Source organism: Lactuca saligna, chromosome 6 (genome assembly GCF_052625555.1).
Source record: "Lactuca saligna cultivar CGN05327 chromosome 6, ASM5262555v1, whole genome shotgun sequence".
Classification (NCBI taxonomy): Eukaryota; Viridiplantae; Streptophyta; class Magnoliopsida; order Asterales; family Asteraceae; genus Lactuca; species Lactuca saligna.
The window spans coordinates 56,183,307-56,255,395 of NC_136422.1; the positions used below are offsets into that span (position 1 = coordinate 56,183,307).

At 36.8% G+C, this 72,089-nt stretch overlaps 3 protein-coding genes and 1 pseudogene across 3 annotated transcripts; all 4 read right to left on the reverse strand.

The window, feature by feature from the left end:
* Window positions 1–20,050: 20,050 nt before the first annotated feature.
* LOC145002590 (uncharacterized) lies at window positions 20,051–21,259 on the reverse strand. The gene is made up of 2 exons (XM_078961834.1): window positions 20,790–21,259; window positions 20,051–20,687 (listed from the first exon to the last, which is right to left on the reverse strand). The coding sequence occupies exons 1-2, from the start codon at window positions 21,257–21,259 to the stop codon at window positions 20,051–20,053; spliced, it is 1,107 nt and encodes a 368-aa protein (XP_078817960.1).
* Window positions 21,260–25,142: 3,883 nt separating this feature from the next.
* LOC145000492 (receptor-like protein EIX2) lies at window positions 25,143–28,175 on the reverse strand (annotated as a pseudogene).
* A 1,254-nt stretch (window positions 28,176–29,429) lies between these two features.
* Window positions 29,430–35,407, reverse strand: LOC145000490 (uncharacterized). The gene is made up of 3 exons (XM_078959723.1): window positions 35,148–35,407; window positions 32,153–35,068; window positions 29,430–32,063 (listed from the first exon to the last, which is right to left on the reverse strand). Exons 1-3 carry the CDS (start codon window positions 35,322–35,324, stop codon window positions 29,505–29,507), a joined length of 5,652 nt encoding a protein of 1,883 aa, XP_078815849.1. The 5' UTR covers window positions 35,325–35,407; the 3' UTR covers window positions 29,430–29,504.
* LOC145002591 (uncharacterized) lies at window positions 35,338–39,144 on the reverse strand. The gene is made up of 4 exons (XM_078961835.1): window positions 38,943–39,144; window positions 35,838–36,482; window positions 35,391–35,757; window positions 35,338–35,344 (listed from the first exon to the last, which is right to left on the reverse strand). Exons 1-4 carry the CDS (start codon window positions 39,142–39,144, stop codon window positions 35,338–35,340), a joined length of 1,221 nt encoding a protein of 406 aa, XP_078817961.1.
* Between the last annotated feature and the right edge of the window lie 32,945 nt (window positions 39,145–72,089).

A 72,089-nucleotide genomic window follows, 5' to 3' on the forward strand; every position in this document is an offset into this window, starting at 1 on the left:
AAACTCTACCTATCCCAGCATCGAACTTTGCCTAGCAGTGGCCTGAATACATGAGGTATTTCACCCCCAGACGCACCCTATACAGCAATATAACACCAGACATACCTAGCAATGGTCTATTACCGACACACTTTATTAGGCAGTCTACGAAGTTCCCTTAATTACTTCGTGAAAGAAAACGCTGACATATGAAGCTCGGTCGATCACTTCATAAAAGAAACACTAACTCCAAAGCTCTCTCAAAATAAAAGTATGGGGAAATACTACTAGAGTACTCCCGTACGCTCCCGTAACCGACACACAAAATTGCCAAAAATACTTTGTACATGATAGTACTTCTGGCACATTATAGTACTTTGGTATACGAAAGAATCGTACCCGAGAACATAATAGTACCCTGGCACAAGTAGCATCCAAGACACAGAGCTTTAAAAAATACTTCGTACATAAAATGTACTTCCGTATATAGGACGTACTCCACCGATCATCAATCTCGCAACGCACGTACTCTTAATAAGAGACTACCCAATGTCCAAACTTAATTGAACTAAACATCCCATTTAAGTCTTAACCCATCACTAGGAAAACCTACAATACTTATAATCAATTTCCGATACTATCTCCGTTTAGGAAAAAAAACTAACTAGTATATACTTAACACAAACTTTTAAGTAATAATATCATATATATATATATATATATATATATATATATATATATATATACACATATTGAACCATATCTGATTCGTACGTTGTATATCATCAAATATATCTAACATGTATTTCGGACAATAACAAATACTTCACATACATATGTATATTTCATACTTTAATCAATTCTTGTATTAAAATCATGTTCCTAAAAGGGACTATACACATGATACCTTATCGAATGAGCACGTAATTCAAAAATACATAATCCGTACTCCCGGATCTAAAATTAACCTCTTGATCTGATCCCTACTCTCGGATCTAAAATTAATCTCTTGATCTGATCCATACTCTTGGATCTAAAACTAACCTTTTGATTTGATCCATACTCTCGGATCTAAAACTAACCTCCTGATTTGATCCATCCTCTCGGATCTAAAACTAACCTCCTGATATGGTCCATACATCCAGATCTAAAACAAGTTTATCTATTTATCCTTTTATCTCATGGTCCAACTCATATTTTATCACCTACCAACAACCTCATCTACCCATGTTCTACCCAACATATTTTTTTGATATAAAATACATATATAGCTCAACTCATTAAAACTTATATAATTCATCCATTCCACAATCATCTCAAATAAACCACAATATATTACACACATAGCACGTATTTCATAGCAAATACTTAATATTTATTTGTTTGAAGAAAGTGACCACACACTCACCTGATCAGAAGATGATCGGGAAGCACTACGGCTTGTAGAAGCAGTATCCTTCGGTGAAACTATGATCTCTTCACACACCGGACTTCTCGCGGGCAAAGCTTCGGCTCGGAAACACTTTTCTTCTCGGGATCTTCGGGCTTTGGGACTTGCTTTGGGTCTCGGGGTTGATACCGGGGCTTTGGGGGTACTTCTTTTCACGTAAATCGAGGTAATATGGGTGAAAGATGAGGGAATGAGCAACTAAACTCGGTTGGCCCTTCAAATCTATTTATAGGGCAAAACTGGCCCTTGCCACGTCGTGGGCTTGGTCATCACTGCATGCGTCATCTCAAGTTGCATCTGGGGGATACCCAAAGGTGTCAGAAGACCTGCCACGTCGTGGCACTGCTTGCTACGTCGTGGTATCTGACAGTTTTGGGGTTTCGCGCCCCGAACTTTAGAAATTCATAGCTTTCGCATACGAACTCCGTTTTTGATGTTCTTTATATCGATGCATAGGTGAGATTATGCTCTACAACTCTCGTTTATACTCCATTGGCTAATTTTGACTTTATTTTTAATATATTATAAGTATATTACTTATATATTATCTTTAGTAGGTCGGGACAGGAAAACTCCATTCGAAATTCATAACTCCTTCATCTGAACTCTGTTTTCGTCCGTCTTTTTATCGTTGGACTACTATCGAAGAAATATTCTCCTCTCATTTAGATCACTAAGGATAGCTATCTATTTATCTTAAATTCACTATTTACGTCGCGCTGGGTCATGCCGGTTCTGTCGCGAAACTCCGACACGTCATAATTTCTTCGTTATAACTCGGATTTTGGCGTTCTTTATATGCATAGAAACCTTGTGACATATACTACAACTTGTTTAAGATTAATCCTTATAAATAATCTTTAATCAAAAATTCAATTTTGACGCCTATCGTCTCTAAATTGACTAGCTCGGATCTACGGGCGTTACAATTATCTCCCCCTTAGGATGATTACGTCCCGAAATCATCAACGAAATAGGGCTTGCATAATGATTCCACACGTTATCTCTGCATCCTAGGTAATAACCGTAACTTCTATGTTTCCTCGAAAGAGTATTTAACTCTATGGCTTTCTTGACCGCAAATGATGCCCAATCTTGCATCTGCTTATCGTACTATGTTTTACTTTCAATCATAACTTCCAAGTTACAAAATAAGTCCTTATTGTGGACTCATTCTTCTTCTCAAGATAAATACTTTCCTTTATCTATTGTAACAGACCGATGGGTCGTGTTATAATGACCTCTGATCGTATGATGCAACGCTTAGACTCAAGTCTCTTAGAGTCAAATTACAGAATGGAATATACCTTCCTTCATATTCTAACGTGATATAATCACATTTTTACATGTAGCATTTCTAGCTACAAGCTTCCTTAACAACGAGCGTGATGCTATCAATCACATTGATTTCAATATTTTGACTTAGGTCTGATGTTACATCAAACTTGGTTCCATGAACCACGTAACAAAATCCTCGTAGTCGAACTCAATTTGATATGACCACTAGGTTCGGAATAACAACCATCTTACTAGTCACTACCGAAACAAGGGTAATGACACATTTGAACAAAACGGAATCAATTACTAGCTTCTTGGTAACCTTGTGACTTTCCCTGATCCAAGTGCGAGTCCTGTGCTTCCGGTAGTATATGCATCTACTAACTTTCACACCTACTCATACTCGTCCCAAGTATTATCCCGCTGTCGACCAAGTCACCATACAAGAAAATCACAAAACAATTTAACACATATGAATGTGTCCAAATAATCATAAACAATTTCCTTAGACTCTACTAGGACTTCTTCATTGCTCAATCTTCAATCATCAACTTTACTTCAACTCTATTGGTGATGGAAATTCCAGATGATGGGACAACTTCAAGAATTACACCAACCATTCCATCATCTTGCCAATCGAAGGTGTACTTCAGACGTACCATACTCCTCTAAACGTTCCGTTATTTTATTAGACATAAAGTAAAGGCATGACACCATTCTTACGATATCTTCCAATAGGTGTCATTCACTATCATAAGCCCTTTTCATATCCTTCATTTACTCAATTCTCTACAAGTATTCACCATGACCTTTTGTACACCTAAGCAGACGTTCGGTGTACCGACGAGAATTTAAGATAAGAAAGCTTCATTTATGATAAACGCATAAATCTCCTTATCCCTCCGAAATGTTTACATGCTAGTTCTAATATCGTAGTTATACGCTTAAAATCCTATACACATAAGGTTTCCAGATCCGGTCGGCAACAAACCATAGATCCGAACAAATAATAGCATCAATTTAGCTATCACATAAAACAATTAGCACATAAACTAGTGCTTGTGTCAATTTAGGTGTACTACCTATCATATTTTAGACACACTCCTCACAATCATTACTTAGCATTCTAAGTTTAAGTCTAGAAATTTCCTACAAATTCCTAGTTCACTTAAACTAATATTTTGATACCAATTGTGACATCCCCCAATTTCACGGCCAGAAAAGACCAATTTGTTTATGCTTTGTTTTTAAAATCAGAGTAATCTTTTAAAGAAGACAGTTGCGGAATTTGTTCCCAAAACAAAATGTGATAAGAGTTTATCAAAGCATTTCTTTAAAGAAATGTATTTTCATTATATAACAAAATCTCGGGATGTCATGTTCAATACAGCCAAAAAGCATAAACAGAACAAAATAGACCTTACAACAGTTATTCATAACTACTGGCCTATAATCCAAAATCTCTCGTTATGTCAACCAACTTATGCTCTTGTGCCATAACCTGTAATACAAAGAAAACTGAGAGGGTCATGCTTGGGATCCTGGTTAGCATATAGGGTTTTCAACCCACAATAATATAATTATTATATTTAATTATCAAATAATAAATCCAATTACCCACCCCCTTTATCTCCATTTATTTAGTAAGGATTTACCCTAAGAACGGAATACCCTTCTCCCATTCATTCCTAAGAATTGCCCTAAGGAATTGGCACAAAGTCTAGTGCTGCCATGGTTCTTAGATTATCTTTGGTGAACATGCAGTTCAAAATAATTGATAAACACCTAGTTCAAGAACACCCATTGAACACACTCCGTTCAATAATACCTAATGAACACCTAGTTCAAAACACCTAATGAACACTTAGTTCCAATATTACCCAATGAACACCTAGTTCACAAACACTTAATGAACACTTAGTTCAAATATTACCCAATGAACACCTAGTTCACAAACACCTAATGAACACTTAGTTCAAATATCCCTGGTGAACTCAATCACCTAAGGAACACAGAGTACGAAAGCTCTTAGTTTAAACCACGTGATAATAATGTATATCTCGATCCTAATAAACCACTAATATTATTAACACATATAAATCATATTTCTAAAACAATCTATCCCATTTCGTCGATCCCCACATACTGACCCTATACAATGATCTTACGAGATCTAGCCTAAGGAAATTGATATGAACAACAACTGACGAAGCTGCTTCGGAAATTCCCTAGCAGCAAACGAGGATCAATAAAGACATCAAATGAGGGGAATGGAATAAGTTTCACCACGAACCTTTGTTCGTAAAAGAAAGAACCACAAGACATTTTAAGTCAGGGGTAGTTATCTAGATAACAATTCCTAGGCGTGGTCTGACTATCATGAGCTATTATACCCCCAGACTCTACCTATCCTAGCATCGAACTTTGCCTAGCAGTGGCCTGAATACATGAGGTATTTCACCCCCAGACGCACCCTATACAACAATATAACACCAGACATACCTAGCAATGGTCTATTACCGACACACTTTATTAGGCAGTCTACGAAGTTCCCTTAATTACTTCGTGAAAGAAAACGCTAACATATGAAGCTCGGTCGATCACTTCATAAAAGAAACACTAACTCCAAAGCTCTCTCAAAATAAAAGTATGGGGAAATACTACTAGAGTACTCCCGTACGCTCCCGTAACCGACACATAAAATTGCCAAAAAGACTTTGTACATGATAGTACTTCTGGCACATTATAGTACTCTGGTATGCGAAAGAATCGTACCCGAGAACATAATAGTACCCTGTCACAAGTAGCATCCAAGACACAGAGCTTTGAAAAACACTTCGTACATAAAATGTACTTCCGTACGTAGGACGTACTCCACCGATCATCAATCTCGCAACTCACGTACTCTTAATAAGAGACTACCCAATGTCAAAACTTAATTGAACTAAACATCCCATTTAAGTCTTAACCCATCACTAGGAAAATCTACAATACTTATAATCAATTTCCGATACTATCTCCGTTTAGGAAAAAAACTAACTAGTATATACTTAACACGAAGTTTTAAGTAATAATATCATATATACATATACATATATATATATACATATATATATATATATATATATATATATATATATATATACATCTTAACACATATTGAACCATATCTGATTTGTACGTTGTATATCATCAAATATATCTAACATGTATTTTGGACAATAACAAATACTTCACATACATATGTATATTTCATACTTTAATCAATTCTTGTATTAAAATCACATTCCTAAAAGGGACTATACACATGATACCTTATCGAATGAACACGTAATTCAAAAATACATAATTCGTACACCCGGATCTAAAATTAACCTCTTGATCTGATCCCTACTCTCGGATCTAAAACTAATCTCTTGATCTGATCCATACTCTTGGATCTAAAACTAACCTTTTGATCTGATCCATACTCTCGGATCTAAAACTAACCTCCTGATTTGATCCATCCTCTCGGATCTAAAACTAACCTCCTGATCTGGTCCATACATCCAGATCTAAAACAAGTTTATCTATTTATCCATTTGTCTCATGGTCCAACCCATATTTTATCACCTACCAACAACCTCATATACCCATGTTCTACCCAACATATTTTTTTGATACAAAATACATATATAGCTCAACTCATTAAAACTTATATAATTCATCCATTCCACAATCGTCTCAAATAAACGACAATATATTATACACATAGCACGTATTTCATAGCAAATACTTAATATTTATGTGTTAGAAGAAAGTGACCACACACTCACCTGATCAGAAGATGATCGGGAAGCACTACGGCTCGTAGAAGCAGTATCCTTCGGTGAAATTGTGATCTCTTCACACACTGGACTTCTCGCAGGCAAAGCTTCGGCTCGGAAACTCTTTTCTTCTCGGGATATTTGGGGTTCGGGACTTGCTTCGGGTCTCGGGGTTGATACCGGGGCTTTAGGGGTACTTGTTTTCACGTAAATCGAGGTAATATGGGTGAGAGATGAGAGAATGAGCAACCAAACTCGGTTGGCCCTTCAAATCTATTTATAGGGCAAAACTGGCCCTTGCCACGTCGTGACACCTTTTGCCATGTCGTGGGCTTGGTCGTCACTGCATGCGTCATCTCAAGTTGCATCTGGGGGACTCCCAGAGGTGTCAGAAGACCTGCCACATCGTGGCACTGCTTGCCATGTCGTGGTATCTGACAGTTTTGGGGTTTCGCGCCCCGAACTTTAGAAATTCATAACGTTCGCATACGAACTCCGTTTTTGATGTTCTTTATATCGACGCGTAGGTGAGATTATGCTCTACAACTCTCGTTTAGATTCTATTGGCTAATTTTGAACTTATTTTTAATATATTATAAGTAGATTACTTATATATTATCTTTAGTAGGTCGGGACTGGAAAACTCCGTTCGAACTTCATAACTCCTTCATCTGAACTCCGTTTTCATCTGTCTTTTTATCATTGGACTACTATCGAAGAAATCTTCAACTCTTGTTTAGATCACTAAGGATAGATATCTATCTACCTTAAATTCACTATTTACGTCGCGTTGGGTCATGCCGGTTCTGTCGCAAAACTTCGACACGTCATAACTTCTTCGTTATAACTCGGATTTTGGCATTCTTTATATGCATGGAAACCTTGTGACATATACTACAACTTGATTAAGATTAATCCTTCTAAATAATATTTAATCAAAAATTGATTTTTGACGCCTATCGTCTCTAAATTAACTAGCCCGGATCTACATGCGTTACAAAAAAGGCGTATCTTATGTACACAGATAAACACAATGGGCACTTCAAATGATGTTGGATCATCTATGGTAGTTCAAGGTGAGTTGAAGTTACAGATATAAGCATTGTAGTTTAATCTCCTATCCTAATAAATAAGTAGAATAAATCCACGTGTCAGTCTCCTAGACCCTCAAAATACAGTTTTCCCGCTTCTTTTCTTCAGGTCCATTTATGTAAATGCCCTTCACATCTAATAGAGGCAATTAATCCGGAAAAAACTGCAGTAAAAAAATGCAATAAAAAATTTAAAATGAATAAAAGATTTGCAAATAACATGAAAAAATCGGTTATTCAAATTTGAAATTCGAAATACCCGATTTAATATGGAAGTTTGTTTATTGTGATTGGAAATTAAATAATTTTCAGTGATTAAATCCCAAAAAATCTGCATTCTTAAAATTATCTTTTAAAAATACTACTATTATCCATCTAATATATTCATTCTTTTCGGCATTCTTAAAATTATCGAGCTGTCAATTAAGTAAATCCCAAAAAATCAGCTGTAAATAAATGCATACCCATGTATATATATATATATATATATATATATATATATATATATATATATATGTATATATATAGATACACACACACACATATATATATATATATATGTATATATATACACACACACACACACACACACATATATATATATATATACACATATATGACTATAAGATCTACATGCTTTGGTATCCACGGTTCTGCTTATGATACTACTTTGCAAAAGTTAATCTTCTCATAATCTTGCCATATAATTGACTATTACATTCATTCACTGTTTTCCTACACCTCTCTGCATCCAATTTTAGATTAATCATTTCAGATCCATTTAACTCGATCATTTTCATTCAATCATTGTTAATAATGTTAAGGTTAGTTTTCTTTAATATGTAATCTATATGTATATACGACTTCTCTATATCTCTTTTTTATACCATCTTTTGGGTTTTCTTTACTCTCCATTCTCCTGTTTTTTTTCTCTTTATTAAATTGGATGCATATTGGATTTACTTTTACGTATGTCTATTTAACATATGCATGAAAGTACTGTAAGATGTATTCATCTTCCTCTTTCATCCATTGTTGTTTTAATCGATGTGTCTTTATATGTATCTTTTACTAATAATTTAAAGTATAATTTTGTAATAAAATAATCAATTAAACTATATATTCCCTTTAACTATTATTAAACATGTTGATTAAAAAGAAACTAAAAGTTAAAAGCTAAAAAAACACAATATAACACAAATACCTCTATGTATGTGCCAATGATACTCTTTTTAGAGCCACCACGCTCCTTCAAGTTGTTTATTGCCTCCATTATAAGATTGTCCAGCCTGTTAATGACATGAAAGGTAAAATGGTCATACACTATAACTATTGATAGCATCATCTTCCTAAAGACTAAATAACCATGATTCATAAGAGAGATCCCCAATGTATACTAAATAGCACATTATATAAACAATCTTTCATTCTGGTAACACATATACCTCAATGTATGTGGGATATTTGTAGCTATTTGTCTGTAACACCGAAATTTTCAAAACAAAATTTTCATTTAAAATAGTTTATCTCTTTAACACTTTTCATTAAAATATACTTTTTGCTTTAATTACAATACATGACTCTTTTGTTCAACCAATTAATAAACCAGATCCTCAAAACAAACATTTCCTATGGTGTGTACAATCCAGCCGGTGCCGTCCCGTGATCCTGAGAAAACCTGAAACACATAACACAAAACACTGTAAGCACAAAGCTTAGTGAGTTTCCCAAAATACCAAATACAACCCATACGCCACTCAAGGCTACAATATGACCCTCCGGTTGATGTGTCTCAGTAGAACTCTCCAGTTCCGTATTGTCGGACCCTCCGGTCCGGTCTATATTGTTGGACTCTCCGGTCCGGTCTATAAACTCCGCACAACATAAATCACAAAGACATGATGCATAGCATATCACATATATCATAATACTCAATGTAAGCACATAAGACCCTCCGATCACGCGTAACTACCACTCAAGGTAACGTATAGTGAGAAGACTCACCTCGGGTAATTCTCGAAAAGTCTAGAACTCGAAATACCGATCTAGCCGCCGCCTAATCACATAAATAAATAACTCTAAATCAATAGTGGCTCTCAAAGGCTAGACAAGTCTCGTACAATGCTTCCCAGAAGGGTAAAAGACCATTCTACCCCTCCCCTAGCCCAATAGTCCACTGGTTGACTAAACACAAAAGTCAACGGAAGTCAACGGTCCAACTTTGACCAGACTCGTCGAGTCAGGCAACGACTCGGCGAGTCCACACGCGAAATAAAATTCCTCACAAGGTCTCACTCGACTCACTGAGTCACCCACCCAACTCGTCGGGTCTCTACTGATCACGAAACTCGGGTAAACTCGATCCGACTCGTCGAGTCCTCCTGTGGACTCGGTGATTCTCCTCCATGAAAAAACTCATCTGACCTTCTAAGGTCAGATCTGCTTCACCAACTTGCAAATCTATCCTTCTAGCACCCATAAATCACATAAAGGTCCAAACTTTACGTCCATGCATCATGATTAGAGCCATAAATGAAGAAATAGCCATCTAAATGGAAACCTAGGCTCAAACTCTCTATGTGACTGCATAAAGTTGAACATAAGGGACTCTCTGGACCTCCCATGTTCCAGATCTAAGGCTTATTCCACATTGGGACCTCAAACATTCCATAAACCTCTAAAGAGAATGGTTAAGAAACCCTAGATTCATGAAATCAACATCAAACAGGAGAAATGATCCGATTTGTTACCTCAAAGTGAAGCTACAGGCTTCATAACCTCAGTACATCAACCCCCTCTGGTCCCTCTTGCTAGAATCTCATCTTTTCTTTAGAAATGACACACCAAAATGCTCAAGATGGCTCTTCTTTACTCTCTAAGCTCTCAAGGATGATTTAGGGTCTCTCCAGGGTAAGGATAGCCGCAATTGAAGACCCTAAGGCTCTTTAAATAGGTCCCAAACCCGAACAATTAGGGTTTCATAAAACAGCGCGGACTCGTCGAGTCCACTCATGAACTCGCCGAGTCCAGTCATTAATCCGGATGAGAATTCACGACCCTACTCGGCGAGTCTAAGCACCAACTCGCCGAGTCCCTCCACAACTCCAAAATAAATGAATCAAATAATATAACTGAGAATCCGGATGTTACAATTCTCCCCCACTAGAATCATACTTCGTCCTCGAAGTCTCACTCTGCAAACAACTCTGGATGCTACTCACGCATCTCTTGCTCTGGCTCCCAAGTCAACTCTGACCCTTTCCAATGCTGCCACTGGACCTGCACCAAAGGCACTTCCTTGTTCCTCAGAACCTTGATCTTCCGATCCCTAATCGCCCCCGGTCTCTCAACATAGCTCAGGATCACATCCACCAGAATATCCTCTAACGGTACCATTGTCGACTCGTCGGCTATACACTTTCTCAGTTGCGACACGTGGAAGGTGTCATGTATCTGACCCAACTCTGCAGGTAGCTCCAAACGGTAGGCTACCCTGCCTACTCTTGCGATCACTCCGAAAGGTCCAATATATCCGGGCCCCAGCTTGCCCCTCTTCCTGAATCGGATCACTCCTTTCCAAGGAGAGACCTTCAGGAGCACAAAATCGCCGACCTGAAATTCGAGCTCGGATCGGCGCCTGTCCGCATAACTCTTCTGGCGACTCTAAGCGGTTAACAACCTCTGTCTAACCTGCTGAATCCACTCGGTCATCTGATGTGCAATCTTTGTACTACCCATCACACGTTGCCCTATTTCTCCCCAGATATTGGGGTCTGACACCTCCTCCCATACAACAGCTGAAAGGGTGGCATACCGATGTCGAATGATGGCTGTTGCTATAGGAAAACTCATAGAACCTCAACCCCATAGTTGAACCTCCATGGTTACTCATGACATGATTCAGAATGTCTCACTAACTTCCTTATCGTGCCAACTATCTCGGCCCAATGACACACAAGTCACAAAATTCTATTTACCTCATACGAAAACTACAATCCAACCGAAGATCGACTCACTCCTAACACTTGACATCTAAGGCTCAAGAATGTCGTGCAACTCATTGCACTATCCCATCCAAACACTGAACCTCTGGTCTCAATTCCAGATGACAACTAACTTTTCAGAAGAGTACTCATTCTCTGAATCTGAAACCTCATATCGCCGACCTAGTGCACTACTAAAATCAAACTCATCTCAAGAGTTTGATCAATCCCCGGGTTGGACCACTCGCCCCAAGAACCACTCATTTCAAGACTGATGACTCGCAACCCACACTTAACTCACCCATTTACAATAACCACGATTCCATCCTATATAAACACTCTAAACAATTGAGATAACCACAATCTCGTCCCTAATTTAACCATCAGATTTCCATATCTCATATATTTGGGCTACCCAAGCCAAACAACCTTTCCGCGTTATGTTATGATCATAGAATAGTTTATCCCAACATTCTCTTACTGACTAAAGAGTACTACCACCCTCGCAGTATCTCAACCCTTCCCTAATTAGTGTTTGTTACGTCTCCCGTGAGTACTACGACTCCCCATAGTATCACCGTATCCTCTCTGATCCGTGAATACTATGGCTCCCCGTAGCATCGCTATAACCTATCTCCAATCCGTGAGTACTACGGCTCCCCGTAGCATCACTACAATCTCTCTCTGATCCGTGAGTACTACGGCTTCCCGTAGTATCACCACAACCTCTCTCTGATCTGTGAGTACTACGGATCCCCGTAGCATCACCACAACCTCTGCTCTAAGCCACTGAACTGCGGCTCCCCGCAGTCTTACCGCACCAGCCCTTACCTCTTCAATAATCTCACTTTCATGTAGACGCCACACCTCGATCATGAACTCATGCCCTGTGGACCGGCCATGCGTAGGTGTACACACTTACTCAAACTATGCCCTGGTTTTTTTTTCTGACAAAATCTGAACACACCTTTCCCTGCTGCAAACCATCTTCCCGAATAATCTCACCTGATGTCATTTAGCCATAGGGTTCTCACCGGAACCGTATTCACTTGATACTTCAGGACACCATCACAACATCCCACGATGCCTTATCTCAATCACTGATCTCGCACTCACAACATCATACACGAATACTACCTCCCTTCATTAGAATCTCGAAATCAATCCTCATCTTGCAACACTTGCAACCTCGGAGTATTCCCTTTCCAAATTGAACACAGGACATCGCCATTAACTTGTAATTCGACTACAAGGACCCGTAAATTCACCCATTGCCGATCGCTACTCATACCATCTTACTCATACCGTCTCTGAAATTAACTAACAGACCAATTGTTGCTTTTCCTGGTGAGGAGATCACATTCTGGATATATACCTGTCAACCTTTGTTGCTGCTCTCTAAACTCAAGGACTTAACTGTCTCGTCTTGTTTTACACACTGAAATTCTGACCCGAACAACCTCTCTGACCAATGGCCACCTGCCATAGAATCACTCATTCCTTCTTGATCATGCACGACAAGCATCATCCCACTTGCACCTCGCCCTATCCACCAATTTAGCCCCGAACCAATGAATCTGCCACATAATCACTGTAACCAGTCCTCTAACTGCCTCTGCAAAATTCTAAAATCCCTTTAGCAATTACCTGGTTCACCCCCACTTAGGGTTCGAACCATCGCCAATTGGCGCACTTCCAATCCATCCACAGACTACTTCCATTGATAACATCGCATCTATTCTCTGATTGAGCTACGCAACGCTTGATGACCTAGAAATACCAAATACTCCGAATCATAGACGAAGCCCTCATAACTTCTCCTCATGAGTTCCTTTAACCATTCAGGACCTCATACTGCCCCATAACTGGACATCCCAACTGCCCCGATTCACCTAAGACTCTCCGTTTCCACTATTGGCTCTATGGTACAAGAAATACTTCACCACGGAAAAACCGCTCAAACACCCTTAAAAGATCACCACCAGTACTACTCCACGGCCTCCAATTTCTGGAACCAGAAACTCGATAGCTCATTCTCCTTCTCAAGAATGGAAATCATGTAACTCTCGCCATAGAAGGTGATGGCTCATCCATCAGCCGATGGCTTGACTCGAACCCCGCTTCTTCAAAAACATCATCCCACTTATCCTTAAGCCGAGCAATTTCCACTGGCACCTCACAAATAAAACCTCTTAAAACGAATCCCATTTCTCTTTCAAGCATACTCCCTCGAACTCATTCAAATTAGCCCTCAAGCCACATACTCTCTCATACTTGATCTCGGTATAATCAACATAATGGCATAACTGGTAGGACCAGTAACACTAATCATCGTAGCCATGGTACCCGAACCATGTTGCTATCCCTCTGCCTACTATAACTCATGGTTATCGAACCATGTTATCTTCTCTCAATCCGCTACACACCATGGTATTCGAACCATGACATCACTTCCCAACCTGCTTCCAAGCATGGTACTCAAACCATACAATCTCCTCTCATCTGCCACTGATCATGGTACTCAAAGCATACGATCCCTCTCATATGCCACTAATCATGGTACTTAAACCATACGATCCCTCTCATCTGCTACTTAGAATCCCAGGAACTTTCCATGTATCGAGTATGGGTCCTCTGCTTTCAGTAGTACGAGTCCATACTACCTGCCACATCTACCCATACTTTCCACATAAATCATTCCAGATCTCCTAAGTAGCTGCTCAACCTCCTCACTTACAATTTCTGCCCTCCTGGCCGCTCTTCCTGCGAATACTCTCCATTATCCGCCTACTCATCTAACAAAGATCACTTCCCAGGCTCTTCCTAGGTTCCCATACCTTCCTGCCATCAGCTGCTGAAGAACTCCTAGTGATGCCAGCCGTCTACCTCCTGAATATCGACATAGTCACTTAGTAGTTGACTCCCATCACCGAGAATTCCACAAATCACAAAGTAAGTAGCATTCGGGCATCGAGTAGTCCCTTATCAACACATATCACCACTCTAGGTTACAACTCCGCTTGCTACACTCGTAATCAAAGACGTCACCGAGCTCAAACAACTCTACCCCTCGCGGGTATCCGACTACCTTCTCATAAGGCTCCTCAAATGTTCATCTAGGTATCTCTCCTAGATTACTCCTCTGCTCAAATCCTTCTCTAAATAGGATTCCTGCTGGATACCCATAATCCGCACATACACAAAAGCAATTCACAAATAATAATAACTCTTAGGCTAAGGCATCACAAATCAGGCCATTCTAGAGCTAAAATATGAAATACCTAGCCTACTCTCTAGCATATATAACATTTCACATATTACTCATAACACACAATGTAAGGGTATTTTTGGGAAATCACCGTTCGGGCGCTGACTGATTGTACACACTGCTCATTTTTCTCTTTCTCTTATAAATTCTCTTACTCATTTTTAGAAAACCCATTTCTTTTGAAAACCTTTTTCTCAATCCTCAGTTTGAGTCCGGACATACCCGAAGGTGTACTCGAATCCCTTAAACCAAGGCTCTGATACCAACTTGTAACACTGAAATTTTAAAAACAAATTTTTCATTCAAAATATTTATCTCTTTAACACTTTTCATAAAAATCTCCTTTTTGCTTTAATTACAATACATGACTCTTTTTTCAACCCCTTAATAAACCAGGATCCTCAAAACAAACTTTTCCTCTGGTGTGTACAATCGAGCCGGTGCCATCCCGTGATCCTGAGAAAACCTGAAATACATAACACAAAACACTGTAAGCACGAAGCTTAGTGAGTTTTCTAAAATACCAAATACAACACATACGCCACTCAAGGCTACAATATGACCATCTGGACGATGTGTCTTAGCGGAACCCTCCAGTTCCGTATCGTTGGACCCTCCGGTTCGGTCTATATCGTTGGACCCTCCGGTCCGGTCTATATTGTTGGACTCTCCGGTCCGGTCTATAAACTCCACATAGCATAAATCACAAAGACATGATGCATAGCATATCACATATATCATAATACTCAATGTAAGCACATAAGACCCTCCGGTCACACGTAACTACCACTCAAGGTAACATATAGTGAGAAGACTCACCTCGGGTAATTCTCGAAAAGTCTAGAACTCGAAATACCGATCTAGCTGCCGCCTAATCACATAAATAAATAACTCTAAATAAGTAGTGGCTCTCAAAGGCTAGACAAGTCTCGTACAATGCTTCCTAGAAGGGTAAAAGACCATTCTACCCCTCCCCTGGCCCAATAATCCACTGGTTGACTAAACCCTAAAATTCAACGGTCCAACTTTGACTAGACTCATCAAGTCAGGCAACAACTCGGCGAGTCCACACGCGAAATCAAATTCCTCACAAGGTCTCACTCGACTCACTGAGTCACCCACCCAACTCGTCGGGTCTCTACTGATCACGAAACTCGGGTAAACTCGATCCGACTCGTCGAGTCCTCCTCCATGAACAAACTTATCTGACCTTCTAAGGTCAGATCTGCTTCACCAACTTGCAAATCTATGCTTCTAGCACCCACAAATCACATAAAGGTCCAAACTTTACGTCCATGCATCATGATTAGAGCCATAAATGAAGAAATAGCCATCTAAATGGAAACCTAGGCTCAAACTCTCTATGTGACTGCATAAAGCTGAACATAAGGGACTCTCTGGACCTCCCATGGTCCAGATCTAAGGCTTATTCCACACTGGGACCTCAAACATTCCATAAACCTCTAACGAGAATGGTAAAGAAACCCTAGATTCATGAAATCAACATCAAACAGGAGAAATGGTCTGATTTGTTACCTCAAAGTGAAGCTCCAGGCTTCATAACCTTAGTACATCAACCCCCTCTGGTCCCTCTTGCTAGAATCTCATCTTCTCTTTAGAAATGACACACTAAAATGCTCAAGATGGCTCTTCTTTACTCTCTAAGCTCTCAAGGATGATTTAGGGTTTCTCCAGGGTAAGGATAGCCGCAATTGAAGACCCTAAGGCTCTTTAAATAGGTCCCAAACCTGGACAATTAGGGTTTCATAAAACAGCGCGGACTCGCCGAGTCCACTCATGAACTCGCCGAGTCCGGTCATTAATTCGGATGAGAATTCACGACCCTACTCGGCGAGTCTAAGCACCAACTCGCCGAGTCCCTCCACAACTCCAAAATAAATGAATCAAATAATATAACTGAGAATCCGGATGTTACAATTCTCCCCCACTAGAATCAGACTTCGTCCTCGAAGTCTTACTCTACTTAGGAGCACCCATCAAGCCAATCAATACTAGCAATTTCTACATGTACAACATATTCATCAATTCCATAATGCAATCTAAGCGTTATTTTTATAGAACGCGTTAGGAGAATGATCAACTAATTGTATGTTCACCGAGCATATCGAACACATGGATTAGGCATTTGAAACTTAGGTCACCAAAGTGTAATTATGTATCAGATATGACTAAGATAACCAACAACTAAGTACATCAAAAGACCTCCTGCACGATTACTACAAGTACAACGAAACTCTTCTAGCTATGAAAATATAAAGGAACCCTAATTTCGTCAATTCTCATCGATACTAGTACAATTACATAGATTACAAGCTCAAATACCAATCAATTCGTGTATATGAACAGAAGACCGACCCACTTCCTACCTTCAATCATAATTCTTCTTTTTGGACCAACTGAGGACCGAAGACCTTCCCCCCCTCTCTCTCTCTCTCTCTCTCTCTTTCTCTCTCTCTCTCTCTCTCTCTCTCTCTCTCTCTCTCTCCGCCCACCTTCCCCCATCCTCATTCGCATCTTACTGCAAGAGCAGAAAAAAAGTAGGCTCGCTGCTTCTTCCCTTTTCTGCGGACCATTCGAACATCAGAGGTCCTCAATTTCTCAAACCTTCACCCACCAAGAATCGACAACAGCTTCTTCTTTTCTTCTTCTTCCTTAGGTCAAGCAAAACCCCCGAGATCCTCCCCCACTTCTTTTCCCGATCGAACGCCATCGGAGCCCTTTCTTCGATCGGTTGTTTCTTTTTCTCAAATTGAAGAAAACAGAGACCTGACCCCTTTTCCCTAATTTCAATTTTTGGTCTAATCAACCAATTCAACCACTCCACTTTATGAATTTGACCAAAACAGTCCCCTATGGAAATTACTGACAAATTAACCTCAAATCTCATTGATTCTTTTAAACCATTTCATCCCCTCCTTTGTAATTAGATTACAAATTCATTTTTTACTTTGTTTTATATGATTTCTAACAATATTAATTTTTACAACTTTAATTTTATGTTGTTTTACATGTGCTTTCACATGTAAATGCTTACTATTAGAATAATATTTCTTTTTTAAAATCTAATATTATGGTTAATGGAATATAAATAAGATTCTTACATAATTGTTAATTACAATCTTTATATGATGTAATAACAATATTTCAATAATATGTTTACTTTTTATATATCACTATTTTCAACATATTTCATTATAAACTTTTAAACGTAACTTACATATACCTAAACAATATATTTTTTATTATTTAATATCTATAATTTTTTTGAAATATTATATTAATCGTGTAAAAAATAAGAACATGGATATATGTGAAACTATTGTGCGATATTATAAAGTTTAATAAAAATATTACAATTATATATTATATACTACCAATTTGTAGGTTTATATGTTATTTCTTTGTAATTTAATCATAATCTGTCAATATGTTAAAAAAAATATATTATACCCCTTTGTTCAACATATACATATTATATATGAATAATTTATTCTGTACTTTTAGGCATGTTGTTTTATTAACTAAATCGAGTTATCTGTTAACGTTGCAGACATATAATGTATTCAATTTCTTCCAAAAAAACTAAAAAATTAAATAGTTTCCTCTTAGATAATACAAATAATATTAAATTGGATACTACATCAACATGTCTATCTGCAACAACTAAAACTGTTGATACTTCAGCAAACTTTCCATCTGCTGCAAATAAATATTGCTCGACACTGGTTACTAATGCTTACAAAGGTATGTTTATTTCTTCAATTTTGTTATAAAAAACATATTTTTTTACCTCCTTATACATTTTATAGCCTATACTATTATTGTTTATGCTAAAAAACAACAATAACATGTACCAAAGATTGATTTGTTTCTCAAAGATCCAGTTTTTTCACATGGGTAATTGTATGTTGCCTTATCTAGAGTTCAAAGCACAGAGGGATTAGAATTATTAATTTAGATAAAGATGGCAGACTCACATATAAAACTTCCAATGTTGTTTATAAGGAAGTTTTTTGAAATTTATAACCAACTTTTTTGTAGCATCTTTTAGTCATCCATCATATTACTTTATTTATTTATAATTACGTATTGTATTTTTTATGTTAATTTCATTACCACACATGGGTAATGCATCATCTCCGTATGTTCAACAAGAATCATACACCAAAATTCAAGTTAAAAATCTTTACTTGTAATTGAATACTTACCATTTACTCTTTAAAATATGCATTATCATAATTCAGAAGTTTTCTAATCTAATTTGTAGCCAACTTTTTTGTAGCATATTTTATTCATTTTTAGCAAATCATACTTAATCCATCATATTACTTTATTTATTTATAATTCCGTATTGTTTTTTTTATGTTAATTTGATTACACATATTGGTAATGCATTATCTGCATATGTCCAACAAGAATCATGCACAAAAAATAATGAGTTTCAAAAATCTTCATTTCTAATTAAATACTTACCATTTAGTTTGTAATTAAATACTTACAAATCAAAAAGTTATTGAAAAATGCAATATTACAATTCATATGTTATTAAATTAATTAAATATTAATTTATTAAATAATTAATTTTTAAATTCAATTAAAAATCAACACCCGTGTGTTCCACGGGTTTTAACCTAGTGTGTGTGTGTGTATATATATATATATATATATATATATATATATATATATATATATATATATATATATATATATATATATATATATATATATCATCTCTTAAGGAGGAGGGAGTCCTTCCCTTCCAACCACTGAACCCAATGTCACATCAACTTTTTTACTTTCTCTTTCTTCTATCTTTCCCAACCCAACCATATGAAAATCCTATCTTTCTCAATCCACTCAACCTACTTTCCATATCATTCTTTTTTATTTTTTCATTTTTTTTGCTAATTTAAAAAAATTCTAAAATAATATTAAAAATAACATTTAATATTCTTTTTATTTAAGTAAATTAGAAAATATAAACTAAAATAAAACATAACATTTTTTTGATTTTTTTTGCTAATTTAAAAAAAATCTAAAATAATATTTAAAATAACATTTAATTAAAAACCACACTTAAAACAAATACACGATAATTATAAAACACAGTAATTAAAAAAATACACTAAAAAAAAGACAACATAATTTAAATCCTAAAACGGCAATTGAAATAACTAGTTATTATCTAGAGTTGGAATGTAGACATGTTCAATGTGATCAGTAAGATCAGATCGAAGCTGGTGGTGGGTTTCAGCATTGCGCAATTCATGTATTATTTCTTGGTCATCAACTTCGTCAGTGAGGGGATCGGGCTGATACACAGGACATATCGCAGCACCCTCATCTTTCAATATCATATTGTGTAGTATAATGCAAGCATACATTATATTTTTTGTTTTCTTCACCGTCATAGCTCGTGCAGGCATCTTTAATATGTCCCAACGTCCTTTAAGGACCCCAAAAGCACGTTCTACATCATTTCTTGCTGATTCTTGTGCCACCTTGAACCGTATCTTTTTGCCGGTAACTAGATATGGATATGCCTTCACAAATACAGCCCATGATGGATATATTCCATCCGCAAGATAGTAACCATGTTTATAGTGTTCACCATTCAGATAAAATGAACAATCGGGTCCTGTTCCATGATATTTCTCATCAAACAATGGTGATTGGTAGAGGATGTTTAAATCATTGTTAGACCCGACTACACCATAGAATGCATGCCAAAACCATAAATCTTGTGACGTCACCGCTTCTAGTATCATTGATGGATACTGATGGCCACCCTCATATATTGGCCTCTCAATTCTGTTGGACAATTCCTCCAATTCCAATGTGTGCAATCAATGCTACCAAGCATTCCAGGGAATGTCAGTGGATGTTGGACGGTGTAAATATTCATCCTTATACACTTGGACAACACCGTAGAAAAAGTTTTCAAGAGATTCACGAGAAGTTCTTTCTGACAGATTTAGATACTCATCTAACGAGTCTCGGTTATAACCCTTCGCTAATTGACGTATTGCTAATGTGCATTTTTGTAGCGCACTGAAACTTCTTTGATTTGTTGCATCCCATGTTGTTTGAAAATAAGGATAATTCGCCTCCAGGTCACCAACAAGTCGCATAAACAAACCCTTACTCATACGAAACCTTCTGCGGAACTGCGCATGACCATAGGTTGAATCATCTGCAAAATAATGTCGGATCAACAGTCGTTCAACCTCTAAACGATCTCTGTGGATTGTGTTTCTCCTTTGAATGTTGCTTGAACTAGCATTATTCTGAAGAAGCAGTTGTGCAGTACGAGACAATACAGGTAACAAATTATTGTTGATAAGTTCATCCTTAGATGATGAACTGTCATCGTTAACTTCCATTACTATTTTCCGAATGTTTGGATTCATTTTGAAAGAAGAGAAAAGTTAGAGAGAAAATGAAACAAACATGCATATATATATAAAATGAAACAAGCATAGCTATATATAGATAATGAAACAATGATACATATAGAGAATCTTAATAAAAATAAAAATAAAATAAAAATGAACATGAAAATAAAATAAAAATAAAAATAAAAAAACATAATAATAAAGAGAAAGATTCTCCAGTCAAATGATGTCGACATTTTGAACTTCACAGGTTCTGTAACTCCCAACCATACTTAGTTGCAATTTGTCGTTTCCTTTCAAGCATCGTGCGCAAAATACCTCAAGTCAAATGATCATGCGGCCGGAGAAAATACTCCATATCTTGGTTCTCTATCTCGCGATCCAACAATTGAGTTTTTCTTTTTTCACTAGCTTCGAGAATGCGTAATTTTTGTTCCTGATACCGTTGTCTTTGTTCTGCCTGTGTTTCAGTTGCAGTCTTGATGCCGGCAATTTGTTTGAGGAGATCAAACATTTCATTTTCTATTGATGATGTTGATTCCGCTTTCTTTCCTTTTCTTTTTCTCTGAGGCGGTGAGTCTTCAATACTAAACGACTGTTGTTGTTGGGGGGAGAATCCAAGAGGATATTGTGGATCAGATGATGATCTGTAGGCGTTGGATGAAGATGTTTTGGTTCGTTTTGAAGAAGGAGGTGGGGAGTCTTCACCCACTTTTTTAACAAATGCCCATTTTGCGTTGTCTTTCAACCGCTACTAAGCTTGTTGATGAGGAAAACCTTTCTGGTTAATAGTCCTCTGATACTCGCTTAGTGAAGATTGTAAAACATCAGCCTCAGATCTCCTGCTAGCCACATTGTTCATCTTACGGTTATAGATGCCGTTAAAAACATTACATTTCTTTTGGAGGTCTTTCCATTTTGAGTTTACTTGGTGTCGTGACCGATCCGAACCTCCCATTTGAACACTGAAATGCTCTAGAATCCTCTCCCAAAATGCATCGAACCTTTGTTGATTTCCGCGTTGTTTATCTTTAGAAACATCGACATATGCCCTATCCAAAGCCAACTCTTCGTGTTCCACCCCAGTTCTTTCGCTTCTGGCAGAGTGTATAGTTGCATTTTTTCTCAGCAACGGGTTGCAACTCCTCGCTGGTTTTTTCTTCGATTCTTTCGGGAGCTGGGTCGTCACTAGAACTATCAGATTCTTCATTCTGAGCATCACAGAACTGGAAATTTTCGGGTTGAGAAGATTGGAATTGGGTTTCTGGAACCCTTTGAGAAAACTGATTCCATGGATTATAACTCTGATTTTCCTCTGGAAGTCTAAATGTGTTGTAAGATTGTTGCGCCGGGAAATATTGTTGTGGATAGTTTTGGTTTTGTTGGTAGCTTTGGTAGTTTTGATATTGTTGATAGTTTGGATTTTGAAAATCTTGAAAAGAAAATGGAATATCTTGATTTGAACCGCCTTGTGTGGATTTGTGTTTTTGACTAGAACTGGTTTGTTTAGCTTTGCCTCCGGAATCCATTGAATGTAACTAAATGAATCAAATGAAACATAAAATTTTCCAAAGTAAAAACACTACAAATGAATGAATGAATTATTCATCTATATATAATATGGCAACATACTACAAAACCATAGAGTAAATAAACTTATAAAATAAAAAAGTTAAAAACAAAAACCCGTATCAATGTAGTCAAAGAATGTAGTCAAAGTTAAAGCTCAAATGTGACAGCTATATGCATTAACTTTAGTCACATACATTACTTCTCTTGCAGGGAATCTTTTGGAAAGCTGCTACAAAAAAACAAAACATTGATTCATACTTTCTAACTTTACCAACGGGTTCACCAACCCATTTTTCAAATGTGAAGCCACTGAACCTGGCGAAACCAATGTTGAGTTATCGTTTCTGGACGGTACCGCCAGTACCGTCTTTATCTTTTTCCACGATTCCGTCCTGCCTTAAGTACTAATTCTACAAATAAATTAAATAGAGAATTGTCCCATAAAAATGACCACCCTTGGTGTTTGTGGCAATTTTATTGATATTGTGGATTTTATAACCCATGCCAAATTACATTACCATACATCTAGCCCTAAATAAGAACAAAAAAATTAGATGAGAAACTACTATGCTCAACCCTTTATAAATTTGCAATAAACACTACCACCTTCATATAAACTCAAAATTTGAAGTTTCATAAAACTGAAAAAATGCATGTCTCCAAATGACGATTGAGAAGTAAAGAGCCACATACCATTCAAAATTTGGAAAAGTTTAGAGTTCATAAGATCTGGAAACATGTTTCAGTTCATCATTTTTTTCTATTATATTGTTATTGTTCTTGTTCTTGTGTTCATCGGAGCTCAACGAAAATGTCTAGTTCTTGAGTTCATCCTTATTGTGTTTATGTTAGTCAGAAAATTCATGTTTGGCTAAAAACCTACACTAACTATGGTGTTTTGTGGACATGGTAAATAAGTTTAATGATTATATGTTGAGTCATTAATCCGTACTTTTTTACAATATTACTGGGTAAATCTCTTATCACCGGTAATAATGTTATTTTTGTATAATCTGTTAAGTTTAAATGTAATATTGAAATTTAATGATATTTTATATACAACAAATATATATTTTTTTGCAGATGAGTTCATTTTTATGGAAATAAACGACCGAATAAAAGGAACCAAATCGATCTCACTAGAAAATTAATATTTTTTAGACTAGATTGTAAGAATAATCTATATGTTTTGTATGAAAATTGCACTCTTAGAATAAATTATAGAAACCGAATTTTAGGGTTTGTTTTTTTCAACACCAAAACTAAGGTCAAATGGTTTTTCAACAAAAAAAAAAAAATGAAACCAAATCATAGACATCGAATGATTTTTCAACCGAAAAAAAAAACTGAAACTAAATCATGAATTCACAAACCAAATTGTTTTTTAACCAAAAAAAATATAATTTTTACGGTCATAGATTCACAAACCAAATAGTTTAACCAAAAAAAATATAATTTTTATGATTTATATAATATTTGTAGAGAACAAATAGATTACAAATTGTATTTATTAGTTTTTTTGATAAAAAAATATAACAATAAATAAATAACAGTCAAGATGAATTTAGAAATAAACAGAAAGGAAAAAACCTCCATAAAACTTTTTTGAGAACGAATGTTCCTCGTACACGCATTAAAATGGGATGATCAGCTATAAAGTTCCATACAGTTTAACTCATTTTCTTACCTTTTATTTCTGCTGAGGATTCAACTCTGTGGCTGACCTTCTTCACAACATTGCAGAGGGTGCATGACTATGGATACAACGGAAGTGGAATAAAGACAATCGACAACGACTGCACAATCAATCGTTCATATGACATCATCACGCCTCAAACACGATCGTTTAAGGTAAATTCATGACAGGATTATATGTGTTGGTTAATTCTTGTTATATGTATATCCAGTCAGGAAGCAAAATCTCGTATTTTGACCTAAATTGGTCAAACATGGGGAAATCTCCAAATTGATGAGATATAGATGATTAAATTAATTATGCTGTTGTGTTGACATGCATGCTCACTTTATGCTACAATTCGGAAGCTGAAATTAATCAATTACTGCGGTCGATTGAAAAAAGGCCAATCTTCTGTAGATAAACACAACATGTTCAAAGGACGTTGGATCATCTACAACGTTAAATATAAGCATTGTAGTATAGAGTATATATATGGATGTATCATCTCTTAAGTAGTAATTTTTACAAACAATCTACACTGAGAATTCTCCGAGAAAATTAGTCATAAAAACAAACAAAACAACTACATTTTCAAAAGTATGAACTTTTCATAATGTGTTATTTCACACAAGGCGAGAAATGGCCACCCATGGTGCTGGTGGCAATTTTATTGATATTGGGGACTTAAAAACCCATCTGCCAAATTACATTACCATATACATGTATGATCTAGCCCTAGATATGAACTGTAATAGATCTGTTGAAGATAAGATACATATTAGAAAATAAGTTAAAAAGAAAAATTAGATGAGAAACTATGTATGTCTAACTAACCCTTTGCAAATTTACCATAATCTTCACATAAACCCAATCGCTGAATCCATCATAAAAGTGAAAAAATGCATGTCTTCCTCGATGATTGAGAAGTAAAGCCCCACATGCTATCCAAAATCCAGTAACAAAACCAGTTCCCCCACCAATATAAAACCATCCCCAAACTTCATCTATGTCTTCCCCATCACCCTCGCCTTTACCACTGACTGATGTTGCTTCTGATTCTTCATCTCCAGGACATTTTCTGGAAAGGGGGGGGGTCCACATAGTCCTGCGTTTCCATCGTATCTTGAAGGTGGAAAGGACTGGAGCTGGATGCTTGTTGGGATTCTCCCTGACAAACTATTATATGAAACGTCTAGATGATTTAAAAAAGTCATACCAGACATGCTTAATGGCATCTCTCCTGACAAGTTGTTTCCAGATAAATCCAAAGTTTCAAGTTGTTTCATCTTGCCAATTGTCAGTGGAATCTCTCCAAGCAGAGAGTTCTTCGATAAGTTTAGTGAAATCAATTCATAAAGATTGGTAATCGCATATGGGATTTGACCTGTTAAATTGTTGCTCGACAGGTCAATGCTCCTCAACAATCCCAGATTTCTGAAGAATTCACGTTCATCTCCTTGTCACTCGATCATTGCATGGTCAACATATGCATTTAGAACATGATGATCGCTTGTCTCCATGAAATGCAAATTTTGAGGGTATCCTCTTTGAACCATGCTTGTAAGATTACTCAAACATGAGGGGATGGTTCCATTGAGATGGTTCTTTGACATGTCTAGAATTTGAAGATATGGTAATTGACATAACTGCAATGGAATTGTTCCAAAGAAGCTGTTTGATCTTAGGATAAGAACATACAACCCCCATAAGTTTTCCCCAATCCAAACAGGCACATTACCAGAAAACTTGTTGGCCCCCAAATTCATCAAGTTTAAACTCGTGCAATTCTTCAAGGATAATGGCAATTCTCCAGAAAAGTTGTTCTTGTATAAATCCAGCACCTCAAGTTCTCTCAAATATCCAATTGAGGGAGGAAGCCTTCCAGATAGATTGTTGTCTTCTAGTTTAAGAACTACTAGTCGTTTAAAATGCCACAAACAGTTTGGAAGTGGTCCACTTAGGAAGTTACCAGAGAGGTCAAGAAATTGTAACAACCCATCGACAATTTGGCATATAAATGAGATTCCTCCAGAGAATTTATTTCTGGAAAGATCTAACGATGCTACAGTGGAAGAAACATTTGACATTGGACCATAAAAGTTATTGGAACTCAGATCTATTACTGAATTGCTGTCAAAATGTGATGATAAATCTGGTGCATTCCCGCTGATGTTGTTGGAAGAGAGATTCAGATATGTTAATTGAGAAGGCCACATGGACCACAAATCCATGGGAATGGTGTCTGAAATTCTATTATTGGAAATATCAAGATTGGTAAGATTTGTGAGTGTTTGGATATCATCGGATAGTGGCCCTGTAAATTGGTTTTGAGAAGCATGCAAGTATTGTAATGAAAGCGATGTGCATCCAGACAAGTTGCTCAGAAAAACAGAAAATTCCATCATTGCAGAGTTGTTAAAGAAGTACAAACGTTCCAAACTACAGAGGTTACCAATATATTTGGGTATCCCATCTAACATGTTGTTAGAGAGATAAAGGTATCGGAGCTTATTGCTGGTTAATGGGAACAACCAATGATACATGGATGAGGTGAGACTGTTGTTTCCAAGATAAAGGCCTTCAATAGATGAAGAAGAAGAAGAGTTGAGAAATGAAGAAGAATATGGATACATGACCTGTGACAGCTCACATCCACCTAAAGATAAATCTGAGAGTTTCTGGAGACTCAGAATGACATCTACCCAGTGATTTTGTTTGGCTAGGGAAATCCCATCCAAAGCAAGTGCCTCCAACTGAGAGAGACGAGACAACCACTCGAGGTTTTCAACTCTGCAACTTCCAACATATGAAAGGTAAAGCACTTGCAAGTTGGTGAGGTTGCCAAACTCTGGAGGAATGGTTCCATAAAAAGAGTTAGCAGAAAGGTCAAGGTACCTTAATTGGGTCATGGAACCAATGGACCTGTGAATGGTTCCATTAAAAAAATTGGCGGGAAGATCAAGATGATTCAAGTAGCTTAAGTTAACCAATGAATGGCTAATCTCACCTTCAAGGAGACATAAGCTAATATTAAGCCCTGTGACATAACCTGTTTTGTTGTTGCACGTGACTCCTTTCCACTTACAGCAGTCATCTTCTTCAGCTCTCCACGTATAGAGACAACCAAAGGGATCTTGGAGGGGAGCTTTGAAAACAAGAAGAGCATCTCTCTCGTTATCCAAACACTTTTTCATAACACCATTACCATCTCCTCCTCCTCCTCCCACTGCAACCAATTGGTTGGTGGCAGTTGTAGTCACAAGGATTAGCACGACAAGTAAGAAAAGTATATGAACACACTGATTCATATTGTGAATACAAATCTTGCTGATTTTTGGATTGTATTAATGCTTATATATATATGAACTACCCAATGATGGTTTATATAGCTTCGACTATGAAGATGAAGGATTTAATTGAATGGCCACGAATTGATGGTCCATCTGTGTAGAGCATAGAATACTTCACTTCCATGGAAATTGAACCAAGCTATAAGACATAATGATGAAAATTTGAAATAAAGTGTCCCAAATTATACGTTCAAAGACTTAGATGAGTCTTGGCAATTTGTATTTATTATATATGTTTGTCCATTTGTGAGGTTTTTTTGGTCCTCAAGTCGTGTGATATAAATCCAAAAAAAAAAACAAAGTAATGGAATCAGATACAGTAACCATGTGATAAGATATTAATTGAGTCTAAGGATTTAATCACAATGAAATGGACTTTTCTTTCTTAGATTAATTAAACTGTCAACTTGTTTGCTTCTTTTACTTTGTTGTTAAAAATAAATATTTTGATTAAAAGCGTCACAATTCAGAATTCTTTTTACCCGTAACAGTAAAGGTTTATTATTTTTTATTTATTTATTTTTCCATTAAGTGCTGAATGAACACCAAAACTATTTAAAGAACCCACATGGGGCAATTTGCTTCCAACAAGGGCAAAGTAGTCATTAAAAAAGGTAACATTCTGATAGTTAGATTTAACCGTTCAAGAACCAAATGTGTAATAAAATGAAACCACAATGATTGCAATCTAACGAAATGCAAACTAGGACTAAAGTTAAGAATTTTTGTAAAATATACAGACCAGTTCTATAATTTACTTATCAAGTAATGTATGTATAAAATGATGTTGTCTCCAAAGTGCTAAATGAACCATAAATGTTTTTTCTTTAACATAATGAAAGTCGAATAAGTGTCCATATTATGCTGTTATCTAAAATTGATATTAAATAAAAAAAATTATTGTTTTTTTAATAACTGTTGTAAAATGGAACTACGATTCACTATTATACGACTAAATATATGTTGGTGAAAAACAGCCATAAATATATGGTCTTTGAAGGAGTTGTGATGTGAAATAATAAGCATACTTTGTCAAGGATGTTGTAGAAGAACCTTCGTATCTCTGTTTTAGAAAGTATCAATGAACATAAACCCACCATTCAACGACATAAACATATCTAGTGTATGATATCAATTAAAGAACTATTAACGGAAACTTAAACCCACCAACAGAAAAAAAAAATCAGAATCAAACTAAAAAAATCAAAAGAAACAACATTCAACAGAAAATAATAGATATCAAGGTAACGGAGGTTCAAGAGAACACGAAACATTTCATTTTCTAAAATAAGTTTCTATTTTACGTATATAAAGATCCAGGAAAATCAAGTTATTTAACATCAACCCCAAAATAGGAACAAAGCGACAACTACAAATAAAGTTGTAATAAAAGAATATGCTATTTATATTTATATTATATTATTTAATAGTTAACACGGTCTAATAGTTAAATTATCCACTTATATCAAGTAATGTAGTAAGATCGACACAAAAAAAGGTATACTCCAGACAATTGAGAAAAGTAAATTATAAAATAGCACAACAGAAACTGACCTTATAACACAATATACAATACACATCACAAATAAGAAACATCATAAAAAACAACAATCATATTCATATCATACCATTTTTACTTAACAATCTCTCCTTTCATAGCAACCGAAAGAGCAACAAGATTTCCGTCTTTTTCCACAATCACTCCTGGCATAACCACACTTCGACTCCCTACAAAACCACCTTCTTTAACCTTAATCTTCCCAAATTTCACTTTACCCCCTTCACCTTCATATATATGTCCAAACAACAAACTTTCTCTCCCCACAGATCCATACCTTTGGATACTCACCATCTCAGGGTTTAACACAGCACCCATCCCATCCACATAAACCCCTTCATCCCAAGCCACGTCAGACCCCATCAACTTCATCCATATCCCAAACATAAACGAACCACTTGTCATTTCCAAGAAATACTCCCCAACCAATGTCCTTATCGCCTGCCATACTGTGTCCATATACACTCCTTTACTCCATATCATTACACTTTCCCCTTCTTTCTTCTTCCCGACAACAACCCATTTCATTACAACACAAATTAATCCAGATAAAACCCCGGAAATCACCCACAAAAATGGTAGCATCCAATGTAATTGTTGGCCATTTTTCCCTTTCAAGAAAAAAGTTATATTAAGCGGAGTGAAGATGATCAACCCCATTAGAAAGTAGGGGATGAAAACTTGAAGTATGGGTTGACCAGTCAACATCCATAAGTTCTTGTACCATGGTCTTGTGAGTGTCACTTTTTCAACTTCTTTTTTTACCATCATGTTTCCCATTGGACAACCAGTGAGATCGACTTTTACATCAGATTGATCCAAGAAGTTTCTCCAAGCTTCCGGAAGCGGCTTGTTGTTGCGTAAATGTTGGCAGATTGAGTAAACAACCGATCTTCCATGATCCATGGAAGCACTCTGGGAGCATGACGTGGCACGGATAACATCAACTTCATGGCATCTTAGAAACGGATTAAACTCCAACTTTTCAGATTCTTCTTTCGAGAGTGTTTCATCGATAGTTATCTCTCCGATTTCCACGTAAGGATATTCCCTTTCGTCCCATGGCTTTGTACAATCAAGCGCAACCTCATGTCCATTTTCGTCATTTGGCACTTCACGGACTTGAAACTGAAGAACATACCGGACTTTTTTAGAATTCACTCGACCAATAAAATCATCTTCTAGAAAAAGAAGCGGACGTTTGTCATTTTCGTCCCTCGGGATTGCACCGGTTTCAGGAGGAAGTATACCCGTGGGGTCCACTTTCCCGGAATCTTCATTTATTGTTTCATCGAAAGGTCTTAACTTAAACTTCACATACATTTCCTTTCCATCTTTGAACCTAAACAACCTGCAAATGTTTGAATAGTAATGGAGGTCCGCATAGGAATCAGCTTTCCGAAGGGAATCCCACATTGCATCACGTATGTGAGGAGCATGTTTCACATGCTCTTCACGTGCCCGGGCCCCACACACCAACCATGAAGCAAAGTCACCAATGGTACGCGCGTGAAACGCTTTACCAGTCTTCAATGTCAAATCAAGAAGTGGAGAGTTTTCAGTATTTGAAAGTATTCTTATGGCTGCACCACGTGGATCAAGTCTGGCATCGTCATCTGAACTTAAGCAATTGCTATGCCGAAGAACAATGGAATAGCACATTCCAGGGGAGAAAATTTTGTGGTCTGGGAATCCAGGGATATTTTCATAAATCTTTAAAGTTCCTTTTCCACACGCACCAATTCGATGGAAGTATCTTGCTTTTACTTTAAGGGTGACAGCAGCAAAGTTTGCAGCAAGGTTTCCAAGGACTTTTTTGTACTTTTGGTCCATTTCTTCGATTCTGTCATCTAAAACATGAGTCATGTTTTTAACCATGATCGGAGTTTGAGATCCAACAAAAACACCACCTGTTTTGAGGACAGAATTCATGGGAGCAATCGAAAGGGCGCCAAGAATGACATTGGGCTCGATAACAGCGCCAGGTAGGACAACACCTTGGGACCCGATTACCGAATTCTCTTGTATCTTCACATGTCCATATACATACCCTTTTGAATTGTAAACCCCTGGGACAATCCGACTAAAATCGCCTAAATGGACGCCATCACTGATTGACACGAACTCCGGAACTGGAATCGAGTTGATTGCTCTTATAGAGCAATGATGACCGATCTTTGCTCCTAAAAGTCGAAGGTAAACACAGAATGCTTCTGTTCCAGAAAGGAATTTTGCAAACTTTAAATGGCAGGAAGTGGATAAACGATTGCAAAACCACATGATAAAATGGTTTTTATGTTTTTCTTTTGAAAGGATATAAAGAAAAATGGAAGTAAGGAAAGTGAGGATGATGCCATGAGAGAGGTATGCTATTGCAATGGTGAAGGAAAAAGATAAAGGGTTTGTGGGAATGTCTTTGAAGATGATGGCATATGCAAGAACATTGAAAGGGAGCCAGTGAACAGATGCACATAAGCAAAGAAAGCTGAAGTGTTGCAAAGATTGAGGCTTTTGAAGTACCCAAAGGTAGATTATGTAACAAATAGCTGCAGATAGAGAGCTTACAAAACCAACCATGTAAATCCCAATAATGTGGTAAAAATGCTCATGTTTAACCTCTTGTAAATTAATACCCTGCAATCGAGGTTCAAAAATAAAAGTTGTTACCCTTTTTATAAAAAAAACAAATCAAGAAAAGAGATTAGTACATTAGTAAAACATACCTTTTCAAGTTTAGGAATCTTGGAAACCTTAAATTCACGTTGACCACCTATGACCGTTTGCAAGGCAGGAATCTCAATCCCATCTTCTACAATGCTACCTTTTTGAATTACAGCATAAGGACCAACACATGAGTTTTCCCCAATTCTGATTGGTCGAAAACTCACAACACCATTTTTGACTTCATGGCCTTGAATCAAAGCTCCTTCTGCAATCATTGCTCCATCTCCAATCGTGACTAAATACGGGTCCGTGATATCAATGGTGTCAAGCATCACGGAGGATCCAATCTTTGCTCCAAGCATCTCAAACCATAGCCTCACATACATTGTACCCTTTAAATACACTGCCAGATTTTTAGATGCAATGTCTTGGACTTTGTATAATGTCCACCATTTCACAAAGTCGATTGACCATATGGATGTATTAGGGGTAAGACCGTAATTAGGTTGAAGAAATGAGTTCCCAAATAGGGAAATGGTAACACATGAGGTAGACATGTAAAACATCCAAACAATAGGGGCACATGCTATGGAGAATAAGTAACCGAATTGGGTTTCATGGATTAGAGGGATGAAAGCAGAAACCGAAAGATAGATTGGGATTGTTAACAAGAACAAGATGTATACAAGACCAAAAAGATGGGAAACCCAAATACCAAACTTATGAATTGAAGAAGGTTCGATTGATGGTTTAACAGATCGTGTCTTGTACTCAAGGAGATTTGATTCAGGATGTGCTGACTCAGCACAAGATTTTCTTACAAGATCTTCCGCGAAATCTGCCAGGTCATCAATGCAGGTGGCTGTGAATATATCAATCGCCCCCACTGGAATCCCGAGAAAAGAAGAAAGCTTTTGAGCTGCTCTAACAACTCCAATCGAATCAATCCCATAACTTACAAGACTTTCTGTTATCGAGATGCTTCTGGTTTGAATTCCTGTTTGATCTGAAAGAATTTTCTTCAAAAAGGTAACAATTTCTTTCTTAGATATGACAGAGACATCTTCCTTAATCACTTTCGGGGTATTGGATTGAATCATAGATTGTTTCTGTGTGTATACTTTGATTACTTGCAACTTCCCCTCAGTAAATTGTTTTAGACATTCAAACCTCTTGATCTTCCCTGATGTTGTCTTACAAATGGTTCTTTCTTTAATAAACACAATTGAAGCAATTGTAATCCCATGCTCTTCTACCACATGGGTTTGAATACGTTCCATTATTTCTTCATTGGGAACCGAATTCCCTCGAACCTCTGAAATTACAACTAAACCCATGTCTGAATTTTCAGGTGTCATTACCCCTTTAGTTAATAATATCTCTTCAGGAACACCTACAACTGCACAACAACCAGGTCGTATAAACTCAGATGAGGACTCAACTGTCTTTTCAACATCTGAAGAGTATATATTCCTTCCAGAAACAATAATCATATCCTTTATCCTCCCTGTGATAAATAACTTTCCATCAATAATCCTTCCCAAATCGCCACTCCGAATGTACAATTTCCCAAAATGCCCCTCAAGTTGGTTGCCAAAAGTCTTCTGACTCAACTCCTCCATCGCCCAATACCCAACACCCGCACTTAAACTACTCACCCAAATCTCCCCTTCTTTCCCATTTTCTTTATGTTCTTCACCTGTCTCAGGGTCAATTATTCTAATGTCCACATCAGCATCATTTGAATTCACAAACCCACAACAAATCCTTCTTTGCCAATCTTGAAAAATTGGTTCCCCATTTCCATACGCGCAACTAATGTAAACCGAGTTCTCAGCCATTCCATAACCAGGAGCCATCACCTCTTGAGAGAGCCCAAACCCCTGAGTCAACTCGATAAACCGTTTTAGGGTTTTGGATCTCACAGGTTCAGCAGCCACCATGAGAAAAACCATGGAAGAAAGATCAAGTTTCATGATCTTTTCCTTCTTGGACACCAATCTTCTTATCAAAAGCTCAAAAGCAAAATTCGGTCCAGCACTATGAGTAGCACGAAACTTACTCATGGTTTGGAGCCACAACATCGGGTTTTTGATGAAAGTTAATGGAGAAAAGAGTACACCTGTTCCACCACTAACCATTGAAGTAAGAAACCCACCAATGAGCCCCATGTCATGATACTGAGGTAACCAACTTACAAGAATTGTATTTGATGTACTCTTGTATACCTTACGCATCAACTTCACATTATGAACAAGTCCCCCATGTGTAATCATGACCCCTTTCGCATCTCCAGTTGACCCAGATGTGAATTGAAGAAAGCACAAATCTTTTGGAAGAATCTTACTTTCTTTCACTAATATATCATCATAGCTAAGGTCATCACCACCTTTGAAGTTCTTGATCCAAGAATCTGTATGCAACCATGGGAGATTAGGCCAGGAGGGTAAGTTCTTTGTTTTCCTTGTTAACATAATCTTGTTTTTTGCAGAATTTGCTTTGACAAACACATGGTAGCTAAAAGTTGATAAGATTGCAACTGCTTTTGTTTTTTTGGCAATGTTTTCAATATGAAGAAGTGATTGGCCTCCTGTTTGTGATGGATCAGGTGGAATGGCGGGAACTGGTATGACTCTTGCTCTCAAGCAACCAAAAAAGGCATCAATGAATTCTAAGCCAGGTATGTATACTAGAAGAACTCTATCTCCAGGTTTGATATTTGGTTTATTGTTTGTTAAAAGCTTGTGAGCAATATGGGAAGCATTAGCATTTAGCTCTTTGTATGTTCTTCGAGCTATTGTTTCTCCTTTATCATTTATCCAAATGTAAAGTGTCTTATTTGTAATGCGTTCGTGGTTCCCCCAGTGTCTTAGATAACCATCGATAGATGTGATATCTGGAAAGTTTACACCTGGTTCTTCATCTAGTTGTTTGGCAATCCAAGAATGATTATCTGATTTCATAGTGAACAATCTCTGCAAGATATTGGATTTTATTAGTTAAAATGTTTTTGATTTTGGAGATGTTTAGTGGTTAATATCTTGAATTTTGTACCTTGATGTATGGGAATTTGGGCTCTGGATTGTTAGTGGCGAAATGCTTCATAACTAGAGAAAGAGCATATGATGAATTTCTTTCTGTTAGCTCAAATGCCATTAGCCCTCCAACATAGAAAGTGTTGTTTTGACCTTGGAGTTGGTGTTCCAGTTTCTCATAAAACCCATCCTTCATTTCTGCATTTGATTCAACAACTTTAGGAAGTTTTTCCAGGAAGTATAAAATGGAAACCAAGATAACCTACCTTGACTGTTGATATGAGGGAAGTACTTGAATCTTCTTTGTAAAATTACTTTCTCCACCTTGCCCCCGATACTTGTGGCTGCATCAATTGCAAACTGAATGACATTTTGGCCCACAATATTAGTTGAATTACCATAGGACCAAAACAGGAATATATTGGTGTCTGGGTAGAATCTTTGCATCGCAACAGGATTGCCTATTGTTTTTGGATCATCCATGAACTCCTGGAAGTAATAAAACCCAGCTGGAATATGCTCCAATCCATCTATCTTCAATACAGTGGTATAGTAATCGATAGTCTCCACTTTACCAAATAATTCTTTCTCAAAGTCACTTAAATCCATAACCTCATTTACAATTTCTTCTGAAACAAACAACAAAATGATTAATCAAAGAAACCCTGGTTAATTAGAACTAGTACAAACTGACAATTGACAAACCTACCTGTTGTTTTTGAAGGCGATCTATAGGTTTTTCCATTTTGTAAAGGGAACGAACCAGAGACGATGAGTTTATCGAATTCCGTATGTTGTGTTTCACCATTGACGATTTTGGCTTCGATTTCAATGGTGTTACCTTTGCGATTGACTGATAATACTTGCGTATTACAATGAATTTGTACAGGAAGCTTTTTACTTATCTTATCCCAAACGCTCGTATACCCACCTTTAAATCGCCTGATCTTTCCCGCCATTGAAGTCCTTGTGAACTCGTGAACATAAGCATAGGGCATATCCTGCACAAATCCGTAACCAGAAGCCGTGAATCCATAGGCAACAGATTTAGGAACTGATACAAGTCCGTTAGATTTGAGAAACGAAGGAGTTGGTTCAGAAGCAATATCGCTGACTGCGTGCACTCCGATTCGGCCTGTGGCGTTGGCTTCATCCTGGAGTTTTAAGGTTAGGGATATGATGGAGATGTAATCGTCTACGACTTTTGTGTCGTCGTATTTTCCGGTGGTGTCGATGACGGCAAATTTATGAGTGTCTAATTCCTCTGTTTCAGCTCCGATTTCTTTGGCGATGTGGAAGATGGTTGGAGCACTATTTGCAGCTAGAACTTGACCTCCCAAATCGTATATCCTTCCTGTTAAAATGGTTTAATAAATTGTTTAGTTTGAAATGATGTATATACATACAATTACAAGTTACAACCAATTTGCTTGAAAATATTTTACAAAGTAAAACTAGACATCATAATACAATCTTGTGAGAATTTTAAAAAGCTAATACACATATCACCCCTATAATTTACTCTGAAAATAATAAAATGGTTCGACTGATATACGGGGTATATGACAGCATAATCCCCTATCGTTAATCCATTGCCTAATATGAATTTGTTGGAAATAAACAATTTTTTTTATCCTAGTCTATTAATATAATTAGTTACAGTCTACTAAATGTCAAATTTTATTATAGTATTTAATGAAATTTGCATATACTTATGGTTTATTTTTACTTTTTTTTTTTGCAGAAGACTTTCAATTTCAAAATCAACAGAAGACCTTAACAAGTTATAAGATATAAAGGGTGAAAATAGATTTAAGAGGTGTACCCACATAATTAATATAAAACCTATTGTTCTATAGGAAAAAAAACATTGGCTTGCTGATAGCTTTAACTAATTAGAAATAAAAGTTGATGCGTGTATATATGAAAAGTAGGGGTGTTCGCGGTGCGGTTTGGTGCGGTTTCGAGTCGAAACCGCAAACCACACCGCATGTGCGGTTTGAAATTTTAGAAAACCGCAAACCGCACCGCGTTATGTGGTGCGGTTTGGTGCGGGCGGTTTGTGCGGTTTTTTGCGGTTTATGCGGTTTGAAAAAGGATATGTATTTTTAATATTATGTACATAAAATTTATACATAAATATATTACTTATAGAATCAAGATAAGTTGGTTTTGCCAATGTTTTAACAATACTAGTCATTGTTACATTAGACAATCAAATAAATAATCTATCTCAAATTTGTTTACAAAAATTGAAATTGGTGATATCAAAATTCATTAGTAATAAAACCAAATTCGTATCTTCTGTGTAATTTTTATGTGTTTGTAATATATATATATATATATATATATATATATATATATATATATATATATATATATATATATATGCGGTGCGGTTTGAACCGCATTGTTATAATTGAAAACCACAAACCGCACTGCATAATGCGGTTTAACAAAATTTCAAACCGCAAACCGCACCATACTAGTTCTAAACCGCATTAGGCGGTGCGGTTTGGTGCGGTGTGGGTGGTTTATGCGGTTTGTGCGGTTTGGTGCACACCCCTAATGAAAAGTCGTTTTGTTTAGAATTTGGAAGCATGCACTTTCCTAAGAACATGCTAATTCCCTAAGCCTGATTAGTAGTTCATTCTCAAAAGTTGTTTATTTTAGGCCTGACAATTGGGTTGGGTTCAGATTGACGGGTTGACGGGTCAAAAAATATAAATTCAATTCAACCCATATAATATATGGGTTGACAGGTTGGCGGGTCACGGGTTGGTAGGTTGGAAAACTCAATCCAACCCAACCCAACCCATATAATCCGTTTAAGTATATGGGTTTACGGGTCCACAAGTTAATGAGTTAAACCCAACCCATATAACTCGTTTAATAAATAAACAACACATCTTAAAAAATGTGGTTTTTTCAACTTAAATTCGTAAAATGATTAAAGTAATTAACATAAAAAATGTTTTTCAACATAAATTCTTAAAGTCAATAACATCCAAATGAAAATGAAAAATAAAAACATTCATAGAAAGTGGATGTGCCATTCGTTTGTGACTCGTGAAAATAACAACATGTATTTTTTCTTTTTAGGATTAACGAACCGCAAATGCAAATTAGGCACATACGAACAGGAAAGGAATCCAATGAGACAAAATATTACAAATACCAATAGAAATCAAATTTCATTAATAATTAAATATATCATTTTTTTTTAAATGTAATATATATATATATATATATATATATATATATATATATATATATATATATATATATATATATATATATATATATATATATATATATATGGCGAGGTTCAATATAGAACCATAATTAACTAATGTACCAATCTTTTTTTCAACTTTTAGAACTTATTTATTATCAAAAAAAAAAAAAAAAAACTAAAAATACAGAAATTTATAACTTTTTATCCTTTATCCAATGATATAAAATTCGATTTATTTTTTACGTCAAATTCATAATGTGAATCTTTGAAAATTCATAACGTGAATCCAAAAAATATTTTTCACATTCACAATGTTAATTTATGAATTTAGATATTTTTAGAATTTTTTTTCGATAAAGAATAAGCTCTAAAAATTGAAAAAAAAGATTTGGTTCCTCGAAGAACCAATATATATATATATATATATATATATATATATATATATATATATATATAATTTTTTTTTTCTTTTAGTTCGTCACGAACATTTAAAGATATTTAAATCATTATGATAGGTTATCATCATATCTATTTGTGTAATTAAATAGATGTAAATCTAATGATTAGAAAGTGTACCTTCAATATCTACCGATTCACACATGCCACCTACACACGCATGTTTCTCAATAACAGTCACATTAGAATAACCAAGTTTGCATAATGCATAAGCGGCCGATAACCCACTGGGGCCCGCCCCAATAATCCCAATCCTTGTATCTATTTGAAAGAAAGGATGCAACTTCGAGAACTGATCATCTATCGCTGCATCCATCTCCATATTTTCCTAGTAATATTTGAATATTCCTGATCATGCAAACACATTAATTACAAAAATGATAAAGGTTCATGCCCATCTAACCACTAGACATGCTATTATATACTTGATTTACATTTCACATGTTTTATTGTTTTATAGTATGAGCCAACTCAGAGTTAATTCTTTTGAAAAAACATTTGCTTTGAGTCTTGACATATATGATAATAAAAATATTTGAGGAGCCTATTTCATATCATTTTGTGTGTCTTTGAGACACATATAAATGGATAGAAATGAGTGAACACATCCGTATGTGTCCCATTTTGTACATCATGTATTAGGATCACGAAATGGAAATGAAATAAGAAGCAAGCTAAGATTATGATACCTTCAAGAAGCAAGCAAATATGCAGAAAATAACCCCAAATATATCTGCAAAAAGTAGTTTGTGTAAGCTTCTTTCAGTCCATGAGATGGTTTTTATTTCTTATCATATACATCTCGTGAAAAAACTTATATATATTTCAATAGGCAGTTAGTTAAACACTGGGTTTAGACATAATACGCAATAATTAACGTATTTAATTCAATACTTAATTATGGCTTGGAGCTTAGAAGAAAGTTTCCATATATGATCAAATTAATGGTCACATATGTTGAACAATTCAATAAATTAGACTTTAACTACGCCATTTATTTCAACATTCTAGCAGTTTGATTAGTCTAACATGTGACTTTATTAACTGCAAGAGAGAACAAATACATGCAGAATTGGTCTTGGGGAGAATTTTTAACCAAAATAGGGTTATTAAAAAAACTATTTAACAATGTACTATAGTTCCAAAAATATTTATCAAAATAGTGTTTTTCTTTATTTTACTTCTATTATTCAGTTTTTCTTATTATCTTTTTACTTTAAATACATTTTTTATAACTTTTTTACTATCTTTTTAATTTTATTTTTAATATAAGTTTTTTTTTTTCTTGTTTTTTAAAATCAATTTTTTTAAGTGTAGATGAATATAACGAATATAAACGTAATATATAACAACTAATATTTTTGTGCTATTATTTCTATAACACAATTATATATTCTAGATTTCTAGTAACAAATGTTTTTTTACTATTATATATTAATCTTATATTTAGATTATCTTTTTTTGCTTTGATCAAAGTTTTTTTAAAAAAAAAGGAAACAACATAGTATATATAAAACTTTAAAATGGAAATACTAAGTCGTAGATTTGAAAAACCATTAGGTTTAAATCAGAAAATAATTGTAAAAATTCGGTATAACTAATCTAGCGCGCACTTATTATTTTTGTTAATTAGACGCCTATTTGTTTGATTTTTTTTAGCGTTTCTATAGGTTTTTTCTAAGGTAAAATAAAATAAAAAAACATCGTCATAACTATAGAAACGCTAAAAAAATCGATCAAATAGGCATCTAATGAACCAAAATAATAAGTATGTGCTAGATTAGTTATACCGAATTTTTACGATTATTTTCTAAAATAAACTTAATGGTTTTTCAAATCTTGTACCACTTAGTATTTCCATTTTAAAGTTTTATATATACTCATGTTGTTTCCTTTTTGTATAAAAAAACTTTGATCAAAGCAACTGAAAAAATGTAATCTAAATATAAGATCATATAACAATAAAAAAAACATTTGCTATTAGAATATATAATTGTGTTATAGAAATAATAGCACAAAAATATTAGTTGTTATATATTACGTGTATTTCACATATAATATATCATAATGATATTAATTAAAAAATATTTTTTATAAGATATATATATATATATATATATATATTTATTTATTTATTTTATATTCATCTACACTTTAAAAAAACTGATTTTAAAAAACAAGAAAAAAACTTATGTTAAAAATAAAATTAAAAAAAAACAGTAAAAAAAAAAAGATATTTAAAGTAAAAAAGTTATAAGAAAAACTGAATAATAGAAGTAAAATAAAGAAACACACTATTTTGGTGATTATTTTTAAAACTATACTAGATTGGTAATAGTTTTTTCAACAATCCCATTTTAGTTAAAAGCTTATAGCTAGGTAATATATATGGCAGTATATTAGACAAACACCCAAATTCAAATCATCATCCTAAATTTATTTTCCCTCCTTGGATGCTTTTTGTGCTTACTAGCTACTATGTTAGTGCAGTCGAACCTTGTTGCAACTTAACATACTACAAAAAAAACCTTTCAATTATCAATTTTTGGTATTTCATAAAAGAGTAATATTTTAAAAAAATAGAAGAGTAATATTTTTTAAGAAATCATGTGGTTTGATTTTGTTATCACGAATAAGAATAGTAGAGAGTTTACAAAATACGATCCCTACAGGTACGTACCCTAATTTACAAAGAAGTAAAGTAATTTTATAAACTTAATGGCACTTCAAAAAAATCCATTTTCAAAATTAATGCATAATGTGGGTATTTGGACTTTGGTGATAGTTTTTAAAAAAACTAATCCTATTTTCGCGAAGAGGAGGGTTGAACGGATTGTGAAGAACGCATTAACGAATAAAAGTAACATACATGGTTTCATGCATTAAAATATTTATTTTGATTATAAAGCAGAAGAAAAAAAAAAGAATCCTGAACTTACATCGATCATTCAGAGCCAAGAAGCATCATCTGAGCAGAAGGATTTGGTGAGATGGAATGAGCAATGAGACGCACAGAACCAACATATATATAGAGGAGGAAGATGATAGAAACACGTCGAAAAAAACAACTCATGCAGACGTATACCCATAGGAATATCCATGCATGCATCATGGAATCCTTCCACCTTACGTATATCCGCTTCCATGGAAGTAAGGTTTCAAGGTTTTTGATGAATTTAATACTTGAATTTGATTCTTGATTGGATTCACTGAAATTTTAATTAGTTTGAAAAAGAAATGCAGAATATTTGGGGAGCATATGCTGCAGGCCCAACAAAAATTAATGGTTGCCTCAAATAGAAAGGCACACACATTGAGACACCAAGAAAGAGACACACATAAGTACATCCATTAGGGATTGATTTCTTGATGTTGATCTTTTCAGAGTCCCTACGGATTCAAATTCAACTGTGGGGTTTAGCGTTAAATAATCTTTGATTTGTTGTTTCTCAAATGGATTTGTTACAAGTTGGAGGGTTTATTTTTAAAATTTTACTAATATGGAAGTTCTAGGTCTCTTGATAAATCAAATAGGGTATTAGAGTTTATTTACGTTTTTCGGTTTGTAATTATAGTTTTGGGAGAAGCAAATTGGATCAAGAAAAATTGGGCCAAAACTTGTGAACTTTTATAAATGGACACTTTTTACATGTTTTTTTTAGTTTGTATTGTTATATGTGCGTATTAATAAACTTAATTATTTGTTGGAAAAATGTCACTGTAGCTCCACTAAACCATTGCACAAGGACAGATTTCATCAGTTATGTCACAAGCTTCGAGTACAACCAGCACATCAGCTTGCAGGGGGTAATAACGGTATAAAAATCAAGTCAGCACACGTGTGAAATAGAAGTAGTCACAGTCTATGTGTTGTGCAAGTATCACGCCATGTAATTAGGAATTCAGGTGTAAAATGCTCAGTATAAATACTCTCTATGTAATCTTCAATAATACAACAAAAAATTGAGAAATTCATATCAAATTCTTACTTATTTTACATGGTATCAGAGCTTCAGTGATTTTTTTTTTCCCGTATGGCTTCCAATCCCTCTCTCCTTGGCCTTGCTGCCGATTCTTCTGCTCTAAACTTTCAGATTCCTCCAATTAGCATTAAATTAGATCGCAACAATTACTGTCTGTGGCGAACCACCATCAAATCGGCTCTAGAAACCTTTGAGCTTGATTCCTTTGTTCTTTCGCCTGACCCCCCCACTGAAACTATTTCCACAACTGATGAAGCGGGTGTCACCACTACTAAAACAAACCCTGATTTTACTCTGTGGAAGAAACGCGACAGATTTGTGCTCCTTTGGATCAGGTCTACACTCTCGGAGAGCTCTCTAGCCGTTGTAGCTAGATCAACTTCATCGCACCAGGCATGGGTTGCAATTGAGAAAACCTACCAGGCTCAGACTTCGGCAAGAAGGATGGCTATGAAAGGGGAACTTCAATCTTTGACCAAGGGGTCTTTGTCGATGTTGGAGTACATTGAACGGAAACGTGCGATTGCCAATTCACTAGTTGAGAATCTCAAACGTATTTCCACTGAAGACCTAATGCACTATATCCTTATGGGCCTTGACTCTTCCTATGGGCCATTTATCACGGCCTATATGGTCAAAGATGATCCAAGTTCAGTTGACGATCTTATTGGCATGTTGCTTCAGGAAGAAGCCCGATTAGAGCAAGACCACCTTTGGCAATCCATTCCTGCTCCATCCCCTACATCTGCTTCTACTACTATGGCCCTCCATGTCCATCGCCCCTCCACTCGCAATTCCACTTCGTCTGGATCCGGTTTCTCCATGAATCAAACCCCAGGCTCTCGATCCAATGACAACAGGAGACGCCGACCTCACTGCCAGCTCTGCAATAAACCAGGTTATGAGGCGCTTGATTGCTGGCAACGCGACAACCACACCGACTATCCCTCACGTCGACCAAATCTACGTCATTCTCAACGACAAGTCAATCTGGTAAATCATCACAGCCCATCTACTACCTATGATCTGTCGTGGTACTTTGATACAGGGGATAGTGACCATGTTACCTCTGATTCTACGAACCTTCACAATGTTGAGGAGTACAAGGGCGCTGATAAACTTCAAGTCGGAAATGGTGAGAACCTCTCTATTTCTCATATTGGCTCATCCACTTTGCAAAATCTCAAGTTACCCTTAGTTCTTGTTGTCCCTGACATAACCAAAAATCTTTTAAGTGTTTCTAAACTCACTACTGACAATAATGTATTCGTGGAATTTTGGCCTTCTCGTTGTCATTTAAAATCTTTTCAGGGAAAATCGCTTCTCAGCGGGGACATTAAGCAAGGTCTGTATCGACTTCCAAGCCAGAACAATAAAGTTTCCTCTTTCCACAATAAGCAAGCCTTATCTGGTGCTCGCACCACCCTCCATGGATGGCACAAACGCCTGGCTCATCCCAATACTCCACTTCTTCGGAGACTTCTCTCTATGTTCAAGTTGCCTACATCTTCAACCTACTTTGCAGCTGTCTGTGATGCTTGTCAATTGGGCAAGAGCCACAATCTACCATTCACTCACACACACCCCAGTTCCTCTAAACCTTTTGATTTAATTTACTCTGATGTCTGGGGACCATCCCCTTTATTCTCAATAAATGGAAGTCGTTATTTTCTGTTATTCGTTGATGATTGCACAAAATTTGTTTGGATTTATTTTTTGTCCCTTAAATCCCAAGTGTTTGATACCTTTGTAAATTTTAAACAAATGATTCACACTCAATTTAACTGTGAAATCAAGAGTCTCCAAACCGATTGGGGAGGAGAATACCGCCCTGTGTCCACCTATCTTCACAAACATGGAATACACCACCGCATCTCATGCCCTCATACCCACGAACAGAATGGGGCGGTGGAACGTCGTAATCGTGTTATTATCGAAAAAGGACTTACACTACTCGCTCAATCCTCTCTCCCTCATATCTTCTGGGAACACGCCTTCAAAACCGCCACCTAGCTTCACAATTGTACCATCACCCCTATTCTAGATTACTCGTCACCGTATCAAAAACTATACTCCAAAACTCCAAATTATCAATTCCTTAAAACTTTTGGATGCTTATGCTACCCATTCCTTCGACCTTATAATCCACACAAAATTGATTATCGGTCACTTCCGTGTGTTTTTATTGGATATAGTGCCTCACACAAAGGCTACTTATGTTACCACATTCCTTCTGAACGTATATACATATCAAGACATGTTATCTTTAATGAGGAAGAATTCCCTTATGCTATGTACCCCACTCCTCCCTCCCTAACTCCTTCCTCTAAACCAGTGGATGTCTCCTCACCCACTTTTTTAGAACAGGTAGCTGCATGTGCACCTCCATCTAGACCATCGCCTCCACATACTTTTCCTGGTACACCCTCCTCACCCACCCATCCAATACCTCAGCCTACACCTCAACCAACCTCACCATCTCCATCATCTACTCCTCATTATCAAAACTCCACCTCTAGTTCTAGAGCTCGTGCAATCTCTAACCCTTCTTATTACAGACCAGCCCCCAACACTAGACACCCTATGCTCACTCATGCACGTACAAATTCGTTGAAACCAAAAACCTTTCTCGCACCTGTTTCTACCGCCTTGGTTCCTGAACCATGCACATACAAACAAGCAGTTAAACACACAGTTTGGCAAGAGGCCATGCAAAGTGAACATGATGCCCTTATGAAAAATAGAACATGGTCTCTTGTCCCTTGTCCTACTAATGTTAATCTTGTGGGTTGTAAGTGGATTTACAGGGTTAAACGCAACTCTGACAGAACTGTTGAACGGTATAAGGCGCGATTAGTTGTTCAAGGATACAGTCAAGAAGAAGGTGTCGACTACTTCGAGACCTTCAGCCCAGTTATTAAGCCTACAACAATTCGCCTTGTCCTCTCAATCGCAATCTCAAAGGGCTGGTGTATCCGTCAATTAGATATCAACAACGCCTTCCTCAATGGCGAGTTAAAGGAAGCCGTATACATGCGCCAACCCCGTGGTTTTGAAGATGCCACCAAACCTTCTCATGTCTGCAAATTACATAAAGCCTTATACGGTTTAAAGCAAGCTCCAAGAGCTTGGTTTACTCGACTAAAATCCTACTTAGTTACACAGGGTTTTTCAGCATGTCACTCTGACACATCACTGTTTGTTCATGCTTCTTCCTCTGCTGTGATTTATATTCTTGTCTATGTCGACGACTTAATCATCACAGGCACTAATGAAGATCTCATTCAACGGTTCATAAATCGGTTGCATCAAGTGTTTGCACTGAAAGATTTAGGCAAATTGAATTACTTCCTTGGCATTCAAATTACACGAAATGCTGCAGGCATCACCCTTAGCCAAGAAGGATACATTCGTGAGTTACTGTCTCGCACCAACATGTCTGCTGCCTCTCCTGTTTCCACTCCAGCAGATCCTTCCTCCACTCTTGTTCTTGATGGTGAGCCATTTCATGATCCAAAATTGTACTGGCAAGTTGTTGGGTCCCTTCAGTATGCAACCATAACCCGTCCCGATATTACATTTGCGGTAAACCGTGTTTGTCAATATATGCATTCTCCTACTAATCTTCATTGGCAAGCAGTCAAACGGATACTCCGGTATCTAAATGGGACGGTTGATTACTGCTTACACTTCTCCCCAACCACCAAAACCTCTCTCTTAGCTTACTCTGATGCTAGTTGGGTTTCAGATAAAGATGACAGTCGCTCTCAATATGGTTTTGCCATTTATCATGGATCCAATCTTATTAGTTGGACCTCTCGCAAACAGAAAGTAGTTGCAAGATCTAGCACCGAGTCCGAATATCGAGCATTAGCATACACTGCTGCAGAATTAATATGGCTCAAACAACTATTACATGAGCTGCATTTTCCCATTACAGGCCCTCCTCTACTTCTCTGTGACAATGTTGGTTCCATCTTCATGACGAAAAATCCAGTAATTTGCACCAGGTCTAAACATATCGCATTGGATTTTCACTTCATTCGTGAACAAGTTGACTCTCAACAGCTTCAAATTACACATGTTTCATCTGTTGACCAGCTAGCGGATATATTCACAAAACCATTGCACAAGGACAGATTTCATCAGTTATGTCACAAGCTTCGAGTACAACCAGCACATCAGCTTGCAGGGGGTAATAACAGTATAAAAATCAAGTCAGCACACGTGTGAAATAGAAGTAGTCACAGTCTATATGTTGTGCAAGTATCACGCCATGTAATTAGGAATTCAGGTGTAAAATCCTCTGTATAAATACTCTCTATGTAATCTTCAATAATACAACAAAAAATTGAGAAATTCATATCAAATTCTTACTTATTTTACACGACTATGAAGCGACTCCTTCATGAACCGAAAGCAAAACTCAGGTTCGCTTCTTCAAATACAGTTGCAGGTTCGCTTTATCAATGACACAGCCGATTTTGACATAAGCCACGTTTCCAAGATCCATAGCACAGCGAACCAGATTTCAATTCCACATTCGTTCACAACCCAATCAATGAGCACTTGGTCCTGTTTTGTCCAAATCGATCAGACACAGTTCCGATTGCGAATCCAATTCCATTTGTTCCAATCGATTGAAGTCCTGATTGCAAGACTCGGTTGATGATTGCGAACAGGTCTTGTTCCTGTAGATGTAGATGAGAACACGAGCTTTAGCCTTTACGTTCGCTTATAAAAGTGATGATGAACCGAAATCTAATCAATAACTGAAAGCGAATCACAGGTTCGCTTCAATTCCAATTGCAGGTTCATTCCCTTGATTACACAACCGAAAGCGAAATCAACCGAACGTTCGGCTGTGAACAGTAGTTTCGGGTTCGGTTCTTGTGGGTTCGGTTGTTAATCGAGAGTTCGGTTCTTTAATTGTGAGGTTCGGTTCTTAATCTGAGTTTCGCTTCTTAACTTGAGTTCAGTTCTTATTCGTGAGGTTCGTTTCTATGAGTTGTAAGGTTCGCGTCTTTGAGTTTCGCCTCTGTACTCCATTGAACGAATTAAGAACCGCTTCACCGATTAGGAGACGAACATCAATTTTTTTCTTGTTCGTTCGTCGATACCAGTTTGCAAAGAATGTGAATCATATTTCATCATAGTTACATAATTGATCCCTAAAGAATAAGTGAAGAATTAAATGCAGCCCAAAACTTCGTCTTTTGAATTAATCTTTTATTTCTTCAAAGTTCTGAAGTAGCCCCTGCTAAAAGTACATATGACAGCTTGCATCCACTTCACTGCAACATGTTAGAATTTGACCCCCTTTCTACAGAAAATGTCCTTTTAAGCCTATCTTTGTCAATTTTTTCAACTTTTGTTAATTCCAACACTTAAAAAATCAATAAAAATTGATCCTTTCAACAAAATTTCATATCTTTGAACCAAATCCACTAGATTTTACCAAATTTTGTCCATGTTTTTTTTAAAATTTTTTTTTTCAAAGGACAAAACTTTTATGAGACTTTTGGTACCCATTTGAGGTTTAATTTTAAAGTTGGTTTCTTGCATACCCATTTATTTGAAGAAAATCTTTCATCTTCTGAAAATAATACCCTATTTTTAGTTGGAAAACAAAAATTTCCAAAAACTTCATTGAACCAACCAAATACTTTTTTCTCTTTTCTCCAACTTTTACTATATTCATCTGAAGAAAAATGTGAATAGAACTTTCTTTGAACATTCTTAACTTCAGCTTTCTGAACTTTTCCACAAGCATTGGGCATTTGTACTTTGGGCATCCAAACTTTCTTCATTTTACTCTTCTTCTTTCTCTTCTTCCTCATTTTCTTATTTCTAGGCTTCAGAAACAAATTTTGGATTTTAGAGAGATAAAGTAGATCTGATAAGAATTCTAGAGAGAGAAAAACGGATCTGAAAGGGTTTTTAGTGAGAGAAAATAGATCTAAGATGGATTTTAGAGAGATAAAGTAGATCTGAACACGAAAATTCAAATAAACACGAAATTTTCTTCTAATTCTCTTCTAGAAAACGATTCAAGAACAAATCAGATGAAATAATGAGTTGAAGAAACCAGATTTGAACAAGATTTTTCAATAAAAACGAGGTATAGGCTTTTTCTTTTCAGAAAAATTACAAAACTTGAAGAACAAGGTGAGATTCATGATAAAATATCGCCATTAACAACATTGATCCTTGCAAAAATCGTTGAGATCTACTCGAACCTGCTCTGATACCACTTGTTGGGAATAAAACCGAGATGAAGAATGCAGAATATCAAGAACAATCAAGAATCAATCACTATAATATGCAAGTAATCTGATAAAGGGTTTTTGTATATTGATTATCTCATGAACGTACATAGAAAAACCCTAATATGGTAAAAAGCTTACACCAAAAGTAAACCTAATCATTATTTATAGGGAACAATAAATATCTACCATAAATATAAATTAAAAGCCTAATATAAAACCAATGCCTTAGAAGAGCTCGATTAAGAACTTCTACTGTAAAGGCACCATAAGGAATCATAAAATGATTAACCCTATAAAATGCTTCCCTAAATAACCAAATGCCAAATCAGTTTCAATATCTCAAATACTCAACACGTATACATTAAGTCATCATAAGGGGTACCAGGTATGGGTCAGGTCATAGGACACTAATTCAATGCGCAGTTTTCTAGTACAAAACATACTTTTAAAATAAGAACTTTGGATATACAAAACTAGAAACATACCAGTAAAGGGTTTAATCCATTTTATTAAACCATCATTTTAAAGGACCTTAGGTAGTTAACTCTATAATACCTTAGTTTATACTTCGAAGGTTATATATAATTAATATCCAATAGGTAGTTGGATTTGTCCTTTCCACCTCATTCTCTGTTCCTTGTTTGGTTGTGGGCTTAGGGCAGATTCACACAATTAACTATCTGTTCGATATTAGATTATATATAGCTAGTATAAACTAAGTGATTAAAGAAGGAACTACTGTGGTTACTATATTATTATAAGAAATAAGGGTTTTCTTAAGGAATCTTTTCATAAATTATAAAGGAACTATTACAGTTAACTCCGTGAGTACCAAGAGAATACACCAAGGTTATATACAACAAGGATTTAACAAACAATGGGATGTGTGTCATCCGCCTCATTCCCTGTTCCTTGTTTGGTTGTGGGCTTAGAGCAGATACACACAATTGATTTCTTGTTTACTCTGAGTTTTATATAACTTGTATCCATTTAGTACTCATAGAAAGGATTGTAGAGTCATTTTTACTTATCTTTCATCAAAGTAGGAAATATTGGATTTTCTAGAGGAACAGGCGAACTTTTCTAAACATAACTTACAACTTATTACATTTTCCAGCTACATTTTACAATAATTTTCTACAACTTACTTACATCACTAAAATCTTATGAACTCACCAGCTTAATTGCTGATAAACTCTTTCAAATAACTAGTATTCTCAGAAAACTAGTAGACATGTACTCGTACTAGGAATTCAGAAGATGGAGCAGTATAGCTCCAATTCTTGTTTTGTTATTTGCTTATGAATTCTATGTTTTGTGAACACACTCATTGTAAACACTTTCTTTCTAATGAAATGGTTGTTCATTACTTTGCTTACTATGATGCATGTCTTGTGATACTAAGCATGACGTCCTCCACTCCCGAACGTTTCCGCCGTTCCGGTTTTGGGGTGTGACAGATTGGTATCAGCTCATTGTTTATAGTGAACTAAGTATATCAACCAATAAAAGATATACAACTATAAATACAATGGGGCTTAAGTACTCTGGATAATAATATATTTTAAGAATGTAACAATAAGTTATAAAAATATACCTACTTGCTTATACATGTCCTTACTAGAACAAGTATCATAAGAAGAACAGAACATAAGTATTTAAAGGTTGAATACTTAGGTCAAACCTGGGCAGTTATGTAATCGTATATGAGATCAATATAGCCTGATCAACTATATTCATTTGAGATGCGACCGACATGTGCTTGGGAGTGATGTAGTGTTGCAACAGTGTTAAAACTTACCTAACTCTATACAAAGGATCTCTAGATCAGAACATGAAAGTTAGAATACTATCGGAGTATTTTAGGCACTATATAAATAACTTATGTGATAACTTAAAAGACCCTTATGGATAGGTCTATAATCTTGCAATGTATACTTCCAAGGTTCTATATAATTGAGATTTTATAGACTTAGAATTTGTGATCTACGCTTCACTACCTGTTCCTTGTTTGGTTGTGGTTTTGGAGTAGGATCACTTATTCGAAGGTCTATTTAATCTTAAATTATATACAACTTGTATGCATTGTACGATTATAGAATGACTCTGTAAGGATCACCCCCATAAAGTTACCTTTAAACTTGTAGATTCTTTAGACACGTCCATTCTCGCACGACAAACCCATATAGATGTAACCACTTCCTCATAGTAGTCGGCAAAAGAGTCAAGGAGGAACAAGAGCAGGTTCATGAGAAGTTTTCAAATAAGGATCAACCAAAGTAACCATAATGTCTTATACATCACACTAATAAATAATATTCTTAGTTAACTTAATGAGTCAGTGGAAACACTGCTCACCCTATGTGTTAGGATTATTTGCTTCATATGAAACTGGTAACAGTTATTCAGGTAAAAAATATTCATTCGAGGATAGCCTTTCTCATTCATAAAGTTTATTCGGTATAAAATCTTTTATGAATCGTTTCCATAACCCTGTAGAAGTCAGGACCCGATACACTCAGAACTAGGATAACCTTGTCTTTCAGCTTTCGGCTTATCTCCACTGCTATAGACTCATCCCATCTTTGTATTCCTAGCAAAAGATGCCTCGCGGTAGACCGGTAAAATGCGTAATCAACAGCACGACATAGAATCCGCCACCACAGTTCGACCTAGCTGCTCTCCAGGCAACGGTAACAGCAGCAACGTTAGTCGCCCTCACCCAAATTCGCGCAAGTGGTGTCAGTGGATCTAGTAGCGGTGCTCACCTAACCAACCACGAAGACACCTACGAGCACCCAAGGGAATGTTCTTATAAATACTTCATGAACTGCAAACCCAAATCCTTCAATGGAAATGGTGGAATCATCGCTCTGATGCGATGGTTCAAGAAAACAGATTCGGTCTTTGCAATCTGTTCGTGCCCAGAAAGGAGTAATGTAAAGTTTGCTGCCTGCACCTTCTGCAACAGAGCTCTAACATGGTGGAACAACCATGTTAAGTCACTGACCCTATCGGTGGCTAACTCAATAGGTTGGAAAAACCTAAAAGAGTTAATGCTGGAAGAGTACTGCCCGAGGGGCGAAGTTCAAAAGCTGGAATAAGAACTATGGGAGCATACCATGATTGGCTCAGACATAGTGACCTACACTGACAGGTTTTGCGACTTGGCAGCACTATGCCCTGAGATGGTTACTCGAGAGAGTAAGAAGATAGAAAGGTACATCTGGGGTCTAACTACCCCAACTCAAGGAGATGTGCTGTCTTCTAACCCAACCACATTCGATAGTGCCAAATGCTTGGCCCAACGACTCATCAATCATGGAGCCCGCCATGGTGTGGAAGTCCCAATTCCCGAGCCATCAAATGGAAAGGACTATAATTGGAAGTCGGGGAACAAGAGGAAGAAGAAGCAAACAACACAGTAACCCCCGCAAGAGCAACAAACGAGACTATGTAAACCGCTACAACACCTGCTGCTCTAGCACCTGCGAGTCGATATGCTGGAACCCTTTCGAAGTGTGGAAAGTGAAACTACCACCACACCGGAGTATGCCGGGAAATGAAGTGTCTGAAATGCCACATAAAGGGATACACAGTCCATTTCTGCAGAGCACCGGCTCAACCGATCTCCCAAGTCCTCGGAGCTGAAGAAAACCAAGCTTGTTATCGCTGTGGTGAGACTGGACAGTACTAGAGGGACTGCCCGATAGTGAAGAACTCAGGCGCAAATGCACTCATTGATGATCAATGCAGGAGAATCAACCCCGGAGTCGCCAGCGAGCAACGATACGTTTTCGACTTAGTAGTTACTTTAAAAATTAATTTATATTTATATATAAGATTAAAACTTGGGGAAAATACTTAAAAGTAACTATAATAACTCACCTATGGAAACAAGTCATAAAATTCAAGAGAACTAAAAGATCTGTTCAGAGAGGCTATGATGGCTTAGCGTATACATAAGGGTCGTGCATAGCTAAGATGTTGTAGACTTAGAGTGGGTGATTTTGCCTTAATTCATGTTCCTTGTTAGGTTGTGGATTTGAGGCAGAGTTACTTAGTCGACTGTCTTATTCATCTTAGTTATTTATAACTTGTATATGACAGGCGATCGTAGTGGTACTGAGGAGGATCATGATATAAAGTATCATCACCAGTTATCAAAGAACTTTCATCGTATGTACTCGAACATAGCGGCACGATACGTAGGAGTGTTAACACCAAAGGGAAAACAGAAAGCACTAGAACATTTACGAAGAGTACATTATCGAACACACTAAGAGTACATTGTCGAACACACTAGCGTTACATCATCGTATAACAAACATTTTTTTCAAATCATCCAAAACTTTGTTCAATAAATATTCCGTTTTATCGTTCTTCATGAATTGGTATGGTCCTCACCATACTAAGTTCATATGTTCCTATCGCCTCGATCGTCAAGTTCTTGAAACCTTCATCATTCATATCGATAGTCTAACCTAAACCTCACTTTATCTTTTGTATTCTAAACCCCGAAGTACTCGTGCAAAGAGTACTTTGTCCTCCGAAACCTTATCTTCAGATGCCCGCAAAACGTCACGAAATACCACTCGTCCAGAAGACCAAGTTCAAGCACAGAGGCTATGGACGAATACATCCCACCTATCACTATTCAATGTATACGTAGGGGTGGTATATGATTATGATTATGCAGATCTAGTATGTATGTTTCCACCCTATCTCCTGTTCCTTGTTTGGTTATGGACCTGGGGCAGAGCCGCACATCCGACCATCATACTAATACTAATTATATACGACTTGTATACACAAGGTAATGATAGATGGACCATGTACGAATCTTATCATGAACACTAGGGCAAATTTGCCAGGTCTACGAGTGGGTATTCTGCAAATCAGAGGAGCGCAACCCCAATAGTACTATAAGAAAGCTAATTTCGGGATGAATTTCATCTAATGGGGGGATGATGTGACAAAATGAAAACTTTTGATTTGAAAGCTCAGTCAGTTAACTCAACTCAGTGACAGACTCACTCCTGCTATCATTTAGCACAATTTAGAGCATGTTTGAGTGTTTTGAGCCTAGTACACTTAAGGAATAAGTGCTAGAAAGTACCTGCTAGAGACATTGTTGAACTAATCTAGCCTTAACCACATCAAGAAGAGTTCACGGCCTCAAGAACTTGAGTTTACGGCTGTAAACTCAAGGAGGGCTATAAACTCTCCTATATAACCTCATATTCTTTAACTTTCTTTCATTGTTTCATTTCCAACTCCAGAACACCCCATTTCTCTCTCAACTATCATCCTGATCTTCATCCTTGATCTTCAAAAATTGTAAGTGTTCTTTCTCTAGTTTGTTGTTAATCCTTCTTAACTATCATCATCTAATGATTTCATACATGAAAATCATGTTTTCATAGATCTTCAAGTTTCACCAAGAACACCAAGAACATACACTAGTGTTCTTGGCCAAGATCAACAATTTCAAGTCTCTATATTGACTTGTTAAGTCTCGGGACATCATTTGTGGAGCTTCTCATCCTTACACGCGTATTCGTTTGATTCACCCACATTAGGTGAGTTCATACCCCGTAATCAATCTTTTTAACTGTTTTAAATGCTTTTAGGGGGGGGGGGGGGAATACAAGTTGAACACAATTGAAAATTGTGTTATTATTTGTTATAAACATCTTTCAAAAGGTTGCTTATGTCCTTATAAGTGATCAAAACATTTCAAAAACTCTTTTAAAGTTATGTTACATTTTAGTTTAGCAAAACTCCATTTTTAAAGTACGAGCATAACTTAGTAGTAAAACGAGTCTTTTCAGCAGCAGTTCAAGTTAAACACTAGTAAACTATAATGGATATAGTTTAGAGAGTCAGTTCATACTAGATACAATACACGGTAACATAAGAGAACACACAATAAAGAGAAACATAGAGGAAGATACAATACACGATATCAGAAACAACATACTAAGATACTATAATAGAACAAACATAACAAGGTGCTATAGCTTGGGACAACTACAGGATCTAATTATACCAATGAATCACTAACGTATTGTTCTAAACAAAAGGTGATAGTTATATTGGGTATACATGATCACATAACCTTAGTGTGAAGTTACACGGCCTAGCAACTGGTTTGCTGAAGTCGTGTTTGGTTCCCATAATCTTTTGACAGGGAGAGCATATATAATGAGAACTAGCCTTCATATTATGACCTTAATAAAACAAATATGTTTAAAGGTAATTAGTACGATGAGTATGTTATTTATAAGACAACCGAGTACTTATATCTTCCCATTACTTTCATAAAGTGATAGTTCCACTTGAAAGTTAATGCAAACTATTTTCAAGTCAAGATATTTATAAACTAGGTAGAAAATTTCATCTTTTCAAACGACAAGCAGAACAGTCGGGTCAAGTACATTCAGTAGAAAGGGACCATAATGCTAGCCTTATGATTCCTTAACGTATACATCAAGAGATATATATTAATAATATTTGATAGGTAATAGGGTGTGTTCTTTCTGCTTCATTCCTTGTTCCTTGTTTGGTTGTGGGATTAGAGCGGATTCACCGAGCCTATTATCCATTCGATATTAGTTATATATATGTTCCGTATACATTAATTCATCATAAGGGGTACCAGGTATGGGTCAGGTCATAGGACACTAATTCAATGCACAATTTTCTAGTACAAAACATACTTTTCAAATCAGAACTTTGGATATACAAAACTAGAAACTTACCAGTAAAGTGTTTAATCCATTTTATTAAACCATCATTTTAAAGGACCTTAGGTAGTTAACTCTACAATACCTTAGTTTATACATCGAAGGTTATATATAATTAATATCCAATAGGTAGTTGGATGTGTGCGTTCCGCCTCATTCCCTATTCCTTGTTTGGTTGTAGGCTTAGGGCAGATTCACACAATTAACTATTTGCTTGATATTAGATTATATATAGCTAGTATAAACTAAGTGATTATAGAAGGAAATACTGTGGTTACTATATTATTATAAGAACTAAGGGTTTTCTTAAGGAATCTTTTCATAAATTATAAAGGAACTATTACAATTAACTCCGTAAGTACCAAGGGAATACACCAAGGTTATATACAACAAGGATCTTACAAGCAATGGGATGTGTGTCATCCGCCTCATTCCCTGTTCCTTGTTTGGTTGTGGGCTTAGAGCAGATACACACAATTGATTTCTTGTTTACTCTGAGTTTTATATAACTTGTATCCATTTAGTACTCATAGAAAGGATTGTAGAGTCATTTTTACTTATCTTTCATCAAAGTAGGAAATATGGGATTTTCTGGAGGAACAGGCGAACTTTTCTAAACATAACTTACACTTTACATAACTTACAACTTATTACATTTTCCAGCTACATTTTACAGTAAATTTCTACAACTTACTTACATCACTAAAATCTTATGAACTCACCAGCTTAATTGCAAATAAACTCTTTCAAATAACTAGTATTCTCAGGAAACTAGTAGACAGCTACTCGTGCTGGGAATTCAGAAGATGGAGCAGTGACATGTTGAGTCGCTATCCGCATTTGTTTATTGATGTGTGATTCTGGGGACGGAATCATCCTAAGGGGGAGAGAATTGAAACGCCCGCGTTTCCAAGCTAGGCATTTTCATTGACGTAATAGTTTAGGTTAACCCTTGTAACTTTTTTAAAGTATTAATGATGAAATATTTGAGTATTATGTGAATTATGTGTAGTTGTTTGCTTATTACCTAATTATAAAGATATAATTAATAAAGGATAAAAATAAGCGTCAAAATTTAAGTGTGAGATAAGCCGGATATCTTTACATAAAGTTGTAGCGGTCGAAACTAGGATTTCGGGGACATAAAGAATGCCGAAATCCGAGTTATAACGAAGAAGTTATGACCTGTTGAAGTTTCGCGATAGAACCGACACAACGCTGAATGACGTAAAATATGAATTAAGATAGAGCGATATCTAGCCTTAGTGATCTAAACGGAAGTTGTAGAGTTCGTTAAACCGAGAGCGTGCATAAAAAGAACGCCCAAACTTAACTTCGTATGAGGAAGTTATGATTTTCCGAAGTTTCGACTTAGCAGTATACAGCCCAAATCCTCGATGTGAGATAGAGTGATTTTTAGCCGAAACATTCTAAATGTGAATCGAAGATCTCATCGATAGTAGTGAAACGATAAAAAAGATAGGCGAAAACGGACGCGGATGAAGAAGTTATGATTTTCTAACGGAGTTTTCCTGTCTCGGCCTATTAAAAATAATATATTAATAATATATTAAAATTAAAGTCAAAATTAGCCGACGGAGTCTAAATGAGAGTTGTAGAGCCTTTTCACACCTACGCGTGCTTATAAATAACGTTGAAATCAAAGCTCGTACGCGAAAGTTACGGATTTTACAAGTTCAGAACACAAAATCCGAGACTGACTCAGCCTCACGACGTGAGGGAACCATGCTCACGACGTGAGTCTGTGACTGATGGGTTCCACAGCCCATCAACGAGTTGCCAAGTCTATGTGAGGAGAGATGGTCGATCTCACGACGTGAGCCACCCATGCTCACAACGTGAATACATCCGATGGTTTCGGGTTTAGGTGCTCATTTCTTCTCTTCTAAGTGTCGTTACTCTACGTAATTACCTCGATAAGCCATCCTGAAGCCCCAGTGTTCATCTTGATACCCGAAGCAAGTCCCGAAGCTCGAAGATCCCGAGAAGAAAAGAGTTTCCGAGCCGAAGCTTTGCCCACGAGAAGCCCGGTGTGTGAAGTAATCCCGGTTTCACCGAAGAATACTACTCTTAGAGCCGTAGTGCTGTCCGATCATCTTCTGATCAAGTGAGTGTGTGGTTACTTTCTTCTAACGCATAATTATGAAGTATTTTATATGAAATACGTGTTATGTGTATATTTTGTTGTTATATGTGTGAATGTATATTCACTTTTTTCTATCTCATAGATATGATTTATTCTCTATGAAATACGTGTTATGTGTATGTGTCTCATATGTTGTTTGGAATATGTATTGAATGAGAATACTATACAGGTTTTCAACTATATATAAAAATATATATTTTTATCTACTAATATGTCGATTAGAACATGGGTAGATAGTTGTGTGATAAACAGATGAGAGGCCTCGATGTTGCTTTTGATTTAGTCATCTAGCGGAGTTTAGATGACGACCACAGACTTTTCTAGACAGTTTTGTGGAACACTAGCAGGTTCGCCGCCTGTAGGTGTTAATGAACTTGGGTGTTCATTCTCTGTACTTCATCCCCCTCGTGGTTGCCTTATTTGACATATATTACCGAGAAACCCCCGAATGCATGTGTTGTCGCCCCGATGAAATATTCTTAGACTAGATCCCTTGTGTTAGTTATTTTAGGGATGTCAAGTGAGAATAACCAGAATGGGTAATTGGGTTATTGTTGGTTGATGAAAATTAATTTTATCATTTATTCTTGGTTGAAAACCCTATATGCTAACCCGACTCCCAAATATGCCCCTTTTAGTTTATTTGTATTACAGGAAGTGACGCAAGGGCATAAGATGGATGAATTATCAAGTTGTTTGTTTACAAGTTTGTATATGTATATATTTGTTGAATGACTTGTAATTTTATCGTTTATGCTTTATGGTCTGTATCAGAACATGACATCCCGAGTTTTGATTATATAATGAAAATACATTTCTTGATGAAATGCTTTGGTAAATATTATTTTATCATACTTTGTTTTTGGGAACAAATTCCGCAACTCTTTCAAATCAAAAGGATTTACTTTGAAATTATTTTAAAAGCATAAATTAAAATCGGTCTTTTCTGGCCGAGATATTAGTTTAAGCGAACTAGGAATTTATAGGATTTCTAGACTTAAACTTAAAATGTTAAGTAATATTTTGAGACGTGCGTCTGTTATGTTTTAGACACGAGCACTAGTTTATTTTTGGAAAGTTGCCTAAAATGCTTTTATGTGTTAAATGTTATATGTTGCCATACATGATATTATTGTTGGAATAGTGTCTAAGGCTGCAACTATATTAGGCAAGTATTTGACCATATTGTGCATGGTCCTTTTGGGTTGCCTTCACCATAGCAACTTGGTAGTATGATTTATTATGAGAGAATAGATATTATTAATATATTATGAGAATGATATAAGGAATAATAATATAGTTATTTGATTAATATAAGTCATAGATTAATTAGTATTAATTTGGTGACTTAAGGAGATTAATTAAATAAGAGGGTATAAAATGTCAATTGTTTGATAGTTAAACTTTAGACTGTAAATCCTTATTGGATAAAGGGTTGGACGATTTCTAGGCTAGGATAAGCCTAAATTCGTCCAAGGCATTGTCTTGGAAGGATTTGGATTGCTTTGAGTAATGGTTATCCAACTAGGGTTTGAGTTGTAACCCTTAAGGAGTCTACAAGTATAAATAGACCCTATGGCAAAGGGAAATCCGAAGATCATCTAAGGTAGAGAACCCTTGGCCGAATTCCTCCTCTCTCCTCTCTCTCAAATCATCCTCTTTGCTAGTTGGTGTTTGTAAGCCATTAGAGGAGTGACAATTGTGACTCTGAAGCTCCAAGAACAAGAAGATCAAACAAGTGTCTCAAGGTATGATTCTAACTCTGATTTTGTGTTGTTCTTACACCTAATTAGTCATTAGAAGTCTTGGATTCATGTTTAATAGAGAAACCTAGATCCGAGCATTAGGGTTTGTATGCGCACTTAGGAATGTTCTTATGTACGAAACCCATCAGTGGTATCAGAGCCTAGATTGGTTTCTATTAAATTGATGCTTGAATGTTTGAATCTTAACTGAAAAATTCGATTTTTATGTTTCTGAGTCATGGACTCGGCGAGTCCCATAGTGGACTCGACGAGTTGGCCTGACTCGGCGAGTCCAGTGTGGGTACTCGGCGAGTCCAGTGTGGGTACTCGGCGAGTCCGAGCGTCAGGATTAGCCAAAAACAGGATTTTTTTCATATTTATCTTATGCAAACTTACCTTAATCATATTAAATCAACCCTAATCCGATTTTGTGAAGACTATATTTTTTATCTAATTGAAGATAATTATCAATTAATAAAATATTTAATTTCCTTATATGATAATTATTAATCAAATATGGATAATTATGTGATTAATTGTTAATTTAAAATTATTTGTTATTTGATCCTTTATGTTTTAAATGTTTAAAACTTGTCCTCAAGTTTTGAAATTTATGTTTTGTGATTAAAAGTTTAATTTAGACCATTTAAATTTCAAACCCTAGAATTTTACAAGTTTAAAATACAACCCTATACTAATATAATATTACAAGATTAATATCTATATATGTATAACTTAAATGCTAGTCTTACCGTTAGTAGGCCTCATTCACGAAGCCGGTCTATAAGGTGGGTATAAGGTTGCGGCCTATAAAATGGCGCTTAATGGGTGTACACTCACACCCACCGCTCGCTTGATTGGTGGAGGGTCGTTAGCCGAACGGGTAGGATAGGGCAACCTCATCCTCTCATTAAAAGTATAATAAGAAATACAAAGTAGCTACATGTTTTCTTAAAAAATTTACCAATCTTAGTTACTTTAGGAAAAGTGAATTGATGCAATCCCATGAAATTACACTTTGTACCTTGCTAAGAAGTTAGTGGGGCGTGTGTGGTTTACTGGCACACTAATTGGTTCTAAGCGAAGGTGGCAAAGGGTGATTCATTGTTTATCGTAGTTCGATGGAGCGTGTGTGGTTTACCGGCACATCGAATAGGTGATCGTTACAATGAAGGCATCATGTTAATTTGCATGGTAATTCACACCCGCTTTGTGATCCTCGGTATCCCAGTCACAAACAAGAGGGGCATATCGAGATTTAAACACGCTATTGAAAAGTTTCAATGAATCTCATCCGAACCTAGGAATTCTCAATACATTTAGGACTTAAAGTTATGTTTTTCATGGTGGAGAATTAGTGAATCGTCATTCACTTACCTTCAAATTTTTGCTTGTTAGATTACGGCATCCCTTTTCTAATGTGTAAATATTGTTGTTGGATCCTAGCCCTAATTTTCTTATTGGATGAATATTAGGGATTCATATTCTAATCTATCTTTGTCCTTTCTATTTATAGATGTCGAACACCAACAATGCTGCTGCGAGTTCTTTCACTTTGATGAGCCTTTGTCAAAAGGTCACCTTTGATGGAACGAACTTTAGCGAATGGATAAGATACATTCGCACGATTGCTCGCTATGAGGATAAGGAGTATGTCCTCAATGAGAAGCTCGATAAAATCAACCCCGAAATTGCTACTCCCGCCGAAATCACTGCTTTCGAAACTCACGAGCGTGATGCAACGAAAGTGCATTGCATCAGGATCGCGACAATGAACTCTGAATTACAAACGTCCTACGAGGACATGTATCCGTATGAAATGCACCAAGACTTATTGGAGAGATACCATCAAAACGCGAGACAAGAGCGTTATGAGATTTTCATGAACATGATTTCCGCTAAGATGGGTCATGGAGAGTCTCTTACCGTGCACTTGCAAAAGATGCAAAGGTATGTTGACCGCCTTCGCAATTTAAATGTTGACTTTGGGGAAGACTTGGCGATCGACATGGTGCTTCACTCTTTGCCTCCGAGCTACAATCAATTTAGGATGACCTATCACATGAACAAAGAAGAGGTCACCCTAAGCAAACTCCAAGGTCTCTTGAGGGTCGCTGAGAGCAACTTCATATATAAGTCTGTTGCACCAACTCCCAATCCTCCCACTGCCCCTATCTTGGCAATTGGACAAGGAAAGGGAAAGAAGAGGAAGGCTTCATCAAAGAACTATCAAAAGGTTAAAGCCCGAGATGGTGCCTCTTTTAGTGGGACCAAAGTTGATCCCGCTAAGCCCTGCTCCAACCCGATGGAGGCAGAGTGCCACCACTGCCACAAGATAGGAAATTGGAAGAGAATCTGCTCGGAATACCTGCAAGCCATCAAGGAAGGAAAGACCAAGCCATCTTTCGCAGGTATGTATACAATTAAATCTACCGATTCATCTCACAATACTTCTTGGGTTCTTGATACCGATTGTGGTTACCACATTTATTCTAATGTGCAGGGACTAAGAAGAAGTAGAGACGTGGAGCATGGAAGAATAAATCTAATCATGGGGAACAGAAGATCATCGCTTGTGACCAAGATTGGAGTGTATTCTTTAGTGCTTAGGAATAGTTTATCTTTAGATTTGAACAATTGTTGCTATTCGCCAGAAATGGCTAAAACATCATTTCTTTTCATGGTTTGTTTAGACAAGGTTTTAGATTTTCTTTTAATAATGAGAATGGTTCTATTTTAGCTTATCTAAATGGTGTCTTTTACTTTGAAGCTATACCATGTAATGGAATTTATGAAACTGTTATGATTGTTGATAACTTAGGAAATGATGTTTTGTACTTGGATTCTTCCAATAGTATGGATAAGGCATCCTTATGGCATTGTCATCTTGGACATGTCAACAAGAAACACATAGCCCAACTCCAAAAGGATGGAGTGTTGGAGTCATTCGACCTTAGGGAAGATGACACATGCGAGTCTTGTTTACTTGGAAAGATGACTAAGTCACCCTTCGTTGGTACGTGCGAAAGGGGTGAGGGTCTATTGGACCTCATACATACCGATGTGTGTGGACCATTTAGATCTACCACGAAGGATGGTAACCGCTTCTACGTGACTTTTACCGATGAGTATAGTAGATATGGGTATATCTACTTAATCAAGCAAAAGTCAGAAACTTTTGAAAAGTTTAAAGAGTTCAAGAATGAAGTGGAGAATCAATTGGGTAGGAAGATCAAGATGCTTCAATCCGATCGAGGAGGAGAGTACCTAAGTCTTGAATTCCACGATTATCTCAAGGAGTGTGGAATAGTTTCACAATTGAATGGTGTGGCAGAAAGGCGTAATCGAACCTTGTTGGACATGGTTCGCTCTATGATGAGTCGTGCTTCGCTATCTATCTCTTTTTGGGGGTATGCCTTAGAGACTGTCGCCCATATCCTTTACCGAGTCCCTACTAAGAAGGTTACCAAAACACCTCACGAGATGTGGATGGAGAAAGCTCCTTCATTAGCACATATCAAGGTTTGGGGTTGCGAGGCTTTCGTAAGACGAGATACTCACGACAAGCTCGAACCTCGTAGTGAGCGATGTATTTTCATCGGCTACCCGCATAAATCCTTTGGATATCTCTTCTATAGACCGAAGTACAATGTTGTCTTTGTTGCGAGGAGAGGAGTTTTCTGAGAGCGAGAACTCATAAGCCAAGGAGACAGTGGGAGGCAAATCGATCTTGAAGAGATTCAAAAAATCGATAGATGAAGGAACCTCTACCGCTGGCGATCAACCCGAGGAGGAAACATCGGTTGAACCAATTGACGTATCATTACCTCTTAGACGTTCCGAAAGAGTTGGGTTTCAACCCCAGTTGTATGGTTTTCATATTACTACCGAAGGGGACACGTATATTAGTGATAGTACACTAATAAACCTCGATGAACCTAATAGCTATAAGGAAGCCATGGCAGGCCCGGAGTCTGCGAAATGGAAAGAGGCAATGGATAGCGAGATCCAATCCATGTATGATAACCAAGTTTGGAATTTGGTTGATAATGTGCCTGGACGTAAGACTGTTGGGTGCAAATGGATCTTCAAGAAGAAGACCGACGTGGATGGGAAAGTACACACGTATAAAGCGCGATTAGCTGCGAAGGGCTTTACTCAAACTCCCGGAGTTGACTATGAAGAGACCTTCTCACCAGTTGCGAAGATAAAATCTATTAGAGTGATGCTAGCTATTGCCGCATTTCATGATTATGAGATTTGGCAAATGGATGTTAAGACCGCTTTCCTTAATGGGAAGTTGGCTGAGGATGTTTACATGGCTCAGCCAGAAGGGTTTGTGGATACGAAGCATCCGAATAGAGTGTGTAAGCTTGAGAAGTCCATTTATGGACTAAAGCAAGCGTCTCGCAGATGGAATCTTGTGACAATCGTCAATTTCCGGTCAAGTCAAAGTCAACCAAAGTCAACAAGTCAAACCGTTCGACTCATTTTGCACGTAGGTACTAGAGTTTATGTTAGGTAAATACTAAACAACTCGCTATTCTAATGAGAGATCATAAATCAAAAAGTGCGAACATCTAGATATCCTTAACCTAAAACTGTGGTACGTGGCGAGCCAAACCGATAAAACAATGTTGCATACTCATCGGGAGTGTGTTAGATCCTTAAACAAGGCTTAACAGGGTTTACAAACCTTGCATTGCGAAGTCGGAAACTCACAAATGCCACACATGAAATCTCTCTCAAATATCTCTCTGTATGAGAAATCTCTCCAAGAATGTCAAATCTTTCCCAAATCTCTCCAAGTATGTGAAATCTCTCGCAAATATCTCTTTGTATGAGGAATCTCTCCAAGAATGTCAAATCTCTCCCAAATCTCTCCAAGTATGTGAAATCTCTCTCAAATATCTCTCTGTATGAGAAATCTCTCCAAGATATCAAATCTCTCCCAAATCTCTCCAAGTATGTGAAATCTCTCGCAAATATCTATTTGTATGAGAAATCTCTCCAAGAATGTCAAATCTCTCCAAGTATGTGAAATCTCTCCCAAATCTCTCTCAAAAGTTCCCATAACTTTTTAGAATCATTCAGGTCATTCCGAGCCTTAACCGGGTCAAAAACGGCTCAAAACGGAGTGAAAACGAGTAAAATAGGCTTTAGGAACCGAAACCAAGAAGAGAGGCCTCTCGGGCCGAAACTCGCGAGGACAGAGCCTCTGTTCTCGGTCTCTGTCCCTTCTCGGTTCCCATGCCCGCCTCTCAGCTTCCTTCCCTCCTCTCGGCTCTCTGCTCCGCCTCTTTGTCTCCTCGCCCCTCTCGGTCTCTGTCTCCTCGCCCCTCTCCCGCCTCTCTCTCTCCTTCTCTCCTCTCTGTCTCTTCTCACCTCTCGGTCTCTGCTCTCCCTCTTCTCTTCTCTCGGTTTCTTCTCCCCTCTCGGTTTCTGCCGTCTCTCCTCTCAGTTCTAGCATTAGAAGGCCGAACCTCGGCAAGATTTCGAAATTTTGTCACTTTTAGCCCATTTTTGATATTTTTAACATTTTAAGCCCGTTTTTCGTGTTTTTAACGCGGGATTTTCTCCAGAAATTATATTTTAACATAATAAACCCTAAATATTCATAATTTAAACATATTTTTATGAAAATCATTATCTAAATAATAAAGATCTAATGGGGGATTTATTTAAGGTGGAGTGTTGACCTTGCCTTAACTTATGTCACAAGCAACCACCCCACACCCACTCTATGACCAGCCACACCTCCCCACCTTACCTAGGTCATTTCAATGTCCCTTACACTCAATTTCCACCCATTCCCACGTTTTTAGAGCTGGAACAAAACATCCTCTCTCCTCATTTCTCTCATTTGCCCTCATTTCACCAAGTATCAAACACCACTTTTCTCTCAAACTTTTTCTCTACCAAATTCGAAATTCAAGGATGATTTTCAAGTGTTATTCCACTCTTAGTAAGTATAATTCATCCTCCTTATGATTATTGCACTTCATTCTACTCAAATCATTGATTGCTTACACAAACTCCATAACTATGATGTTAGATCTTTGAATCTTCAAGTGATTCTTCAAGTGTTCTTAGGTTGAACACTTCTCTTCTTCAACAATTATCTACTGAAATCACTCAAGGTGAGTTCATACCCCTAAATTTTCATGTTTTCTGAAGTTTTCAGGGGGGGAATACAAGTTAAAACACCAAGAACATAACTAAACTTTTCTAACAGCCTTCATCAGAAAAGTTCAACTCCATTCACGGACTGTTTAGGGAAACTTAAACATTTTTGTTTTCGAAACTTTATAAGGTTCCAATAGTTCAAGTTCTTAGCTTTAAAATGACTACTTGCACATCTCCATACGACTTTTCTACAATTTATGGTGATTTTTACAAAACTGCCTATCATTTCAAACAACAATCCGGACCAGTCTGTGATTATGAACTTTTTCACCCAAGTTGGAGGTCATTAAAAATCGTAATAAAAATTATGAGTAAACTAGACACATTTTGGGAACTCTTAGAATTTACGGATCTAGTTTTTGACTTCGTATGATTTTTCTATGATTTTTCCAAAACAGTGCAGAATGGTTAAAGTTAGCTAACAGCATATAAATATCATAACACTTTGTATTATGTTGAGCAAAGTGTATAATCATAAGTTCTAATTATTGAATGTGTTTCCTTGTTATTTTATCATCATAAACTGAAACTAAGTCATTTATAATAAATATTATTCATTCATTTTAAAACACGTATATTAAACTATAAAAAGCATAGTTTAATGGATTCATAACATTAATGCATTTCCATAAAAGAGTTCTTACATATTACAAACGTTTTAAATAAACTATAATAGGTATAGTTTATGATACATCACACAACACACTCGTACAAAAAGGGTACATTCATAAAGGAAAGATTTACATATACACACATTACACGTAAACTTGTTAACCTAAATTGTGAGACATTCTCTTCCCGTACGTCTGAGTGCGGGATATAATTCCTGGTAGTTATAATCAGAGTCTCCTGGAGGGAGAACGTGATACTTGTATATAGATCTATATTGGGTTTGACACCCCACACCCTGCTGCTAGCTACAGTGGGACCTGCAGGTCTACGGGTGACAAATGTCATTTCAGTTTCGCGACGCCTGAGAAACGTCGTGGCAGGTTCATTTAGTCATAGTATGATTATAGTGACTCACATAGGGATATAACAATCCATAAAGTTTACGGGATTTTATTTATAAAACCTAAATGGGTTTTATGTCGATTTAAAATCACTTTTTATCTCAATGAGTACAGATATTACTGTACACTTTCGGTTTTGGTAATTATGACTATACATCATTTGAAACCACATTTATACCTTTAAGTATGGCCAATACTTGTTATTTCTCGGTCCTCGGATTTAGGACTACATATACATAAAGTATTAACAAACATAAGAATATACGGAAATTTCATTTAATTCTAACGCGTCCATGTCCATTTAAATACATAACATTTTCTATTAGTAAGAGAGGTTACTTATACATTTTGGTCTTCGGTCACAAGACTACATTACACAGATTTTAAAGAAAATATAGGATTTTCTGGATACATATTCTACAGTTTTTACAAGGAAAACGGTTTACTTTTCTAACGAAATCTCTTATGAACTCACCAACCTTTGTGTTGACACTTTTTCAAAACTACTTGTATTCTCAGGAATTCAGTGAAAACAGGAAATCAACAACGTTTTGAGGATGGGACGATAAATCGTCAAACAGTTCATTTTGTATCATAATGTAATTGATGTGAATCATGTAAACATGTACTTTGATGTAATTTTTTTTAATTATATTTGTGATGGTTGTATTTACTTTGAGCACTATTATAGTCGTTGTTGTGATACTCTACATGAAGTCCTCCACCCCTGGACGTTTCCGCCATCCTTGGTTTGGGGGTGTGACAAATCATTGCTTCGATGAGAAAGTCAAAGAGTTTGGATTTGTACGAAGCGAAGATGAATCGTGTGTATATGTCAAAGCGAGTGGGAGTGTAGTAAGCTTCCTCGTTCTATATGTCGATGACATATTACTCATAGGAAACGACGTCCCGACTCTGCACGAGGTTAAGTCCTAGCTCGGGAAGTGCTTCGCTATGAAGGACCTTGGAGAGGCTTCCTATATTTTGGGAATAAGGATAGTAAGAGAAAGAAGTAAGAGACTAATAGGACTTATTTATAACACTTACTTAGAGAAGGTACTAAACTGTTTTAGTATGGAAAACTCGAAGAAGGGAGAATTACCGATACAAAGCAATGCCAAGTTGAGTAAGACTCAAAGTCCGAGTACCGAAGTCGAGATAGCTGAAATGAGCCGAGTTCCATACGCTTCCGTAGTTGGCTCAATCATGTACGCTATGACTTGTACTCGCCCTGATGTAGCCTTTGCTTTGAGCATGGTTAGTAGATATCAAGGGAATCCAGGCAGAGCCCATTGGGTTGCGGTGAAGAATATCCTTAAGTACCTTCGGAGGACGAAGGAATGGTTCTTAGTCCTCGGAGGGAGTGATGACTTGAAGGTGCGAGGGTATAGTGACGCCAATTTTCAGACCGACAGTGACAACTACCGTTCGCAGTCGGGCTGGGTCTTTACCTTGAATGGAGGAGCAGTAACTTGGAAAAGTTCCAAGCAGGAAACAGTAGCTGATTCAACGTACGAATTAGAGTACATTGTAGAGAGTGAAGTGTCGAAGGAGGCAATATGGCTAAAGAACTTCATTGGTGATCTTGGAGTTGTACCTTCCATAAAGGAGCCCATGGAGATTTTCTGTGATAATGAAGGTGCGGTTGCCTTGACCAAGGAACCAAGAGATCATGGTAGATCACGACATATCGACAGAAGATATAACTTTATTAGACATCGTGTAGAAGAAGTACAACTCATAGTGAAGAGGATATCATCAGAAGATAACCCAACAGATCCGCTTACGAAGGGACTAAGTAGGGTTAAGCATTTGCAGCATGCTAGGAGTATTGGGTTGAAGGATGATATTAGCGTAGATTAGATAGTATTAGAAACGTGTAATAGATAAATGTAATTAACATTTGATGATTAAATAAAGGAGTTTTATTTATAAGTAATGTTACTATCTTATGTTAATTGTTTAACTATTGTTTCACTTTGCATGTTTTGACTTCCAGAATAATTGAGTTTATTAAGAATAATCGAATTGTTCAAATAGTCCACAATCGTTCATGTGTCGGAAGTAGATATAAATGAAGATTGTCATGAATAGGTGTGTGGAGTGTCTAAATGGTGTTAGACATAGCAAAAGATTGCTGCAACGTTCATGAGTGCTTATGAACTAGATTTGAGCATTGGAACAAACTCGTGCTTGCTGGAATCACCTTATGGAATGTGATAGTAAATGGGTGATCGCAAGACGATAATATCATATAGACTTAAAACCTAGATATATGGTTTGCTATTGGTTAATTGATTGTACATTGATAATGCGAAAACGCATTGGTAACTCGATGTTATAAAACACATTGTTATGTGTAGTTGGTTAATGAATAAGTAAATGCATATAAGTCGAAGTTTATCTGTAACCTTATCCTTTGAAGGAAAAAGTGATATCTCGGCCGCTCGATGATTTGATTTGACTTATGTGCCGGGCCCGGTCAGAATTGAATTGATGTGTTCGATTAAGTTCTATGTCAAATAAATTGGAAATTGAGAAACCAAATGCTAGACTAACTATTCCATTGAATTGTCAGCATGATATCTAACAGAGGACTGTACGATCCCTTATCTGAAGGACAAGATTGATTAGATTAGAGTTTGACAGCGTCTTTGAGAGCTATGATTGCAAATCGGAATGTACCTACGCATATAGTTACTAGACTTATCCAAGTGGGAGACTGTTGGAATTGTGTCTAAGGCTGCAACTATATTAGGCAAGTATTTGACCTGATTGTGCATGGTCCTTTTGGGTTGCCTTCACCATAGCAACTTGGTAGGATGATTTATTACGAGAGAATAGATATTATTAATATATTATGAGAATGATATAAGGAATAATAATATAGTTATTTGATTAATATAAGTCATAGATTAATTAGTATTAATTTGGTGACTTAAGGAGATTAATTAAATAAGAGGGTATAAACTATCAATTGTTTGATAGTTAAACTTTAGACTGTAAATCCTTATTGGATAAAGGGTTGGATGATTTCTAGGCTAGGATAAGCCTAAATTCGTCCAAGGCATTATCTTGGAAGGATTTGGATTGCTTTGAGTAATGGTTATCCAACTAGGGTTTGAGTTGTAACCCTTAAGGAGTCTACAAGTATAAATAGACCCTATGGCAAAGGGAAATCAGAAGATCATCTAAGGTAGAGAACCCCTGGCCGAATTCCTCCTCTCTCCTCTCTCTCAAATCATCCTCTTTGCTAGTTGGTGTTTGTAAGCCATTAGAGGAGTGACAATTGTGACTCTAAAGCTCCAAGAACAAGAAGATCAAACAAGTGTCTCAAGGTATGATTCTAACTCTGATTTTGTGTTGTTCTTACACCTAATTAGTCATTAGAAGTCTTGGATTCAAAGCATGTTTAATAGAGAAACCTAGATCCGAGCATTAGGGTTTGTATGTGCACTTAGGAATGTTCTTATGTACAAAACCCATCAATTATTTGTTCGGATCTATGGTCTGTTGCCGGCCGGATCTGGAAACTTTATGTGTGTAGGATTCTAATCGTACGTCTATGATATTAGAACTAGTATGTAAACGTTTTAGAGTGATAAGGATGATTTGAATATCTATCGTGAACAAGGATCTAATTTCACCTTGTTCGGTGTATAGATCAAAAATGGTGAGAACAAGAAGTGGAGTTGGAAATGCTGATGAAAACAGGAATCAACCACTAGTGATTGAGCATATACCTGTCGTAGCAGCAACACCTGAGCCAATAATAATGGCTGGTGTACAATTGATGATTCAGATGATGTTGGATCGTCAGATCGATGAAACGAGACGTCTGCTTCAACAGAATCGTGAAGAACTGTTAATTCAAGTGGAAGAGCCCGAAGTGAATGGAGGGCGGTCTGAAGGAGAGAACTTCAGTATAGTTATTAGTCAAGAAAACCCACGTGTTAATAGATGCAATAACCAAGACGGATGAAATAATGGACTGGGATTCAAGTACAAGGACTTTTTGACTTGCAAACCATCGACCTTCACTGGAAAGGACGACCCGATCGGAGTGATGGATTGGATCTCCAAAATGGAGTTAGCCTTCATGACTTATGGCTGCAAAGACAAGTTGCAGACTACCTTTGCAGTGCGTCAGTTCTGAGGTTCGTTGGTGGAACACTCTAGGGAAGACTTTAAGCCCTAATGAGCCACTGAAATTGTCATGGGAAGAGTTCTTGGCAGTTCAAGCGCAAGTTCTGCTCGACTCAAAATCTGTTGGAATTGGAGAATAAGTTTCTGACATTGACGAAAGGCAGCATATCAGTTGATGAATACACAAATGCTTTCACCGACAAAATGGAGTTTGCCTTGCGCATCGTTCCAGATGAGCTGACAAAGGTTGACCGGTATGCAAAAGGACTCTCATGGGAGTATGCAGTGCCAGTTCGTCAGGAACCTACTCTGGAGGCAGCTATTTGGGCTGCCAAGTCCGTTGAGGACATGATCAAAGGAAGAACCACCAGAAAGGTTGAAGTGGGCGAGAAGAGAAAGTTTGAAGGAACTTCATATTCCAATAAGAAAAGCAAATTTTTGAAGTCTGATTCGAAAAATTTTGGAGGAAAAGGAGGCGAAGCGAAATGGTGTGAAAAGTGCAAGAAAAAGCACTTTGGGAAATGTAGTGAGGATGTGACCTGCTACAAGTGTGGAAAAATTGGGCATTTTGCCAATGAGTGTCCGTCCAACAAAAGGATGTGTTTGGTTGTAATGAAGAGGGGCACATTTTGAAAGACTGTCCGAAGAATAAGGAGGCAGCTAAGCCCAACATTCCACCAAATCCGAAGGCGAGAGCCTTCCAGATAACACTTGAGGCTGCAAAGGATGAAGCTGATGTCGCTTCAGGTACCTTTCTCGTAAAGGAATTACCTGATCGAATTTTGTTTGATTATGGAGCCAACTACTCCTTTATTTCGCATGAGTTTGGTAGGAAACTAGCTTTGCCTGTTGATAGACTAGATAATGCTTTATTAGTCGACGTTGCTAGTGGCAAGTTTGTACCTGTTAGCCATCGTATGAAAAACATCTTAATCGACCTTAATGGGAATAGGTTTCACGAGGAATTATTGCCTATCGAACTTAATGGTTTCGTCGTCGTTCTGGTAAT

Excerpts from the sequence above, each read along its gene's own strand:
- LOC145000490 (XM_078959723.1), bottom strand. The coding sequence starts at position 35,324 with ATGAAGGATGGGTTTTATGAGAAACTGGAACACCAACTCCAAGGTCAA. Across the intron at positions 35,069-35,147 it reads CCAAATTCCCATACATCAAG|AGATTGTTCACTATGAAATC; the intron begins GTACAAAATTCA and ends AATATCTTGCAG. Across the intron at positions 32,064-32,152 it reads AGATTCCTAAACTTGAAAAG|GGTATTAATTTACAAGAGGT; the intron begins GTATGTTTTACT and ends CCTCGATTGCAG.
- LOC145002591 (XM_078961835.1), bottom strand. The coding sequence starts at position 39,144 with ATGGAGATGGATGCAGCGATAGATGATCAGTTCTCGAAGTTGCATCCT. Across the intron at positions 36,483-38,942 it reads TGAATCGGTAGATATTGAAG|GAAGGATATACGATTTGGGA; the intron begins GTACACTTTCTA and ends CCATTTTAACAG. Across the intron at positions 35,758-35,837 it reads ATCGCCTTCAAAAACAACAG|AAGAAATTGTAAATGAGGTT; the intron begins GTAGGTTTGTCA and ends TGTTTGTTTCAG.
- LOC145002590 (XM_078961834.1), bottom strand. The coding sequence starts at position 21,259 with ATGGAAGTTAACGATGACAGTTCATCATCTAAGGATGAACTTATCAAC. Across the intron at positions 20,688-20,789 it reads TTCTACGGTGTTGTCCAAGT|AATTGAGAGGCCAATATATG; the intron begins GTATAAGGATGA and ends ATTGTCCAACAG.